At 45.8% G+C, this 71,408-nt stretch overlaps 1 protein-coding gene, 1 long non-coding RNA gene and 1 pseudogene across 3 annotated transcripts; 2 read left to right on the top strand and 1 right to left on the bottom strand.

The window, feature by feature from the left end:
- Positions 1-23,856: 23,856 nt before the first annotated feature.
- On the bottom strand, positions 23,857-28,104 carry LOC144456171 (uncharacterized). Its single transcript, XR_013485082.1, has 4 exons — positions 27,842-28,104; positions 26,835-26,978; positions 24,552-24,642; positions 23,857-24,147 (listed from the first exon to the last, which is right to left on the bottom strand). It is a non-coding gene; the product is annotated as an uncharacterized LOC144456171 (long non-coding RNA).
- A 2,061-nt stretch (positions 28,105-30,165) lies between these two features.
- Positions 30,166-46,829, top strand: SCD (stearoyl-CoA desaturase). 2 transcript variants are annotated; one of them, XM_020994614.2, is made up of 7 exons: positions 30,167-30,865; positions 31,156-31,300; positions 31,955-32,249; positions 36,457-36,587; positions 38,085-38,290; positions 39,363-39,595; positions 43,410-46,829. In XM_020994614.2, the coding sequence occupies exons 3-7, from the start codon at positions 31,973-31,975 to the stop codon at positions 43,607-43,609; spliced, it is 1,047 nt and encodes a 348-aa protein (XP_020850273.1). In that variant the 5' UTR covers positions 30,167-30,865; positions 31,156-31,300; positions 31,955-31,972; the 3' UTR covers positions 43,610-46,829. The 2 variants fall into 2 exon arrangements, with proteins under 2 accessions (XP_020850272.1, XP_020850273.1); XM_020994613.2 differs by lacking the exon at positions 31,156-31,300 and having other exon boundaries at positions 30,166-30,865.
- A 9,005-nt stretch (positions 46,830-55,834) lies between these two features.
- LOC110213910 (vesicle-associated membrane protein 4 pseudogene) lies at positions 55,835-56,297 on the top strand (annotated as a pseudogene).
- Positions 56,298-71,408: the final 15,111 nt, after the last annotated feature.

Raw genomic sequence — 71,408 nt, 5'->3', positions numbered from 1 at the left:
ATCATGCAGTATCTGTTTTTCCTCATAGCCAGACTCAAGAATAGTCAGGTGGGAAACATTCCTTTCCAAAGGAACACAATGGAGAAATTAAACCAGGAGGATCCCATCCTAGATTGAGACTAAGATTGTCCCCTCTGCCTTTTCCCAAATTAGTCACGTTTACCTCCACCTGTTACCAGTACAGAATCACATTCACTGGCATTTCTCTCAGATACTGATTTTAATGCAGACAACTATATCCAAATTCAAACTCAAAACTAGTTATAGTCCCAAGAGCCTTTTACCTCAAACAGCAAGTCTCACTAATCACAGCTTAAAGCCAGATACAGTTAATTTTGCTCTCATAGGATTGCAATAAGCAATAAAAATTTACCAGGACTCACATACATAAGAAATCTCACTTTACATCTCTTCTTCTCAAATTTAAACGTGTCCTGTACAAAAGCCAATCATTAGAAATCATTTCTATCTATTATCCTTGATGACCTTGCCCCAGGGATCTTGGCAAGTTTACAAAATAAGGGGGAATTGCCATTTACCCCAGAGAGGGCTGATATTGGTGCCACGATCCCTTTCTTTTCCACATACAATAATTAATTAACCATCTTAGGTTTTAGCATTAAAACAATACCCCCAAATAACTTAGTTAACAATCTCACAAATTTCATAAATGATAACAAAACAATTTTAACTAAAAATTCAAAATGCCCCAACAGCCAAATTCATTCCTTTTTCTCTTTTCTCTAATTTCACAATTAATTTAACATTCCAGATTATAAAAGAAATTGCCCTTTCAGCAACATAACTAATACAATTGACCCAAAAAAAAATCTTTCTTTCTTTCTAGACCCCTTCACCAGGTCCAGCAGTCTCCTGGGGCCACTCCCACCCCTACAGACTGGCTTCTCTCTCTCTTTTTTTTTTTCCTATGCTCACCATCATTGTCTTTTACTGGTCTGATAGCCCCAGACTACATCCAAATTCCTGATTAGAACCAGGGTACTTCAAAGCCTAGACTTCCGCATGACCACTAGTCCATGTCTTAAGAGCCTGACTCATACTACGCATCCCCCAACAAACCCAGTTGTTAGCCTTAAGAAAGAACCTAACAAATTTTGCTTATATAAAAATTGCTTGTCTGACAAAACAGATGATACAGTTGCCTACCAAATTATACAATAAAGGAATGCAACCATACCATAGTTTAGAACCAAAACCAATTAATAATATCTCTGGGCTACCACCATTCCCTCACTAAACAGTAAACTAAAATACATAAAACTTTCTTGGGGCCACGTAGTTCTTAACACCAGATAACAATATGTGCTCTATACCCTTGGCCCTTTATAAAGAGATATTATCCACAAATTCATGTTCCCCATTCATATCCACATTTTCTTATGAGAGTTTTACAAACAGTTTGGAATCACTTATTGTAACCAAGTCAGTTTAAAATGTACTGGGCCAGTGTTCTAACTACTTCTTTTTGCTTTCCCTTCAGGTAAACACCTCCGGAGCTTAATAATTAATTGAACACTACACAGCTTTCTTTTTACATTTCTGAAGGTAGATAATTGAATGTCTCCCTCCCCTTCTCTTGCCAAACGGCTTTTATAACTTTACTATGTATTCTGAACGATTCACTTTTTTTCACTATTTTCCCACTATTTTCTTTTAGTTTCTTTCAATTTACTTTAATAACATTCAAATTATGAAAAGCCACTTGACATAACAATACAAAAGTTTACCAATCTGTAGATCCTTACATGTTCCAAATTTACAGTGTAATAAATTCTAAACATTGTATTTCATTTTCTTGGCAGCTACCAAACCCAAACAAGCACTCGGCTCGGCTCCCAGCTGCCCATAAATTACCTTTTGTTTGTGCTGTGGTACACAAAAACTTTTTCTCTTTTAGATAAGGCAGGGAATGGTTAAAAACTTATTTAGCCTGCCTCCCTTTGATCTGTTTTTTTTTTCTTTTCTCTCCTTCTCTCACTCTTCTACATTCAACAATTTGGCCAAAATTAGAATGCGGGAAAGAGGAAGAAAATATTTTCCAACAACTATTCAAGAGTTCCAGATCTTTTTACTTTCAAAACCTCTATTCACACTATAAAGTATTTTCTCTCTTTTTCTCCTCCACCCCTCTAAGGTTGCTGCTACCAGGGAGGAAGGGGGGGGGGAGAAACAAAGCGGCTGCCTGACTGCAAAGGATCAGATTACACACACAGACGCTCAATCATACCACACATGCAAAGACACAAACACAGAAATTAGACATATAACAAATTGCTGTAAAATTCTCAAATCATCGGATCATATTTAATCATTTTCTTTTATCTTCCCCTTTATATTTTGGTGGTTCATTCCAATTCTGGGACTATTTCCTATATCCATGGTGCCAGATTTAAACTGCTCATTACCCATTTTAATTTTCTCAGGACCTCACCTTAGGCCCTCTCAGGTAATTCATTTAGGTAATTTATTCAGGGCCTAGCCCTAGGCCCTCAGGGAAAGGTCGAGCCTTACTCCCTTCCCTCAGTCACCTGAGTGCTCACCTGTTAGCTCTCTCCGTCCTATCCCAAAGACCCACAAGTTCTGGCACGTCCTCAGGTTCACAGTCACCTCTCAGCGTCTCTCCAGGGATCTCTCCAGGGATCTATCCCACAGACAAGTTCTGCAGGACCTCAGGTTATATGCATATAACTTACATGACTGCTTTCTCCACCGGCCGGAGTTTTTACACTTGCACCACGCTACCACTATCAGAGCTCTTTCTTTTATTTTCTTTTATTTTAAGTTTCTGTTACTCGGAATTCCTCTCCTCGGGACTTCTGCCACTCAGGAGGGAGACCAGTCCCCAAGTCCGAGAACCACCAAGAAAAATGGCTGACTGGTGGGCGCCTGCTCTCGGCCCTTAGAGAAGTTCGACTCCTAAGAGGCTTATTTCCCGGCCAATGCACCAAACTGTGTGGGATGCCACTCAAATTTAAAAAAAACACACAGAGGTATCCAAGGAGAAACAGAAATTTATTATTATTATATCAAACCTCGAGATTTGGGTGTCCCTCCACCAGAATACTCTGATGAAAGGAGACACAGACAGAAGCAAAGGACCTGATTAAATACCCCAATGGGCAAAATCCCCCCTCCCACCAACTGGCCACTATTTGGCTCACAGTCTCAATGTACCATAGAAACTGAAAACAAAACAATGAAGACAATATACATGTCTATATTTCTTAGTTTGCTGAAGTAATACTAAAGAAGCAAGTAAAGATGTGCAGTCAGGCTAGACACTGTACTGTATAGCCAGGTCACCATAACCGAAATATAGCAACAGGTGCATCAACAAAATACAGGGGGGGCTTCTTCAGGACTTTCAGGCTTGGTAAACTTTAACTACTGAACAATGGCATGGGGTAGGGGTACTTGGGGTTGAATTCCTGTAAATCAGGTGATTTCTAGTAAATCGAAATTTAGGACTGTCAGGCTGCTATGCCTGCCTTGAGTCTAATACAATTTCTATTTATTCTTCTAAGTATTCACGGGACCCTCATCCCATTCAGCCTTATCCCAAACCTTAATTACACTGAGGAGTCTTCACTGGGACATCCCATTCAAACTGAACAACATTAACAGTTTATTGAAGTCTCAGTTTATTGAAGATCTGAGCTTTAAGCTAATCTCTCTTTCACAGTTAAGGTATGTATGGGGCTGGGGAAGAAAAGCTCCCTCCAACTGCCCTGCAATCTCACTGGCTGACTCCATCAGTTTTTAGTCTGGGGGAAGGGCTGTTCCAGGGGTGGGGAACCTGTGGCCTCCAGGCCACATGCAACCCTCTAGGTCCTCACTAAAGGTTCCCCACCCTGTATTCTCTTTTCTGAATCCTAGAAGCTTGTAGGGTCTCAGAGAAAGAAGAGACAGAGGGGCATCAGGAGGAATTCAGAAGTCACCTCATCCTGCCTGCTCCCTTTGAAGTACTGAACTCCATGTGCTGAACTCCATTTTGTTTTCTGACCTTCACCTCGTATGCCCTTCTTCACGGAAGTAGGAGTTCCTGCCTTAGAAGAAAGATACCTGCCCCAATCTTATTCCATCATCCTTATATGGTCCCAAAGGCGGAATTAATCAATCGCTTGTTTGGCTTCTGTAACTTCCCGCTTACACAACCCCTGACCGTTTCCTCTGTGGCCTCTGCCTTTATAAACTCAAGCTCTGCCCCTGATCGGGGCTGCTTGATTTGGGTATGTACCCCTTGCAGCTCCATAGCAGGGCTCTTACATAGATGCTAGAATATTGACCATTGGTTTGGAGTTTGCACCTAACCCTGCTACCTAGGAGATCTTGGGCAAGTTCAGTGTATGACACCACTACCTCTAGGCTTTCATTTCCTTTTCTGAGGGTATTAGGCTAGATAATCTCTGTTGTGCCTTCCAGCTCAGAATCTGTGATCTGATGAGCTTAAGATAAAGCCTGAGGTTTTGAATCTGTACCAGGGGAGAGGGGGGCGGAGGGGAGGGGGTGCAGTGTTTGAGATAGGATAGTGAAGTGGGAAGAACATTGAACCAAGAGTCAGAAAGCCCCAGGCCATCACTTATTCCTAATGTAATGGTAGGCAAGTCATTTCTTTCCCCAGAAGGCTCCATTTTCTTAAATGCAAAGTGAACTATATTTCTATTTCAGAGTTGTAGTGAGGAAAGCACTTTGAAATGCATAGTTTGCTATAGAAATTAGTTCCATCCTCAGAAGCCTTCAGCAACCCATTCCTATGTGGACCTCTATCCTCCCCTTTCTTAAATGAAGAAAGTCATCATTAAGGGCAGTGCTGCCCACCTCCATCTCGAAGTCTTCAAGGTCCATAAGCCGGATATCCTGGTGATGGCTATCTAGCCATCTTGAGGAAAGAAGATACTTGGGGAGTATCCTCCAGATTTGCTACAAAACTGACCCACTCTTACCCCTCCTATCCCCCTCCCAGGAGAGTTATGGAGGATTTCCTGCTTCCATGATTTCCTAGGGCACCGAACCAGGCAGGTTCAAGCTAAGTCAGATGAAACAGTCAGAAAATCACATTTGGTTGGATGGAACTTCATCTTGGGAATCTGGAGGAAATCACCACAAAATGCCTAACCATCCCATGAATACTGGTGGGGGCTGATTTCTTCACCCAAATGGCCCACTTTGTCCCTTTATAACCTTTCTCTGATGCCTTCTACACTTCATAGCTCTGACGGGTTTATGTTTTTTCTTTGTATGATTCCTTTTAGATATCCTTTCTTATCAAGGTTCCCAATTTGCTTCCCATGTCCAGATGGCCCTGTATCCATTGGTCTGTAACCTGTTCAATGACAAATGAGTAGACAGGGTCAAGCAGACACTCATGAGCTACTTCAGAGGAGTACCAACAGGATAATTAATTCTTATTCATGGCTCTTTATATAATTTGCATTGGATATCACTGCACTCTCTGACCCTGTATGGTCTCTTTTCTCCTTCTCCTTCTCCCATAACTTTTACTCTTAGAAATTTGGCCACTGCCTGAATAGCCAACTACAAAACATTCACAGAGGAAAAGGCAGAGCTGGCCTGTATAGTGGCTGACCACCATCACTGAGATGGAACCACAGTTTATGGGACAACGTCTAGCTTTATTAGAAGAGTCAGGATTCCTTCTTCCTATCCACCTCTCTCTTTTATCCAATAAGACTGGACTTGGCCTTTGGCTGCCATCACCAATACCTTCAAAGCTTGGTTTCACCTTGGCAAACTGCCCATTCTGTCCAACTTTTATCTATCCTAACCAGGAAAGCTAGTGCAAATGACCATCAGTTCTTACCCTAGGATCAATGATCATGCTTTGGATGGGCTATTATGTGGACCCTTAGCCTATTCCAGATTCCCAAGATGAAGTTCCATCATTCCAAATAAGTGATCCTTAGGAAATAATGGGAGCATAGAAGGGAGAGAGGGAGGAAGGGAAAGAAGGAAGGAAAGAAAGAAAGAAAAAGAAAGAAAGAAAAGAGGAAAGAAGAAAGAAAAGAGGAAGGGAGAGAGAAAAGGAGTAAGAGAATGAAAGAAGAGAAGGAGGGAGGGAGGGAGGAGGAAGGAAGGAAGGAAGGAAGGAAGAAAGGAAGGAAGGGAGGGAGGGAGGAAGGAATGGGGTGAGGGGAAGGGAGGTGAAAGGAGGAAGGGGGAGGAGGGAGGAACAGAGGGAAGAAGGAGATAAGTATTTATTAAGTGACTTGCCTTAGAGTCACATAGCTAGTAAGTGCCTGAGGTCAAATATGAACTCCAAATATGAACTCTTCCTGACTCCAGGCCCAGCAGTCTATCCACTGAGCCACCTAGCTGCCAAGTTAGGAAAAACTTCCTAACAATTAGTGTTCAAAAGTAAAATGGAATGGGCTGCCTTAGAGGTAGTTGGGCCCTACTTGATCAAGCAATCAGCAAGTATTAAGTGCCTACTATGTGCTGTGCACTGTGCCAGCAGTCAATGATACAAAAAAAACCCTGAAATTGTTCTTGCTGCCAAGGACCTTACATTCTAATGATCAAATGATATAAAGCAGTTTGAAAACTTTAAAGTATTCTATATGTTAGGTATAATTATTACAACATGCATTTATTTAAGTATATGCAAAGTCAGCGGCAGTTTGGTGAGAGGGCACCAGTGATTGGCATCACGTAGAAGGTACCCGTTAAGCAGAGTGTTAAAGGGAACAGGTGCTACTAAGAGGCAGAGTAGAGGAGGCGGCACATTCCAGACATGGGGTGGAGGGAATAGCCAACACAAATGTATAAGGGTCTATTGTGTGTCCTGGAGTGTAGAATGTAAGCCATTGTGAAGGTGGGTTGGGAGTTTACAATTCAATTCACTTAGCATTTATTGAGCACCTGCTATATACCAGGCATTACTTGAGGCACTGAAAATACAAATATAAAATAGCTGCTGCCCTCTCCTGTGCTGTGCTGAGTTGTCCTGATGTACATGTTCAATGCTGCGGGTATTCTCAGGGCATCTTGGTAAAAAGAGATCCACCCTAAAGACAGGAACCATGGAGGGTTTTAATGATGGGCAGAGGAGAGTTGCTTTGTTTTGCAGTGACATGGAAGATTTGCCTGAGAACTGTGCAAAGATCTCCCTGTCTCACTGAGTTGGAAAGAGCTCAAGGAAGGCACTATTTTTTGCACAGTGGCTGACTGTCATGGATTAGGAGTCTGAGGGCCTGGATTCCAATCCTAGCTCTTTACTTACAACCTATATGATCTTGAGAGAGTCACTTCTTTCTGAGCCTCGGTTTCCTAATTTGTAAAAATGGGTGGTTGGCCTTGATCTTCTTGAAGATCCCTTCCAGTTCTAAAAGCTGTGATCCTCTAGTTTACCACCAATACAGTAAGGAAGGCGTGGGCACCAGGTGGGGCCCTTTCTCCATTCTGACCAGTAGTTGGTTTGGTGCTGGGAGTAGAGGAGCTGTCATGGCACTACCCACAAAATGACCACCAGATGGCAGCAGAACTCATTTTAATGTCGTTAGAAATTCAGGTTTGCAGAGACCAGAGGAATGGGGAGGCAGGGACCCTGAGAGGTCCCCTCTTCTAACCAAATCCCCTTAACAAGTTATTTTTCTCCCCAGTCACCTCGTCTCTACTGTCCTCTCAGTCCAGCTCTGGGTCAAAAAGAGGAAAATTGTCTGGCACCTAATTTAAAGACTTACCAGGTTGCTTGGAGGGGGGTCTCTCAATCCCCAGCTGACTCACTTCGCTTCCTAAAGCACAGATCAGACCATATCACCTCCCTATGCAAGAAACTCCCTATTTTTTCCAGGATCAATATAAAATCATCTGGCTCTTAAGGCTAGCTAAATGGTAGAGTGAAGAGTGCAGAGCCTGGAGTCAGGAAGACCTGAATTCAAATTTGTCCTCAGACACTTACTAGCTGTGTGACCCTGGGAAAGTAACCTCACTTCTGTTTGTCTCAGTTTTTCGACTTTAAAATGGAGGTTGAGGATCAAATGAAATAATATCTGTAAAATGCTTAGCACATAGTAGGTGCTATGTCCATACTTATTACTTTCCTCTTCCCCTTCATAACTCCTCCTACCTTTCCAGTCTTCTTACAACTCACTCTCCTCTGGTCACTGGAAGATCCAGTGTCACTGGCTTCCTCCATATTTCTCCTTCAAGTCACTCCAAATCTGGCTAGTGTGCGTTTTCATTGGTCATCCCTCCTTACCTCTACTACCTAGTTTCCTTCAAGTCCAAGCTGAAATCCTGCCTTCTGCAAGAGCCTTTCTCTCCCTTCCTCAATGCTGGTGCCTTCCCTGGTTGATTATCTCCAATGAATCCTGTATATCTCTTGTTTATGCGTAGTTATTTGCATGTTATCTCCCCCATTAGATAGCAATCTCCTTAAGGACTTTTTTTTCTTAAGACTATTTGGACCTTCCTACCTCATCCCACTGTGCCTGGCACATAGTAGGTGAATGAGAAATGTTTGTTGACTTGACAACTCCAGGTCCATTCCTCCATCTAAGAGGACCCATCCATGCCATGTGGAAGGTAGGAAAGGAAGTGGTTCAGACCAGTTTCCCTGTGGGGCCTGAACCACCCATACCCGGCAACCTGGTGAAAGGTCTTGTCTCCTGTTCTACAAACTCATTGCTCTTCCACTCAGTGCCTGCTACATATACATTCCCTGACTAAATCTCTGCTAAGCAGAAGGAAAGGTTAATACTCAGTAGAGCCAAAGGATAGTGCCAGCTTCCCTGGCTGCAAGCCCTTCTCTCTCTTGGTAACTACCTAGTTATGTAGTGACCCTCCCTACTTTGGGGCCTAGAAATTGTGCCAGATATGGAACGAGTCTCTAATGAGACCAGATTATGTCCTAGCACATCCAGATCCCAAAAACTTACCCCTAGTGAGCTATATCCTAGCCCAGCCAAAACCTTACACTTCTTTCCCTTAACCCCCTGGGACTTGTAATCTAGCTAGCAAGACTCCAACCCTTTCTCTTCCTTGGCCTGCAAAAGGACAGAGCCACACCCTGTCTCCTTCCCACAGATGTTACAGTAGAAATCATGGTTTCACATCATTGATTCTCCCCTTCTGGATTCCCCTGTGGTCTTGCAAAGCCTAGGAAGAGGCCAAAGGCAATGGGACCACCCTGCCTAACTGGTGACTTTACTGCAGACAGAAGAGGGAAAGAATGGGCAGGGTTGGGGAAAGAGAGAAAGAAGATGGTGCTGGCTCTTAGGAGTCAAGAAAGAGGAAACAGGGCCTGGTAGTGAAGGAGCATAGCCTCTGAGAGATGGAGAAAAGAAGGGTTCACTGGGATTGGACACAGATCCCCAGGAATGTGGGGAAACTGATTCATGTCTGGCCAGAATGGGACAAAACTCATCAGCAATTGGAGGAAAGGGGTCAGGGTCTGATTGGGATGGGAAACAGATTCCTAGGAACTGGTAATGTGGTTACTGGTCTCACAGGGTTGGCATACAGAGACCTAGGGTAAGACAGTCATAGAATTTCCAAGCTGGGCACTTAGAGGTCATCTAGTCAATCATTAAGAGTTAGTCATGATCCTCTCCTAGAACAAAGACAAACAATAACAACAATACCCATTTGTGATATTACTGACATGGTGCTAAGCATCAGGAGTACACAGAAAGGCAAAAATAGCCCCTGCCCTCAAGGAGCTCACATTCTAACAGAAAAGCCAAAATTGAAATAATTAGATAAATATAAGATATATAAATAAATGGAAAGTACCCTTAGAAGGGGTTCCCATCTTCAGTTCTAGCAGCTGGGAAAGGAGAACCACCCTGCTCTCCTGGAGGGTATCTCCCTCAGGAGATATAGCAACTCACACCTGATCAAAAATACCTTTAGCAGACCTCTCTGACGTGAGGATCCAGTGTTTTCTTCAAAACCTCCAGGGATATGGGGGGATGAAAGAAAATGAGCACTGTGCTAGCCAGGATGGAACACCCCTCCTCAGGGTTTGGGGCAGGAGTCAGAATCTAACTGAGATGAGACATAGATTCCCAAGCACAGTCTCTAGGAAGTGGACAGGGATCATATTCATTGACGAGACATGGCATCTTAGGGAAAAAAAGGAACAAGTTAGGGTTTGTCTTGGATGGGACACAGTCCATTCCTCACAGATTTGCAAAGAAGAGGTCAGGGTCTGACTTAGGTGGGCTACAGCTCTCCAGATTAAAAAAGAAAGTGAGAGAGAAGGATTTGGGATCCCATTGGAATAGGACACAGCTCCCCAAGGTTTAAGGAGATTCCCCAAATGCCCGAACATGTTTTAAATGCCTACAGTTGTTGCAGTGGTTGTAAGGGATTAGGAGTACAAAAACAAAAAAACATACGGTCTCTGAATAAGCTCTCAAGGAACTCGCATTCTAATAAAGGTGTCAGGCAAACAGTTATAGGAGATTACAGATACAGAAACAGAAGACACACACACACACATACACACCCCATCCACAGAAAAACAAGAAGTTAAGTGTTTATAAAGCCCCAGATATATATAGCATGCTTGGGAGAGAAGATATACACAAGAAATGTGTAAAAGCTCCCTAGTGAATGAAGAAGGCAGGTTTGTTTTGGAATTGGCCACAAGTCTTCATGGGTTGAGAGGAAAGGACCAGGACCTGCCTGGCATAAGACCTAGTTCTCTAGAGCTAGGGTGAAGAAATTAGATTCAGGTCAGGGGGCAGCTAGGTGGCACAGTGGATAAAGCTCCAGCCTTGGAGTCAGGAGGACCTGAGTTCAAATCCAGCCTCAGACACTTAACACTTACTAGCTGTGTGACCCTGGGCAAGTCACTTAATCCCATTGCCTAACCAAAAAAAAAGAAAGAAAGAAAGAAAAAAGAAAAAAGGAGTTAGATTCAGAATGAGATGGGAAAAAACTTCCCAGTTTTTGGTGGGAGGAGTCTTGGATTTGGAGTCAGAGCCCTTGGATTTGCGTCCACTGACTGTCAGGGATGTAATGGGGGAAAGATTGGATTTTGAGTTAGAGGATTTGAGTTTGAATCCCAGCTGTTACTTAATAGCTCTGTGACTTTGGGCAAGTCATCTGCTTTTTCTGGGCCCCAGCTTTCTCATCCATAAAATTAGGAAGTTAAGTCATAATCCAGAGAACTCATGATGAAACAGTCTACCCACCTTCTGATAGAGCTGATGGAGTCAAAGTGCAGATTGAGACATATTTTGAGGGGATAGAGCCAGTTTGGGAATTTATTGTGCTGGGCTATTCATGTTTGTAACAAGGGTTTTATTTTTCTTGCTTTCTCAATGAGGGGATGGGGCTAGAGTAGGAAGGAGAAAAGGTGGAACTTTTACTTGAAATTTAATGTAAAAAGATCCTAAATAAATAAAATTAAGAGGTCGTCCCTGTCCAATTCTAAATGTTATAATTTTATTAGGGGTAGGATTACTTCTAGACTTTGAGTAGAATAGATCACAGCTGCCCAAGGATTAGGGAAGAGTGAAAGAGTAAGAGTGTGTGTGTGTGTGTGTGTGTGTGTGTATGTGTGTGTGTGTGTGTACATATATATGTATGTATATGTATATGTGTGTATATGTATATAGATATAGATATATAAACACCCCTTTCATGTATATGTATGTTATAGGAATATGAAATCTCTGTGATACTAGGTACATAACCTATATGAGGATATGGTGGGCCAAGTCTGACCACAATACCAACCTGGGCTCTAGCTCAGGGCCATGAAAACTACGGGTCCTAGAAGACTGGGAGGACGAGTAAAGGTGGTTGTTCAGATTTGGGCTGTGTAGAAATTCACCCTTGGTCCACTTATTTTCCTTGCCTTGGTCTCAGCCGGAAGACAGGCTTGGGACAATGCCAATATGACCCAACCTCTGTAGTTTCAGTCAATAAGAGGTGAAGAAATGGATTTCTGTGGCTGATTATGTAGCAAGGAGATTGGGCCATAGACTCCAGCTGCTATGACATTCCAAACCCTGAATGTCCTGGGAAAGGAGGGCAAAGTAATTCTGGACTCCACGATCCAGGAGACTCAAGGATGTAGACTGCTGAAGAAATAGCCTGGAAACCAGCCCAGAATGACTTGATGCAACACTAAGGAGAGACAGGGCCAGAGCCAAAGAAAGAATGCCATTTCCTCCTAGTCTCCTGGGCAGCTTTGACGTTGCATGATGTCCAGGTTGAAGAGAGAAGAAAGACTACTAGATTAACCACCCCTGAGTCATGGGGAATTAGCTGCTTTATCCTCAGGTAGGCCAGGGCACATGGTCAGAGTTTCAGGGGGTGACTCATAGGGCCTAAAAGGTCAGATCTGTTCTGGAAAAGGGAGCTGCATTCCCCACCAAGGGAGAGAAACATCCTAATATATAAGATGGCATGGCTCAGTGGGAAAAGCATGGGCTCGCCAGTCAGAAGATTTGGATTCAAATCCCTTTTCTTCCCTTTATTGTCTGTGGGACCTTAGGCAAGTTGTTTTAACCTTTCTGTCTATCATAAAATGAAAGAGCTGCAAAAGATGGCCTCCAAGGTCCCTTCTAGATCCAGATGTGGGGTCCTGTAATTCCTGGTCTTCTCTCTGCCATCCTCAGTCTCCTCTCTGCCCCCTCCCTCCCACATTACCTCCCAAATGTGATTGCACTCATTCCTTTCTCTTTTCCCTTTTTCTTTTGAACCCCAACCTCTCCCACCATCCTTTCCTCACCTAGCCAAGTCATACTTCTCTCTCAAAACTGCCTCTTTCACTTCTTCCTCCTAAATGCCTTCCTGGAGCACACAACACTGTTACAATCCACGTTACAGCCCCTCGCGCTCAATCAAAAGAGAGAGTCAATAACAAAAGCGAAATTTCATTTGTCACAGACTCTATTTGCCCAGAATATAGAATAGATAATTTATTTGAGTAGATTATCTCAGTGGGTCTGAACACGCAGAACAATATATTTACGTATCTCTGTGTGTGTGTGTGTGTGAGTGTGTGTTGTTTCTACCAGCAAAATATAAACTGCTTCAAGACAGGAAATGTTTTCTGTATTTGTGTTTGTTTGTTTGTTTTTGTGTGGATCACACAATGAGTTTTTGAATTAAAACCAGAGCTTCAGGAGGGAAACTCACCACATTTCAGTTCAAGGTTCTGAGATAATGAATTTAGAATCAGAGGATTGGAAGGGACCTGGAAGGCTATCTAATCTAGCCTGGAGTTGACAAAGAATGCCTTCTGCATTGTCCTGACAAATAGTCCTACAGCCTCCATTGGATGACCTCCAGAGATGGAAAACCTACTGGAGGGATTGCATTCCATTTCCAAATTCTTCTGTTGGGAAATTTTCCCTTGCAAGAAACTGAAATCTTCCTCTCTGCAGTTTCTACCCATTGTTCTCAAATTCTTCCCCCTTGGACCAAGGAAAACAATTCCAATTTCTCTTCCCTATGACAGCCTCTCAAAGACAGCTTTCATGTCTACCTGAGTCTTATCTTCTCCAGAATTGTTATTCCTATTTTTTTTAACTCATCCTTTAATGGAATGGTCTCCAGTATACTGATTAATCATCTTCTTCTAGGGGCAGCTAAGTGGCACAGTGAATAGAGCTCTAGCCTTGGAGTCAGGAGGACCTGAGTTCAAATACAGCCTCAGACACTTAACATGTACTAGCTGTGTGACCCCTGGGCAAGTCACTTAACCCTGATTGCCTCCAAAAAAAATCATCTTCTTCCCCTTCTGCTGAGCAGCCTCTTGTAGACAACCTTCTGTTTGTCAGTGCCCTTCTTAAGATGTAAACTCTCGCTTTTCACATTCTGGACGTTATAGTCTTCTGGTGAAGCCTAAAATTAAATTAGTTTTTGTCATAATGTCATAATTTTGACTCATATTGGGCCTGCAGTCTACCTAAACACTTAGACCTTTTTTGCAGAAATTCTAATTAAGCTATGCTCCTTTCCTCTTGTGAAGCTGATTCCTTAAACCCAGAAGTAGAACTTTACATATCTCCATGAGGAGATTTCCTCATATGCACCTTTGTCAGTCTCCCCCCGCCCCCCACCAGCTACTTTCATGAACAATTTTGCTCCTTATGGCTTCCCCCAGACCTCATGAGACTTCTAGAGGAGAACAGGGCCCAGTAGGTCTCAGCAAACACTCATTGAGTGGTCAGTGAATTGAAAACTCATGTAGGTGTTTTGGAGTCATGGGTAAGAAGCTTCCAGAGAGCAGAGTTTGGGACTCAGGGCTCCTAGGCAGAAAATCTCCTATAGGAGAAACAAATAATACATTATTTTCATATAGAACTAAATACATTATATTCATACAGTACTAAATACATTAAATCTATGCTCAGAAACATAATATCTATTATTTAACACATTTTATGTATATAGTACATTCATTTAATTACCTCTAGCATATAATAATATACAATATACTCAAATAATACTAAAAACATAATACTCAAAAGATACTAGATACATTATATATTAATGTAATTAAGACATAATATGTATGTTATAAGGATATTTATATGTATATGGTACATTCATTTATTTACCACAAGCATATAAGAATGTATATTAAACTCAAATTATATTTAAAACATTAAATTCAACAATGCTAAAAAACCTTAAAGTAAATGTGTATCTAAGATTACATACAAATCATCTTTTACGTAAGACATATAGCTCATATTTTACATAATACATAAATCAGGCTTGGGCTCCCCCTGTCCTAGACCAGCCCAGTGCTAGCTGCCCTTTGGAGCTCCCAGCACGGGTTACTGTAATGATCTGAGCCTGTAAAGGAGGGTAAAGGTAACCTGGGAAAAAGAGGATACCGCAGGGTAACAGCATTCAGGATGACCTCACCCTTTGCCTGGGGGAAGCCTAGAACAGAGCAAAGAATAGCAACAGCTCTCCAGTCAGAGGTCTTGGTTTCACATCCTGCCTCTGATATCAGCTGTTCTATCTCATGCAAGTCACTTGATAACCTGGGCCTCAGTTTCCTCATGTGGAAAATGAGGGGGTGTAACTAGAGGACTGTCATGGCCCATTCCAGCTCTAGATGAAGGATCCTATGACAGGTGTCCAACCCGTGGAAGAAGTGGATCAGGAAGAAGAGGTAGCACAAGGATTGGGAACCCATTCCAGGACTGGAATCAAGGGAGTCCTGGATTTTGTGCCTGGAGCCTAGGATAGGGAGGTGTCAGTTTTTAATAATTGTGGATGGGGGAGCCTCCAGGGCCCTTCTTACCATTAAGAAGCAAGTCAAGGGAGGGGAAATTATGTAGTCCCTATGTGCCTACCCCAATGACCACACGTTTGAGAACTCCTATCCACGTTAGGGGATGATGGAAGCATGCAAACTTTCATCACCTTGAATGTTGGCTCCCAGGAGACCGTTCTATGTCTATCTATGTCCATGGCCTTCCCAGGGAGGAAATCAGAAATCATCCTGCTGAAGACACATAGTAATTAATAGTGTAATATATTCTTGTCAATTGACAATTGACTGACTAAGAGAGCAGCTGCCTGCCTGCCTGGGTAACTGCCTCCTGTCATAGATGTATACTTAGTAACTACCCTGTCCCAGAAGAGTACTGTGTTTCTTCTGTGCTCCCCGCCTCCCCCCATGGCTCAGCTCCCACTAACTCAACACCAGTCAACACACACTTTTAGAACTAGAAAACAGATAACAGCAGATTTGGAACCCAACAAAAATTCATACAATATTAAAAAAGCACAGGCTTTCTCATCTTAAGGCAACTACAGAAAGATTAATACTTCCTTATCAAAGAGGAAGAAGAGAATTGATAGTTCTCAGGGCAGCTGATGAATGGGTTCTATATTTCAGAAGTATTTCTGGAACAAACAGACCACTAAGCCCTAGGAAAGGCTGACAAGGGATAGGTACAGGCTGTTGTTTATGTCAAATGTGGCTGAAAGTGGCTAGCTGTCAGATGGAGCCCATGAAATAGCTGAGCTCCAAGCATGGAATCAAAAGGCCCTCTAAAGGCAACACCCACATGAACTCTTCCAATATGTTGACAAAAGAGTATTGAGCAAATGACTTAATCACGTGGATTTGTTTAATCATGGGGATTTAACAGAGGAGTTCATGATGGCAATTTCAGATCAGGTCAAAACTACCAGAAGTTACAGATGGGTTATCCTTAAAAAGGCTAAACTTATTGAGAATGCAGATGACTCAAGGAAATAGTAGAAACTGTGCAATGCATCACTGTCAGTCACAAAAGTTTAGCACCCAGCAAACACTAGAAAAACATATTGGGGTGGCTAGAATTACACATCTGAAGATCACTGTCTTTAATAAACACACAAAAAATCTCCATATTACAAACACAAACCTCAAAATTTCCTTGAGAATGCAATTAGTAAGATGTCCTGAAACCAGAGTATTATTGCAGATAAAGTTGTCTCCCACAACCACCCAGATATCACATTGATCTATAAAAATGGAAGAATAATGTTTTAAATAGATATTGTCAAACCAAATGATCATCTCTCAGCAATGGAGAATGAAAAACTTTTCAAATCTAGAGACTTAGTGAAAGAAATCCAAACTGCTAGGGAACAGGATGGAGTACCTCTCATCCCATAATCCTATCTGGAATGGCAGTGGTCCTCAAGATAAATCTACAGATGAGTTTACTTCCCAATTCTTGTATTCAAATACAAAGAGCAGTTATTTTCACCATCTCGGGCAGCTAGGTGGCGCAGTGGACAAAGCACTGGGCCCTGAAGTCAGGAGGACCTGAGTTCAAATCTGACCTCAGACCAAACACTTGACACTTACTAGCTGTGTGACCCTGGGTAAGTCACTTAACCCTAATTGCCTAAAAAAAAAGAAAGAAAAGTTGTTTTCACCATCTCCACAATAGTCCATAAAACATGTTAAAAAATAAAAATAATAGCAGGATAGCAAATTGTTCTAGGACTGTTTCTATCTCAATGCCATTAAAACAGATGAGATAAATGAGATAATAAGAGTTGACATTAACATAGTGTTTTAAGGTTTACAAATTGCTATATACAAAAGTTTTTCATTTGATACTCACATGGTGAGGTAGGTACTATTTGTTACAGTTCAATTCAGTACAGAAGAAAAGCCTCCCCAAATGAAATAGTCCCTACCCTCAATGGGCTTACATTCTACTAGAGGTTAACTGATGGGGTTGGGATCTGGACCCCAGAAAGGAAAAACCCTGGACTTTCCCACATGACTGGCCTTTCATTATGGCTACACCCAATCTCCCAATTCTCTTGTTACCCTTAACCTAGATGAGCCCTCCATGGTCTTACCTCCCTGTGCCCCCCCCCCAGGCCATTTACCACGCTTAATCCTAGCTAGGCTCCATTATCCCTTGGCCACGTGGTCTAGGTCTCAGTGATGGGACCTTCACCCTTTGCCTCAAAGGGAATCTGGTTCCCATTTGTCTGTAGGCCCCAGCCCCTTATTTCCCTTTGAAAGCCCTAGCTACACCTGTTTGATCTCATTCAGATACCTCCCAGTTCCTTCATTATCTATTCCCATTGTTTATTCAATCTCTTAGACATTCCAATCAGAATTCTCACCCAGACCATTTTCCTAGACCCTTTTCCCAGACCCTTCCCTGCTCACCCAAAGTATATAAGATCTACCCAGGCCCCCATTCAGGGCTGAGAATTTCAAGCCCAAAAGGCTGAGAACCTCTCCTGCCCGCTCATCCCCACAGGCATTACCTGGCCTATGTGATTTATCACTAATAAACTTTTCCTCTGGCTGGAAGATTTGAGTTGAATTCTTTCAGACAGGCCCGGTACCATGATCTTGGGGTTCCAGCAGCACCCCAAAGTCCTAGACCTCTTCACCAGGAGTTCAGTTCACCCCAGCTTACTGGCTACTCCCATCCAGATCCTCCTTAGACCCCTCTTCCAGTTACCCCAAACTACTTGGCCCCTTTTAGATCCTTGCCACAGTCTTTCTGTGTATTAGGTCCATCTGGTCTCCATTAGGTGCTCAGCTTCTTACAATTTAGCCACTAGCTCACCAATGTTCAGACTCCTTAAGAGTCTGCCCAATATGATGGATGTTCTAATAAACCTTGTCTTTGGCTGAAAGAAGGCTTGGGTCGAATTCTTTCAAGCAGGACCCACATCTTGTGATTTTTGGGGTCCCAGTGAGGCAGTTTAGGGGTCCTGAGGGTCCTGGGACCCCAAAATCACAGCACACGGGTCCTGTCTGAAAGAATTTGACCCAAGCCTTCTTTCAGCCAAAGACAAGGTTTATTACAACATCTGTCATATTGAGCAAACTTTTAATGAGTCTGAACATGAGTAAACAGTGGCTAGATTATAAGAATCTGAGCAGTGGCTAGATTCTAGGAATCTGAGCATCTTAATGGAAAGACTGTGGGAGGGATCTAGGAGTAGCCAAGTAGTTTGGGGTAATTCCTGGGACCTGGACAATGGAGCCTAGCTAGGATTAAGTGTGGGAAATGGCTGGGGGGTCATAAGGAGGTAAAACAATGTAGGGGAGATTGGGTGTAGCCACAACGAAAGGCCAGTTGACAAGGGATTATAGCCTCAGGCGAAAGCCAGAGATTTGGCGGAGTGGGAAAGTCCAGGCTTTTTCCTTTCTGGGGTCTAGATCCCAACCTCATCACCAGTACCCCTAAGCCCCTAAACCTCAACATAACCACATAGATACATAAATGTAAAATGTATAAGTGAATACAAAGTAGTTGGGAAGGGAGGGGGTTAATGAGAAAGCACTAATAACTGGGGAAAGTAGGAAAAGCTCTATAGGAAGTGATCTGAGCCTTAAAGGGAGGTACAATCAATCAATAAACATTTATTATTAAGCACCTACTAAGTGCTAGGCACTGTGATACATTCCAGGTCATGAAGAGGAAGAGAATTCAAGAGAATTCTGGGTAAAGACAGGAAGCCCGGGAAGGTAGAATGTCTTGTATAGGGAAGGACAACAAGTAAGCTAGTATTCTGGACCAGGCCCAGCTCAGGTTGATCCAAGGATTCAGGTTTGGGATCTGAATCTCTAAAACACTCATGCACCATAAAATTCAATTTTTAAAATTAACTTACAAGAGTACTTGTTTCTAATTCAAATAGTTGTTGCACCCCTCCTCAGCAGGTCTCTACATTCCCCAGCACAAATAAGTGGGAATTCACCAAAGCTCTTACCAGCTCCCCAAAGTCTGGGCTTTTTATGCCTCAGGCAGCAAGAAAGGAATGTTAATGATCCAAACCCTAGTCTGAGATTCCAGTGCTCCTCAGGATTGGCTCTTTGCCTCCTTAAAAGGAAACCACCCCAGCCTACTTTAAAAAGTTTGGCTACAACATAGAGTGTGTGAGGGTGAAGGTTATTGTTCTTATTTTATAGAAGAAGAAACTGAGGTTCAAAGACAAATTAAGGAATTTGCCCATGGCCTCACAACTTAGACATTAAAAGCAGTTCACACCTGTAAACTGTAACTGCCCTGAATCTTAGAAACACTTGTAGTGACTGGTCTCTCCGGCCCAGAAGACCAACAAGCAGCCTCCTCCCTGGCCACAAGGGCACTGATGTCCTCTGCCCCGGGGTCCCTCAGGAGAGAATCTCAAGCTACTGCCTTTATAGGGTGGGAAACAAAAGGGGCTGGGTGGAAGCCTTCATTGGGAACGGGTCCAGCTGCCTCAGGTTTAGATTTGGGAATACAAGGACCTAGGAGACTTATGCCTGTTTCTTCTGTGAGAAACTGGATGTGTTTGTGGGTGGGGAGAGGGTGCCCACCTCAGAACCCCTCTTGTCTCTGTCTCCTCCCACTGGTCCTTCAGTCAGTCTGTCTGTCCATCTGTGACTGAGGCTCAGAGAGGATTCCAAGGCCCACAGAGAAACCTGATCCCTTCCCTCTGCAATGAAGCCTGGTTAGCTTGGGAGTTTCAAAGGTCTTCATACGTAGAATTAAGCCACCAGCCCCATGGGACAGCCCCATAGTGAAGACTTGAGCTGGCTGTCTGTGTAGGGGTGTGTGTGAGTGTGTGTGTGTGTGTGTGTGTGTGTGTGTGTGTGTGTGAGCGTGCGTGCACTCTCACACATGCACAAGCAGAGGGCACTGGTCTTGAGCCCTGACACCACAAGAAATAAGGATGGGTAAGCACATGAACTCACCAGGAAGTAGAAACACAGGACAACATGTCCTGGCAGGCTCTCTATTTGTACAGGGTGATACATTAGTGTCAGGCTCTATAGGACCCCGGAGAGGATATGGGGGGAACATCTGCACACTGCTTTGGAGATCTTACCTGGAGACATCCCAGAAACCTGAGGGTTACAGCAAGGGAAGATGAAACGGGTCTCATTTCAGAGGAAGGGAGAAAAGAGGAGGAGAAGAATGAGCTAGTGATAGGGCTAGGGCTAGAGAGGAAACTCCAGGCCCAGGCCTTTTCTGACAAAGATTAAGAGCCTGCTAGCTATGCATCTCTAAGAGCTTCCAATAGCCTTGAAAGGTAAGTACTATTATCCCACCTTCTCGGATGGAAAGCTGAAGTTCTGAGAAGTTAGGTGGCTTGCCCAGGCTCAAAGCTGGCATTCTCACCCCAAGAATCTCCAGACTCCAAGGCCAGTGCCCTTCTTAGCAACACTGTCCTGGCCTCACAAAGTCCTGCCTTTCTGATTTTTCTGAATGCCTCCCAATGTCTTCCTTTTCGAAATTGGGAGCCTCACCCACTGCCGCACCACCCTCTTCCCCCAATAGCCTCTGTGAGACAAGAAGAGAAAAGGAGGTGGGCAGATGCTATGCAGAGTCAGACTCGGTGTAGGAGCAGCCTGAGATGCTCTGGCTCAGAAAGTAAAGGTCAAGGGATGGCTGACATGCCAGCTGCTGTATCTTGAGCAGAAGTAGATACAGGCAAGAGAATTTACTACTGGCCCCAGGAGCCCTGGCTAAGCAGAGCCAGACTCTGGGGGAGGTGCTGGTCATTCTGTCTTGTATGCTGTTGGCCAGGCCTGAGCTGGAGCTCAGGTGCCAGATGTGGCAACCCAGGGCATTCACTGCCAAGCATGAGTCATTACCACGAGAAGCCAGGAGAACAGAAACAAACCCCCTCAGTCTAGCCTCTGGACATCCCAGGCTAGGGAGAAGAGAGAACTCCTCCATTCAGGTTGCAGATGCCTAGAGGAGTCTATTGCCCCTTCTCAGGTCCTGGAAGGTGGAAACCCCACCACTACTACCACTGCCCCTTCTCAGTTCCTGGAAAGTATAAATCCCACCACTGCTACCACTGCCCCTTTCTCAGGTCCATGCAAGCTGGGAACCCCACCATTACCACTACCATTGCCCCATCTTGAGGGGTGTAGGTAGAGAGATGGGGCTCTTTCCTCATACTTACAGGATATTCTGTTCCTTTCTGCTTCTCCATGGTTGTCAGCCTAGGGGCTGGAGCATCCCGTTGCCTAGACTTGAATTTTGGCCAAGGCAGGCATCTGACAACCTCACCCATCAGAGCCTAAAAGGCCTAACTCCCAGCTGGCACTCAGAGGACCATCTCCTGGCCTCTAGCTTCCTGCCCCCATCCCCACCCCGACCCAAGTGTCTCTCTGAGGTAGAACATGAAGCATAAGAACATAAGGGAAGTGGAGCAAAACTTCCAAATTACTTCTAGAAGGCTTATTTCTGCCCAGAAAAGAGATAAGAAGCCTGCTGTTTCCATAAGGATTTCCAGCTGAATTCACTGAGGGATGAGGTCAGGACGCTGTGGTTCCTCACAACACCTCCATCTGAAGGGCACCTAGATTGACCCTCTGGAGGCACTGGCCATCACCCCAGAGCAGAGTCTCCATCTGGCCTGTGCCCATGCACTCTGGTCTGCCAAGGCCTGACTGCAGAATAATTGACCTCATGGGGGAATCCAGAGAATGGAGACATGAACAAAGCTGGGCATGAATTCTAGAAGCAACAGCCGTGAGCTGAGCAATTGGAGGGAATAAAAGGAGGGGTGAAGGAATGAGCCTTGCTGCACCCATGGGGAAGGGAGAAACCAGACTCGCATGTGGAAAACTTAAGGTCATTTCATCACGCTGCCAAAGAGTAGAGTTAACTCGTCAGTCACCATCAGTTCAGAGCAAGGGATCCCGTTCTAGAATTAGCAAGGCCTTGCGGACAGAGGGCATGGATTTGGAGTCAAAAAGACCTAGATACATGTCCTGACTGTGAGCAAGTCACTTAATCAATCTTCCTCGGATCTAGGTGCCTCGTTTATAAAAGGTGGGCACTGGACCTGAGGGTATCCAAAATCTTTTTCAGGTCGAGGTCCCAAATTGGAAGAGACCCCACACACCATCTAGTCCAACCCATACATAGGTAGGCACCCCCTCCATGACATCCTGGACAGGTGGTCATTCACCCTCCGCCTGAACACCTCCAGTGATGGGGAATTCACCTTAAGGTAGCCAACTGTACTTCTGAACAACTCAGAATAATTAGGGAGGTTTTCTTTACTTTCAGCCAAAATCTGCCTCTCTGCAACGTCAACCCATTGTGCCTGTATCTGCCCTCTGAAGTCAAGTGGAACAAATGTGCTCCCTCTTCCACATGACAGACCTTCAAAGACAGCTAATGTGTCTGCCTTAAGTCTTTGCTTCTCCAGCTTAGACATCTCCAATTCTTTCAACCAATCCTTTCCTGGTATAATTTCACATCCCTTTACATCCTTATCACTCTGCTCTAGATACCCTCCAGTTTGTGAATGTTTTTCCTCCAAAATGGTACCCCAAAGGAGGCAGCATGGCACCAGGAAACCAACTTTGGGGGAACCTGGGTTTGATTCCTGAATCTCCTGCTTTCTACCTGGATAGCTTTGGGCAATTTATTTAATTTCTCCAAGCCCTTTCAGTTGCCCCTGCCATTCAGCTTGAGGTTTGGTTTATTGAGGGGGTGGGGGTGGTTGGGAGGTTTTTCCCTGAGCATGATCCATCCTGACACTATTCTTAAAAGGCCTTATAGGACGACTGTTTTTATAGTATTTATACTCAAGCTGTCTGCCCCTGAATCCACCTTCTACGGAAGTTACTTACATCACGATTTGATTGGTGAGTTATTTTCACATTCACATCATTTTCTTCAGACAGCTCCCTCTTTCCTTCCTCACCAGAACTGTTTCTACCATACAAATTTCATTAAGAGTTTCCCAGCTCCCTTCAGCCAAATTTGCTCTTTAGAATTTGAGGCCATCAAACCCTACCTATTCTTTTCTTTTTCTTTTTTCCCTTAAGTTTTGGTGGATATTTTCTGTGTCTTACATCACCATAGTATAACCTTTGTGTCCTTCTGCCTTCCCCTTTCTGAGGGCCATTCCATATAACAAACAGTATTTATTTTAGAGAAGAAAAAAAAAAGTCAGCACAACTGATTGAAAAAGTCTGAGAACAAGTGTAATGTGTATAACACCTCCAAGAAGGGGTAGGTTGGGGATGTCCTCTCGTGTCTCTTCATGTGAGTCCCATTTGGTTTTTGTCATTTCTTTATATTCAGTCTTTATTTTCTGCCTATTTTTTTTTCTAACAGTTAAGAACAACTCCTGGGCCCAAGAGCCTGGAGCATTTCACCCTACTACTGTGGGGACCCAGGACCCATCTGTGCTAGACTCATCTAGGTGGTCAGCCCCAGTTCAATCCTGGGAGAGCCTGGCCTCTCAAGCAAGGGATTAGGCTCCCCCTTTTTTATCATGCACATTAAAATATTATCGAAGCACCCCAGGGATACTTCACTTAAAACTTGGGTCTTGGCTCAGGTCTAGGGTCTCCTCAAAGAGAGGAGCAGAAAGGTACCTAATGTACAACATGAATCAGGTATGGGACAGGTATTTATTTCATTTATACATGAAAGACTATGTGCAAAAGTCTCACAAGCACAAATTTTCAGAAAAGCTTAAAACAAAATTCAATAAATTCACTTCTAACAATTGTCATACTCTTTGGGGAGATTGAGAATTAAACCTCATCAGAACATAAAGCATTCTGTGGGACTTCTGAGTAGGCATTTGACCTTTCCCCTTGGCTCTTCACTGTCCCTCTCTCATGATAGATATCTTCTGGCAAACTGGGCCAGTGCTTGGCCTCCTTGGTTGGTGGTCATCCTTCAAAAAGAACGCTGTAGTAGTTACTAGGGACTCCTCCTCTGGCCTCCAGGCAGCTCCACCCAAAGGACCTAGTCCCACCTTATCTCTCTAATTCACAATACCCTCCACACCTAGATACTTCCTCTTTAGGATTGATACCTGTTTATCTAAGATCAGGAATATAAACATGAGGCAGCTATAGAACAGACCAGTTGATTCCCACACAGAAATGAGACTATTCTGCAGTAAAGAATCATAAAATTACTATAATCTGTGGAGAAGTTAACATTGAAGCCTAGTTGGAACATCTGCACAAAGTTTCTTTGTGAGGGCTGCTCATTACCCATTTTACATTTACTTTCATTGAACACAGGCTGGATCAGTGCCACGTGGGCCCCTTCTTTCCAGGTGGTAACTCTTACCATTTGGTAGGAGCCACTCCCCAAGTGCCAGGGCTCAGGTGCCCAGGAAGGAGAAGAAGGAAGGCAGCTACCTTTTGAGATCTCACAGGTTCTGTACCAAAGGAAAGAAGACACAAATGAGCCATGGCTTCATTCTGGACACAGAGGCCTAGGAGAACATGAACTCACTGCTTTTGGCCAGGTGGTGGGGAACTATATCCCTCTCCTAGCCCCTCCAGACCTCTGAGTCATCATTAACACTTCCAAGACAAGGGGTGGGGTTTGGGGTTCAGGAGCAGAGTCCTGAGGGCAGAGATCACCTCTTTAGTATATTCCTTGGAGTTCTGGCTCAGAAGCCAATTTAAAATTTATTTTTGTTATAACACTGTACAAATCCTTTATTAATGATGGCCAACAGGAAGAAGTCAGAGGATATCTGCATGGGCTCTGAAGTGGAGGGAGTAAAAAAAAAAGTGAGAGAGACAAAGGACCTTTCTCTCAAGCATGTCTGGAAACAGGCCCACCACAGGTTTCCATGCACTTGCCACACAGATAGATAGATAGATAGATAGATAGATAGATAGATAGATAGATAGATAGATAGATAGATAGATAGATAGATAGACAGACAGACAGACAGACAGACAGACAGACAGACAGATAGATAGATAGATAGATAGATAGATAGATAGATAGATAGATAGATGGATGGATAGCCTATATTCCTGGCCAGGAGCCTATCATTCCTTTATCTTAAACCAAGGTCCAAGAATATAAATTCTATCTCCAAGAAAACAAAACAAAACAAAAAATCAGACATTTGTTAAAACCTATGGGCTACTAAAGGAAATATAAGGTTTAGGGAGGGGGAAAAAACAGTCTCCACCTTTAAGTAGCTTAGAATCTAGTGAGAGGACAAGACACCAAAAAAGATAACTATACTAGAAGGAAAAAGAGAAGGCCAAGGACAGATTCATGGAAATATCCATATAGAGGAGTCAAGAATAGAATGGGATATCATTAAAGGAGAAGGAAACGGTTAGAGAGATAGGAGTAGAATCCAGAGTGTGGTATTTCTGAAGACAAAGGAGAAGTCAGTAGCCTGTAGGAGGGAATGGCCAACAGTGTTGAATGCTGCTAAGTGGGTCAGAGAGGATGAAGGCTGGGAAAAGGCCACTGGATTTGGTGACCGAGAAGGAAGTTTCAGTAGCATGGTAGAAATGACAATTTTTTTGCAAGAGGCTGCAGAAAAAAATTGATGATGAAGAAATGAAAACATTAGGCATAGCCAACCTTTTTTTATGGCCTTTAGACATGAAAGGGAATAGAGAGATGGCCCAATAGCTAGATGGCCTAAAAAGGTCAAGACAAGCAAGGACTGGCCAAACATGAGCATGTTTGTGGAAAGATGGGAAGAAGTCTGTGAGGATGTAAGAGGGAATGAGATCAAGGTAAAAGGAAGGATTGATTTTGAAAAGAAGGGTTATCCTTTTTGAGGACTAGAGAAGGGAAGTGTTCCAATGGGATGACCTCCATCCTCTCAGGAAAGTAGGAGGCCAGGGCATCTGCTGTGAGCACTGGAGATCATATTGGAGAATGAGCTTTTTTTTTTAAAGTGAAGTAGAAGGCCTGATAAGCAGCATCAGGGGCCCAGCTAAAGTCTTGAACCATTCATGATATGGGGTTGAATTAGCCTGATTCCATTACTTTCTCAAGCAATGCTCCAAATCCCAGAGCTGTGTCAGAGGAATCAGGTGGTAGGAGTTAGAAAGGGATAAAGATTCTCAGATTAGAAATGAAGGGATGTCATGGGGAGAGGGGGTGTGAGGGATTTTCATGTAGGAGCTGAACAAACATGAAAATGGCAAATCATGGGATCAAGGCTGGATGAAAAGGCAAATGAAATTAAAGTAAAAGAGGGGTGAACAGGGAAGAGATGTATAAAATGACCAAAGACTATGGTAAGAGCAAGGAGTCTATTTAGTGTGAGCAAGGGAGCATCTAATTTAATGGGATTGGTCACGTTTGAAGGGTGGGATCTCATAGCTCACGCCATACCAAGAAACTGATGAAGTCTATGGGGTGATCATGTCAGTATGAAGCTAAGTAAGGTCATTAGAATTAAGCAGGTTGAAGAATTGCATCATTAGGCTTTCAGAGAGGTTGTCAACATAAATATAGTACTTGAGGACAAGCCAGGAGTATAGAGTACATCTAAAAGAGTAGGCTCACGGATTTACAGCTGAAAGAAACCTCATGGGTCCTTGAATCGAACCCCACAGTCCCAGAGAGGTTGACACTTACCCTGAATCACACACCTAGTGGGGGACTGAGCCAGGACCCAGGTCCTCTGACTGTGCTCCATGCTGTTTTCCCTAGAAAAAGGACTTAGGGCTAGACTGCAGATGGAGGGTCTTGAATACCAGGCTGAGGACTTAGTGCTATATCCTGTGGATAAAATGGTGAGCTATTAGGCTTCAGTAACTATCCCAAAGTCACTCTGATCTTAAATAGCAGAACCCAAGTCTTCTAACACCAAATTCAGTGCTTTTCTCACCAGACACCATGCCTCTCACTTCCACCCCCTCACTAGACTCTGGGAGTTTCCCCTTACAAAGTACAGCATCCATAGATTTCAAACTGGAAGAGATTGACATCAGCTAATCCATTTTCTTCATCTCAGGGAAATGAAGAGATTTGCCCACAATCACCCAAATAATAAGTGGCAAAGTGGAGATTCAAACCCAGAAGCCCTCTGATTCCAGATCAAAAGGCTAGACCACACCTCCCCTGCTGTTGCCAATCCTTGGTGTAAAGGAGTGCTGAAAGCTCTTCAGTCCCACCTTTAGGCCCAACCTGGGACTCATCTTCCTGAGTTCAACTCCAGTCTCAGACACTTACTAGTTGTGTGACCCTGGGCAAGCCACTTAACCCTGTTTGCCTCAGTTTCCTCACCTGTAAAATGAGCTGGAGAAGGAAAAGGCAAACCACTCCAGTATCTTTGCCAAGAAAAATCCAAATAGGGTCATGAAAAGTCAGAGTCGAACATGACTGAAGAACAGCAACACTTCCCTTTTCTACCCCCTTCCCCGATCCCAGTGAGACTAAAACTTCCTGGTCTGCCCTCCCCGTCCAGGTAAGTCCAAGAACAGCAACCTTTCACTAACCTCAGAGAGGCCTTCCCTGGATACCTTCTGTTTTTAGGGGGCCCCCCCGCTCATTTCAAGATCTCCTTGAGGAACAGAAGGAATATGTTTAGACCTTGAGAAAATAACCTTATCCTAACTAAAGCTAACCTCCATGTCACTTACCCCAGAGATAAGTGCCTGATAGGAGATCTCTCAAGTCTCTCTGGAAGGGAGAAGGAACAAAGGGGACAGTTAGAGGAGGGGGAGGTGATGCAAGGGAATAGTCACCATGTACAGATGACTAATATTTCTTCAAGTCACTGAGGACAACAACGATGACATTCTTCCAAGGACCTTAAACTTGTGGGGAACACCAAAGGGGAAAACAGAATCCTTGTAATTGGCCCTGAGGGATAGTCTGACATTGAGAACAGCCCTAACCAAGGGAGGAACTCTGAGTCTGGTGTTTGGAAATATTGTTGACTAACAAGCTCGTGGACTATCCCATCCCCCATCTCCTTGATTCGGGGCCTCTCTGTCTAGTTCAGTGGTTGGGCCCCAACCTACCCTGGATCCAAAGGCCATCTCATCTCAGCCTGGGTGTGGGACACAGCATGGGGAACATGCTGTAGAGGAAGAAATGGGAAGAGTGTGGGTAGGAAGTTCAGTGGGAGTCCCTGGCAAAGAGGAGAGGTGTAGAGGAGGGCTTAGTGGAGGATCTTAGTATTTTAGGATTTACTGGAAAGGACCTCAGAGATCATTTTATTCTAACCCTGTCTTTTGGCAGATGAGGAAACTGAGGCTCAAAGAGAAACTAGCCCCAAGTTACAAAGGTAGAGCTGAAACTCAAGCCCAGGTTTTCTTCCTCTAAATTCCACCATGCTCTTTTCATTCCACCAAATTGCTGAGGGAAGGGGCACAACCTGAATAAGAAGATGGATCCTGGAGAGGTTCCTTGTGGGGAGGGGGTGGAGTTGGCCCCCTAATGCATACACACCACCGGCTGGCTGCTCTGCATTAAGAGAGCAAAGACTGTCATTTCCCTGGGTCATTGTCTTGGTATAGCATGGACACTGGGCAGCTTAATAGCACACCTCTGCTCAGGGCAGGACAGGGCAGGGCAGGGCAGGGCAGGACAGGACAGGACGTGGAGAAGGGCAGAGGGGTTGGTTTTCACATGGCAGCCCTTCTACTGGGAGGGCTCAGCTCTGAGCATTCTCCCGTTTTACACTAGGGAGATTTGCTAAATGAACCCTGAACACAAAGAAAAGAGCACAAGGTCACACTCCAGCACCCCAAAGAATCTCCGAGACATTGCTACCAGAAGAACGTGGGCACCTTTTGATTTCATGCATGTGCCTGGAAGTATGTGTAAATGTGACTGCATATGTGGGGCTAAGTTGCTCTGTGTGCATACTGGTTTGTGTTTGTATTCTTGGGGTGATTGTCCACACTGGCATGTGTGACTATACTGTGCTCTCCAGAGTAACTATATATGCAGCATGTATACACTGGTTTAGGAATGTTTGTGTTTCTGTCCATGTGCATACTTGGCCTGTGTAATTAACCATGATCTCAGGTTGACATTGGTCTGTGGGTAGACACTAGTGTCCGAGAGACTGGTAAATCTTCTTCATAAAACCCTATGTACTGGTGTGAGTGTCAAAGAGTTCAATGCACATACACTAGCGTATGAGTTGTAATAGAGCCTGTGAGTCTAGTGGTATGTGAATGTAAAGGGTTGGGTGTATACACTAGAGTACGAAAGTGATTGTGTGCTTTCGCCGGTCGGTCGGTTGTGTGTGACCAGACACGCTGAGCTGGTGCTTGGGATGGTATGCGCATGTCTGAATTCACCAGCTGGTCTCTGTAGTGCGGGGCACCGGGTCTAGCTGTGGACTGTGAACCTGGGCTGCAGTAAGGAGGAGGGGGACTTTGGAGGGGACAATGCTGTTGTCTGGGGGAGGAGGGAATACAGGGGGAAGAGCATGGAGGAAGAAGACAGGGATTCGGAGGAGGGGCCTTGAGGTGGGGATCACCGCCCTAGGATCCCCATTGCTCTTGGTTTTGGACCCCATACCCTGTTGCCTTTCACGTTTCTGCCTGGGCGCACAGAAGTGGGGAGGGATGCTGAGCGAGTGGCGGATGCCACTCTGGGGCTTCAGGCTAAACTTTGAGGAGCGCCCCCCAGGCCCGGGATCGCAATTGGTCGGAGCCTCATACCTCTTCCCCACGTCTTCCCATCCCCCACTTCTCCCCTCCCCCTCTGAGACCCCAGGCCTGCCACTCCCTCGGAGAGGGCCCCCAGCGCCCCGCCAGGTCCCCAGGATGCGCAGCGGGGAACAGTTGTCCATTGCCTGGTCTGAGAGCCAGAGGCTGGGAAGCGGGGAGTGGGGGGAGGAGGAAAGGCAGGAAGGAGGGAGGGACTTGGGGTGGGGGGTGGACGGCGGGTGAGCGAGGGGTCGGGGCCCAGCCGCTCGCTCGCGGCAGAGGGAACAGCAGATTGCACCGAGCCAATGGCGAAGGCAGAATAAGGTGGCACCAAATTCCCCTTGGCCAATGGCGCGCTGGGGCGCACAGAGACATCATTAGCATTTCCCCGGCGGCGGCGGCGGCGGGCGGCGGCAGCGGCGACGGCGGTTGCGGCGGCTGCATCCCCGGCTCTATCCCCGGTCCGGGCCCCGGCCCTCTCCACGCCCCGGTGCTCTGTCTCCTCCCCTCGCCCGCCCTCTTGCACCCTCCACGCCGGGCAGCTGCTGCCAACGGACCCTGCTACGCACTTTGGCCCGAGTTGGCAGCGGATAAAAGGGGTCTGAGGAAATCCAGGACAGGGACCCCGGGCGGCAGCTAGGGCCTTTAAATCCTCACGACCGGAGAGGCTAGAGCAGAACGCGTCTGGTTTTTGGACGCGGAGAGAGCTAGCTAGAAAGGCGAGAGCCGCCCAGAGCTGCGAGCGATAAAACAAACGATCGAACAATCGGTCGAACGAGCAGGGCACACGGCCCGAATCCGAGCGCAAAGCGGCGGCGGCGGCGGAGCAGCCTTGCGGGACGGGGCGGGAAGGTGCCGGGGTGGAGGGGTGGCCTGCGTTCGCGAGAAGCCGAATCCTGAGCCCAAGGGCCCACTCTCCCTCGGCAGCTCCAGCCCAAGGAGAGCGAGTCCTGCTCCCGAGGAACCCAGATGCCAGCCCACTTGCTACAGGAGGAGGTGAGGCCCCTTGGAAGAAGCCGTGACGCCTCTGGCGTCCCTGGAGCTCAGAGCTGGCAGCCAGAGAGGGAAGGAGGAGGGAGGGTCAGGGGTGTGCGTGGGGGAGAGCAGTGTGGAGGCAAGGACGGAACCCAGCATTTAGAGAAGGAAAGGACGTCGGGAGACCATCTTGTCCACCCCACTCCCCATTTTACAAAGAGGAGAAATGACTTGTCCAAGGTCACACAAGTAGCAAGTGGCTGAACCGCATTCTTTGTATTAACGCTTATCAAATGCTTGTTCCTTAATAGATCAAATTGTACTCCTGCCACTATACCGGACCCTCCCTCCCACCACCACCACCAAGACCACGCGTTATCTCTCTGTACAACGGTGCTGGCCTCTTCCTTAGCTGAGGGTTTGGGCCTCAGCCACCGAGGAACTCCCGGTTTTAGGGTACTTTCGGGATAGAAGACGAGATTGTTTGATGCCATCTCTGAAGCTTCCCTCCTCTTCTCCTCCCCTCCCCAATCCCCTTGGGCCCTCAGATCCCCTCCTTTTTACACTGAATTTATTTCTATGGGCTTTTTTCCCCAGGGCCCTTCGAGCTTTCTTGGTTCAGGGGACAGGATCTAAGCCAATTTAATTTTACAAATGTTTTATATGTAATATTTTTTACATATGCATATACATGTATATCTGTGTGTGTGTATATATATATATATATATATATACACACACACACACATATTCTGCATTGTTGAAAGAACTGTGCTAGGCCTTAGGGAAACTGAGGCAAAGAAGAATTAGTCCCTGCCCTCTGGGAACTTATCTTCTACTAGGAGCCCATCCTGTTGGGTCTCTATACTATGGCAAAGGTAATCAAGCCGATAGGATCAGAAATCTAGACCCAGAAGGGCCCTTAAGCTACTTAGTCCAACCCCCTCGTTACACTGATGAGGAAACTGAGGCCCAGAAAGGGAAAATAACTTTGTTGTGGTCAGGAGTCACGGCCCAGGTCCCCTGATTTTAAATTCAGCGCTCTTTATTACAGCACCGTCCCGCCCCTCCAGTATGGCTCATTGTAGCATTTTTTTTCTTGACCCCCAGATCTCCCCCTCCTACACCATGACGACCACAACCACCATCACAGCCCCTTCCTCGAGGGCCCTGCAGAATGGAGCAGCCAAGGCAGCGTCAAAAGCATCTATTAAGGAGGACGAAGAGGGGATCAACCATGAGGTGCGGGATGATATGTTCGACCCCACTTACCGAGAGAAGGAAGGCCCTAAACCCAAATTCATCTACGTCTGGAGGAATATCATCCTGATGAGCATGCTTCATTTGGGAGCCCTGTACGGGATCTTCCTGGTGCCTTCCTCCCATATCTACACCCTGATGTTCAGTAAGTGGACCGACCTTCCTGTCCTGGCCCCCAGCCCTTCCTAGTGCAAAGGTAGAGGGAGCCTCCTGTCGGTCCAAGGGGCAGGTCCCCTTTGTTGGGTGCAGAAGGAGTAGGCCTGCCTCAGTCCCTGCTGTGGAGAAAAGGGAGCCCTGAGATGGTGGCCTGGCTTGGAGGTGGATGGAGCCACATGGTAGGGAGGTGCGGAACAGGTTGGCCCCTGGCCCCCAACCAAGGGAGCAGCAGGAGTTGGGGAGGCACTAGCTGCTGTTGAAGGGACGGGGTCAGTACCCACCACGTGCCTCAGAAATGAGATCGTGGGCATAAAGTGCATTGAAAACCATGAAACACTCTCTCTATGATTCCAGGTCCTTTGTACCTCCCAACCTTTCTTTTCTGCCAGGAAGGGAGCCCGTCCTTCAGGCTCCCTATAGCCAGACTGATTCCTCTTAGTAGGGAGAGGCTCAAGGAAGATTCCCGTATCCATGTTACACGGCTGTGGTAGCTGGGTGTGCCTGGGCATATAATTAGTGCCACAGACATGGTCTGAAAAAGCAGCAGAGCTCATGAACCTTCCCTTTTGCCTGTTTCACCCACATCTCTCCCTGTTGTGTCCGTCATCCACTGCCACCCCTGGCCCCCTGGGATTTGGCTGGCCTGGAGGAAGCAGGACAGGCCTGGACCAGGACGGAGAGCCAAGAGGAGCAGGGAGCAGACCCCAGGCCTTGTGCCAGCTGAGTAACAAAGAGCTGCTTTAGGAAAAGCATCTCAGCTCCTTGCCATCTCTGATGGGGCTTTTCAAGGCCCTCCATCTGTGTGTGCTGGTCCCAGGGCCTCACACATGTGCCTCTCACAGAAGTGGCCCCATCCCTCCCATTCTGAGGCTACAAGCTGGCATGGGAAGGGCAAAAGCAAATACAGGCTTTAGGGGCCTTCCATCCAGATCTGAAGGGAGTTGAGCTACTATTATCGTAGGTCTTGAAGAAAGAGGGGGACCTGTGGTATAAAGTGAGAGTTTGAGCCAAGGAGACCTATAAAGCCCACTTGTGAAAGCAAGATCAGGAGGGGTAGTGGATAAAGCATTGGCCTAGGAGTCAGCAGGGTTCATATTCGAATTCTGCCTACTAGCAGATAACCTTCATCTCTCTGAACCTCGCCATCCTCATCTGTAAAATGGAGCTAATAATGCCTCTAGCGTACACCTCACAGTGCTGCCGTAAAACTCCAGAGAGTTAATGCTTCGCCAACTTTAGGGCACTGAAAGACATCTGTTGTTCTTAGCAGGTCAGGTTTTCATTTCATGTGTCTGTCAGGGTCGAGCAGAGGAACTGGGTAACTGGTCCCTTGGGTGTCACCTCAGGCTTCCTGGGATCTTCGAACTTTGGCCAGGGGGGAATCCCACCTTCAGCTGCAGACATGGAAATGCTGCCCTGAGCTCACTCTCTCTTCAGGGCCTTTTTGTCCAGTTGAAGAATGGGGACAGTAATGTAATCCTGTCTGTTCTGTAGACTTAAGGGAGGCTGTGTTTCTTCAGCTCCCAGGAATGGGGTGTGAAACCCAGGAGAGGTAGGCAGACAGACCAGGCTCAGGTAGGCAATTGCCTTGGGGCCCAGGAAGAGTTCATACGTGGAAGAGCCCAGCAGCTACACTCCATCCCTTCTGGGTCTGTACAGGCAAGGCAGGACAAAGGTCAGGAGGAATCTCCCAGGAGAGAAATAGACTCATAAACAGCTCTACCTGGAAAGAGGGGAAGATGAGGTAGGCTCCTAGGAGTCTTCTTTCCAGCCAGGAGCTTAGGGGAGATCTGTTACTGGGAGTGGTTTTAGCATGTCTGGAGGACCCAGGGGGAGGGGTGTCTGTGAAATGAGCATGACCTGGTATGGAAGGGACTCCCTAGCCTTACTGGGGCTGTTCGAGGCACTGCTCTGCCTTATCCCAGGAGGAAAAGCTAGTGCCCCAGTATGGGGTGGAAGAGAGGGATTCAAAGGGCTTTGGGCTCCTCCCATTTGTGCTGATGATAGGACTGGGATCTGGGATCCTGAACACCTTTGCCCTGATGGGCTTGGCAGCTGGGAAAGTCAAGATGAGAGGTAGCCTTTGTAGCAAAGCTTTGAGACCCCTTTCCTGCCCCATTTGTACCTCATTCTCTCTATCAGAGAAAGAAAGAACCTGGCTAAGGCTTCTTTAGGTTGGGCTGTGCCTGGCAGTGCCCAATGCTGACTCAGCGATGGGATTCTAATAGCCTTCCTTTTAGGTTTTAGTCTTCCTTTGACAGACTCTGTGGGTGTTGTAAGAGAAAGGAGCCAGAGTGTGGGAGTCGGGACTCCTGGGTTCTATTCCTAGCTTCACCCACTGACTCACTGTGTGATTCTGGGCAAGTCTGTCACTATGATCTGTGCCTTGGTTTCCCTGGCTGCACGGCTGTGAGAGTGTGCTGAGGTCAAGTGTGAAGTAGGCTGAGGCTTGTTGTATGGAGAGTGCAAGGCATGAGGACCATATCCAGGATGGGGAGTCTGGAGCTTCCTAGCCCTACAGGATCCCAAGGGCTACTGCTTATCTTTCTGGTAACTTGGATTTTTCCCCCTGTGGAGAATCTTTCCTCTTGGTGTCTAGAGGCCACTTGGTCCTTCTTGGGTGATAAGGACTAGGGATTGAAGTGGCCTACAGGATTCCGTTAAGACTCCATGTGTCTGGGGACAGCTAGGTGGTGAAGTGGATAGAGCTCCAGACTTGAAGTCAGGAGGACCTGAGTTAAAATCTGGCCTCAGACATGTGACACTTACTGTATTGACCCCGGGCAAGTCATTTAACCCTGATTGCCTTGCCAAAAAGCAAAACAAAAAAAGAAAACTTCATGTGTCTTTAAGGAGAGCCTCAAAGTTCTTGGAGGAAAAAACAGGTGGACTGGTTTCTTAAAGTTACAGCTTGCATTTATATAGCCAAAAAATAAGTAAAAGCTTTTCATCTGTTCTTTCATTGGAGTCTCACACAGGCTCTTGGAGGAAAGGGCTGTTATTATCCCCATTTTACAGATGAAGATAATAGGCTCATTGATCTTCATCTGGGAGGGACTTTAGAAGCCATCTAATCCAGCCCTTTCATTTTACAGAGGAGGGGACAGAAGAACCACCACCACTAAGTGACTTGTTTAAGGTCACCCAGTGGCAGCAGTGGGATTTGAATGTAGGTCCTCTGACTCCACAGAAAAGGAGCTTTCTGCTGTTACACTCAAAAAAGGTCTCATGACTTGTCTAGGGTCACATAGTAAATGCCTGAGGTGGGATTTGAACCCAGGGTTTCCTGGTTGGTTCACTAGTCTAGCACTCTATCCATAACACCACATTGCCTCTCAACTGTCAAGAGCATTGCTTTCCTGAGCATTGATCTCTGTGGCATCATAAGTTGATAAGACTTAGTGGCCAGTGATGGCTTATTACCCGACAGGTTTTTCCCCCTTAGGATTAAACATTATGAGCAGCTGCTAATTGCTGTTCCTACCTCAGCTTCCTGGAGATCTCTGTCCTCTGGGAAGCTGGGGTCACCCAGCAAGCCCATTCTTAGGCAGAAAATGTGCCTGGTAACTCTGTGGGGCTTCTGTTCTCACTCAGTCCTGGAGGCTTCGCATGTGTGAAGCTGACATTTCTAAACTGTTCCCAAGCACTGCCTGGAAATAAATAGCTTTGCCTTTAAAGACAGTGTGCTGGCTGATGGAGAAAGTTTGTTGTGGGGTTCAAAGACTTGGAGGAGAAGCCCTGTCTGTGGTCCCAGGGATAGGGAAGCCAGTCCCAGAGACAGCTGGGTGAAGCCAAACCAGCCCCCAGCTGGAGCCTCTCTCCGAAGCCAGCCATTTGGAGCCGCCAGCCATTGGAGCTGGGTGCGGGGAGGGCTTGCTCTCCTCTGCCTGCTTTGTTAGAGCTCTCAGTGCTCAGAGATACTGATACTATCTCCAGAGCCTCTTTCAAGCCCTTGGGAGGTGTCTGGGAGATTCCTAGGCTCCAGGGAAGTGAAACGTAAGGTACCAATTACAAACAGATCTGGGTCAGAGCAAATAGTAGCTCAGCGATGGCCTACCTTTCTCCTAAGAATGCTTTTAAGAAATGTACACTGGGGGAGACGTACAAGAAGTAAATGTGCATTCAGAGACATGTAGAAAGAAGAAATGTACACTGACTTTCTGCCTTTGGCTTTTCTTCTTCCTTCTGGCAAACAGCATTTGGGTACTACCTGATTAGCGCCCTGGGAATCACTGCTGGAGCCCACCGCCTCTGGAGTCACAGAACCTACAAGGCACGCCTGCCCCTCCGAGTCTTTCTGACGATCGCTAACACCATGGCCTTCCAGGTGAGGAGCTATTAAGCACCTACTGCATACCAGAAGTTGTTAAGTGCTGGGTAGCTATTGTCTCAGGAGGAACAGTCAATCCATCAAAAATAAGCATTTATTAAGCACCTAATATTTGCTGGGCACTGTGAGAAGCACTGGGGGGGGTAGAGGAACAGAAGTGAAACATCCCCTGCCTGTCCTCAAGGAGCTTACATTCTAATGGGGGAAAAAACCAGGGAAAGCACATCTGAGAGGTTTCTAATGAGAAAAAAAAAAGTGAACTTTTTTTGTCCATAATGGCTTTTTGGGTGAGTCCCAGTGGGATTAGAGCTGGAACTTCTTAACCTGAGGCCTGTAAATTTATTTTTAAAATATATAGATAACTGTATTTTGATGTAATTGGTTTCCTTTGTGGTCCTATGTATTTTATTTTGTGCATTTATAAACATTCTGAAAGGGGATTCATAGGCCTCACCACACTGCCCAAGGAGTACATGACAAAAGGGTTAGAGAACCCCTAGATTTTAGGCTCTTTCAGCATCTCTCCCAGCTCTGGGATTATGTCCAATTATATATTTATATAACCTAACTTCAAGGGGCTCCTTCCTGGGGTCACACCCTGCTCCGTCCTTGTTCAATGGATTAGGTCTCTGACAAGTGGGTATGTACTCCAGTCTTGGAGAGCTCACCCATTGGGTGGCCCTTTGCCAGAAGCAGTGAGCTGAGAGTCTCGTAGAGGTCCTCTTAAGCTCCCATTTCCCCTCAAGAGCTATGTAATCAAGGCCTACCCTTCCAGCTGATCTCTTGGACCTGTCTGAAACCATAGCTTGCTCTCAGGTCAGCTGTGTCAAGAGTTTGTCTTTCCTAAGGAAGAAGCTCCAAAGGTGAGGGAGGAATCCTTTAGTACCTGTTAGGCTCCAAGCTATAGATACATAAATAATTTGAGAGAGCCCGCCTCTTCATGGGGGTGGAGGAGAGTGAACATTCAATGGGTAAACATCCAGTCCGTTTCCCCTGCCTGGCATGTGTCCTGGGTATTTACTATGGCACTATACACCTCTGGGCTTCCTCTCCTCTGTCAGTGATGCAGTTCGGCTCTTCATTTCTGGAGGGCATGTGGCAGGCCTCGTAGGATGTCGACACACTGAATAGGGACTAGAACAGAATTCCATAGTGTGTCCTGTGATCCTGGGAGCTCACATCCTCTCATTTGCCCAGGTGCTTAGAGTAGAATGAGGGTTCCTGGGCAGTTTGGTGGGCTGGCTGTCTTGGCAATGGGAGAAGTCTAGTCTAGTGGGTCCTTTGTCCAACATTGCCTTGTTGTACTCCCTGGGGCTCGGAGTGCTAGCAGGGTTTGAAGAGGCCAGTCCTGTTTCTTGGGCTATCCCCAAGCCTGCAAAACGTCCCTTCATTTGTGGTCTAAAGTGGAAACCAGTCAGGGAGGTTGGGCTCGTCCTCATGTGTCTGGCTTTTTTCCTTATCTCATGCATGGCCATCTCTCTTTTGTGTCCATAGAATGACATTTTTGAGTGGGCCCGGGACCACCGTGTCCATCATAAGTTCTCTGAGACAGATGCTGATCCCCATAATGCCCAGCGTGGGTTTTTCTTCTCCCATGTGGGCTGGCTGCTAGTGCGAAAACACCCAGATGTCATCGAGAAGGGCCGTTTGCTTGACCTGTCCGATCTGAAAGCTGAGAAGCTGGTGATGTTTCAAAGGAGGTGAGTGGAAGGGGGCCAGTGGGGCTGGTGGAGAGTGCCTGGGCCTGGAACCAGGAAAACCTGAGTTCAGATCTGACCCTGGACTAGTCACTTACCCTGTCTGCCTCAGTTTCTTCATCTGTAAAATGAGCATAACAATAGCACCTGCCTCCCAGGGTTGTTGGCTGAGGACTGAAAGTGTAAAGTTCCTAGTGCAACGCCTGGAACACAGTAGGTACTTAAGACTGAATGCTGGACTTGTAGTTAGGAAGACTTGAGTGTATTTAGTGCCCAAGTCATATGATTTCTCTTGAGCCTCCATTTCCTCCCCTATAAAATGCCTCCCTCACAAGGTTATTATGAAGAGCCAGTTATGGTCTTTGGAGCACCATAGAAATGGGAGTTAGTTCCATGATTCTTGGCTACCTGGGTACTTCTGGGGAAGGTGGGGAAAGGGACTTCTAGCCTGAAAGGTCTCCAGGAGGAGAAGAGATCTATACCTCCATGGGCTGTGTATGTAAAAAGAGGGTGGGCAGGAAGAAATAAAAACCCACGAACAACCGTGGAAGCAGTGTGGTACCTAGAGAGAAAGCTGGAGCCAGAGAACTTGGATTCAGATCCCTGTCTCAGATATTCCCTGGGTGACCTGGGGTAAATTGTTGTACCTTTCTGGGCCTCAGTAAAATAAAGAAGGAAGATTACACACTAGTGAAGGTCCTTTTTAGCTCTAGTACAGTGACCCATAATTTTGTCATCTCTCCTGGTCCTGTCCCACCTTCCCTCTCATGTGGAGATGAGGCTGGGAGCCTAGGCCTGGCCTAGCTGAGGATTGATGTCACTAACCTCCTGCCTTGAGGGATCCTTGACTTCTTTTTTTTTTTCTTTTTTTCTTTCTTTCTTTCTTTTTTTTTTTTTGGTAGGCAATTGGGGTTAAGTGACTTGTCCAGGGTCACACAGCTAGTAAGTGTCAAGTGTTTGGTCTGAGGCTGGATTTGAACTCAGGTACTCCTGACTTCAGGGCCGGTGCTCTATCCTCTGTGCCACCTAGCTGCCCCCGATCCTTGACTTCTTGTGCTGCATCTTCTCTTGACAGATACTACAAGCCCGGCATCCTCCTCATGTGCTTCGTTCTCCCCACATTTGTCCCCTGGTACTTCTGGGGTGAGAATTTTGCTCACAGCCTGTATGTTGCCACTCTCCTGCGTTATGCCGTCGTGCTCAATGCCACCTGGCTGGTGAACAGCGCTGCTCATATGTATGGCAGCCGGCCCTATGATAAAAACATCAACCCCCGGGAGAACATGCTGGTGGCCCTTGGAGCTGTAGGTATGTTCCCAGGATGTAGGGAGGTCAAAACTACGGGGCGGACAGTTTGACTGCCTGGTTGGTTGTATGTACTGATGGGGGGGAGCCTGCTTACCGCTTGGCATCTCAGGTTTTCTCCCTGACAAGTAGGGCCTATCCTTTTCCAATGGATCTCCCTCATCTTGGGCCTTTAGGGGTAAGGGTTCCTTTATGAAAAGGGAGGGGTGTGGTTGTTGGCCCCTTCCAGCTCAAATTCTTTTATTCTGCCGGTGAAAGAATCTTTCACCTGAAATCCCAAGACTCTTAACCTTGGCATGGCGGAATGAGAAAACCACTGGTTTGGGAGTCAGTCACCTGGGTTTGAAGCCCAGTTCTAGGTGACCATGGATAAGCCATGGCTCATAAAAAATGGTTCAATTCAGCAAGTTATCAATTAAGCACCCGCTCTGTGTCAGATACTGTGCTAGGCTCAGGGAGCACAAAGATAAATACAAAACAGTCCCTGCCCTCAAGGAGCTTTGTGTTCTACTAGTTTTCTTGTCTTCAGAATGGCAGGGTTGGGCTCATAGTGGGGGTCTCTAGAATGGATGTCTCGATATGTACAGCTGTGCAGAATGAAGTCTGTTCCTTTCCTTGTTCCCCTTGCAGTCTTCTTTGTCTTGGTTTAGCTCTAGCCTAGCTTGGGTGAGGAATTTTCCAAAGGGCACAGCTTCCATGGGGAGATCTCTCTAGGGATCTATCTATCCAGACTGACCAGAAAGTTTCTCTTGTGTATGTTATGTATATAATCATTGTTATTATTGTAAATGTATTAACCCTTTACCAAAATGGTGACCAGATCTTGGTCCCTCAATTCCACAGCATCCCCAAGGTCAGATTTGGTAATGGGGCAGGAGCCGTGCCACTCATTGGTACAAGGACACAAATCAGTTGGTTGTGGCTCTACTCCTGCCATCAAGTGCTCAGTCTCCCTCTTTCTCCCATCCCATTCTTCCTTATTCTTTGCCTAGGTTGCCCCTCCCACCCAGTCATCCACCTAAGGGTGTGGCTCAGCCCTATAGTCAAGGTTTACTGGAAGGATTGCCTCTCCCAGTTCTAATGCGTACAGCCTTCTTACTCTTGGGACCTAACCAAATCACCTAATCTGTGTGCCTCACTTCTGAGTGGCTGTTAGCATCTGTCAAATGAGTGGGGTGAACTTTAGTGGCCCTTCTCCACTGAAGAACTCCAATGTAGCTCACCTAGCTACAGGTACTTTGCCCTCCCTGTCTCCTCCAAGGGAACAGAAAAGGTGGCTGGCTTCGGGAGTCAGAGATCTATGTGGGAATCCCAGCTCTGCCATATATGGCTGGAGGGATATGTAGTCACTTCATCTCTCTAGCTGTTACCAAATGAAGGCATTGGACTAGATGGCCTCTAATGGTCCTTCTGTGACCCCAGTCCCCCTTTCCAATGTCCCCGTTCTCTCTAATGGTTTTTGTCTCTGGTTTGCACTCTTGGCCCTGTTTCATCATCCTGGGATTCCTCACCTTGGCATCACCTTTCACTGTCTTCTAGGCATGCCTGTGGACTCTACCCCTGCTGCCCCATCTCTGCTAGTTAACATGTTGATTTTTAGCCATCGTCCATCTTCCTTGGCTCTGTTATTGTGTTCTTGTATATGAATGTGGCTTAAAACAATAAACAGGAAAGTCCAGGAGTGTCAGGGCAAACGGCTTTTGGGCTTTGGACCCACTTCATGTTCACCATCCTCAAAGTGCTTTTCATCTTATGGCTTGTCCTCTGCCCCGGTCTGCCACCGAGGAGATGCCCCTCTGTATGTGTCCTCCTTTCTGCCCTTTCTGCCACCCAGATTGAAGCCCTTTCCACACCTCCAGCCCTCTCGAGGTCCCCTTTGCATCTCCACACATTGGCACTGATTCCTTTGAGCAGTCTCAACCTTCGGCTCCGGGGTTATCCCCTCCCTCCCACAGGTTTCACGTTGTAGATAAGCAGGTGTCAGAGAATATATAGCTCCTGATCCCTGGCCCTGTCATTTAGCCAGGACTTCCTGCCCTCAGATGTTATTAATGGTGTCATTGCTGTTTCTGGAGCACTTTTATCAGTTTGGGGCTGAACAAGCACTTTTATTAGAGCAGCAATGGGGCCTTCGATGTAGGTCAGTACTATCACCCTTGCTTACCAATAGGAAAAGGAAGCCATGGCCCAGGGCAATGAGAAGGACTTAGAAATCTTTGTTCCTGGGCTGAGAAAAATCCCTGCCTACTAACAGGGAACTGCATACAAATTAGGATTTCTTGGAAGAGGCAGTGTGGGCTAGTGGATAATAAGATAATAATAATAAGAGAATAAGTCTGGGTTCAGATCCCACTTCTGACACTTAGTGATTCAACCTGTTCAGGCCCAACTTCATTCTCTTTGGTAGGAGGAAGCTAATACCTCTAAAGCCCCTTCTCTTGGGCAGCTGGGTGGTACGTAGTGCTGGGCCTGGAACTGAGAAGACTCATCTTCCTGATTTCAAATCCAGCCTCAGACACTTTGTAGCTGTGTGACCTTGGGCAAGACACTTAACCGTGTTTGCCTCAATTTCCTCATCTGTTAAACAGTCTGGAGAAGGAAATGGCAAACCACTCTACTGTCTTTGCCAAGAAAACCCCAAATGGGGTCACAGAGAGTCAGACGCAGTTGAAAGTGACTCCACAAAAAGTTCCTTCAGGCCCTGAACCTATGACCCTAATAGCTGTGTGACCCCATGGTCACTCTAACCTTTCTGGACCTCAGTTTCCTTATCTGTAAAATGGGGATAATAATGCCTCTAGTTATACATCTTAGCTTCTTAGATTTTTAAAGATCAAAGACAATAGCATATGTAAATATACTGTGTTTACTGTGTAAATGTCATGTTATTATTCAGCCAAGAGGAAACTGCCCTTACTGCCCCAAGAGTCCCATTGGTTAGTGGGGCTTTTTAGCTCTCTGGCAGGGACCCAGGAGAGCTTTCAGAGGCTGGCTCCCCAGAGAACCTGGAGCTTGGAGAAGGCCGGGTGGCCATGCCGGCATGTGCTGTGCCAACAGTAGCTGCAAGCGGGGATTCCAGAGCTCTCTTTCCTCTTTGCTCTTGCAGTGGCCAGAGCTATCCCTGCTCTTCTCTTCCCTCCTCTTTCCCCTCTCCCCCAAATAGCAGACCTGAGAGGCTGGGTCCACAGTCTCTTCCCTCCACCCACAGCCATAGCCCTAGTGCAAGCCATCATAGACTCACTTGGACTATTGTAGTCATCCCTTGTTTGAACTCCTGCTTTTCAAGTCTCTCCTATCTGAATCCATCCTTCATCCAGCTGCCAAAGTGAGTCCAACCTACCTTTGGCGTCTTAGTGCACCTGGCTCTTCTTTCTGCACACTTACATTCCAGGCATCCTGTCCTACTGCAGTTCCGTAGAAATGACACTCCAGCTGCATGTCATTGCTCAGGCTGTGCTCTATTCCAGCAATACCCTACCTTCTGCTCTCTTCTAGTTTCCGTCAGAGCTCGGCTCAAATGTCCATTTCCTGCTTAAGGGCCTTCTGTTACTAGTTCCTCCATACACTTACGGTCTGTGTAGGCTCTTCTCCAATAGAATGTAAGCTTTTTGAGGGCAGGGACCATCTTGGTGTCCCCAGCATATGCCTGGCACCTAGTAGGCAAAAAACCAATGCTCGGTGGTTGATTGGGTGGTAAATAAGGCAGGGTCCACCACACATTAGAGAGTGGTCTCCCCTTGTCCGCTGAACCGTGACTCCCTAGGGGCTAGGGCTGCCTTCCATGACCCGCTCACCCCTTCTTCTTTTGCTGTAACAGGTGAAGGCTTCCACAACTACCATCACACCTTCCCATACGATTATTCTGCCAGTGAGTACCGCTGGCACATCAACTTTACCACCTTCTTCATCGACTGCATGTGTCTCCTGGGCTTGGCCTACGACCGAAAGAAAGTCTCCAAGGCCACCATCCTTGCCAGATGCTCCAGAACTGGTGAAGGGAGCTCGAAGAGCGGCTGAGGCCTCCTGCCCCGCCCCCCACCAAGCCAGCTGGGCAGAGGTCTAATGTTCTCTTTATTAACTACTGAATAATGCTACCAGATGCTAAAGATGATGATTTTTTTTTAACCCATTCCAATACAGTATTCCTTTACAATGCAAATGTATTGAAAGCCAACAACTCTGCCTTTGTGAATGCTGAGATGATCTTGCTTTTCCTCATCCTCCTCTTTCCTTCTGATCACCTTTCCTTTCTCTTCTTTCCCCTCCCACCTTCACTGCCTCCTAAGCAAGCAGCTGGTGGGCCCTGGGCTGGCTCTTTCTCTGTAGTGTCACTGTTGGTGGCCTCTTCTTTCCCCTCAGTGATTCTCTTCCTTCTGGCCCTCCCTAAGCCGGGGGCGGGGGGGGGGGGTGTCAAGACTACTTTTCCAGCTCTTTCAGGCCAAGCCTCATTCCCTACCAGCTGGAGTGAAGGAGGGTCATTCTTCTTAGCTGCTGTTTCCTCCTGGAAACCCAGGCAGGGGGAAGGGAAGTAGCATGCCTACTATGATTGGGGAGGGGGGTATGAGAAAAAAGGACAAGTTCTCTGCCAGCCATCCTGCTAGCCCGCTCCTCAACCAAGTGGGCTTGCTGTCTGGCCCTGCAGCCTGGGAAATTTGGGCTGCAGGGATGCTAAACCATAAAGAGATGCTTCTGTAAAGCTTAGGGCAAGGAGACATCAAGCACACCCCGACAACTGAGGGGCAAGAAGTCTAGTTCCTCGTGAAATTGGCCTGACCTGGGGAGAGATTGAGGGAAAAGTTAAGGAAACAATAACGCATTGGAAAAGTAAAACCAACCAACCTCAACGTCCCTGTCCCCCCATTCTCCATCCAGGAATTTTGGGAGAAGAGGAGGAAGAATGAGGGTGATGGTTCCCCTGCCCCTCACTGCTGAGCAAGAGCCCAAGAGGCTGGGGGCACGGCTTAGAAACACGTCAAGTCTGAAGGGTCCAAGATCCATCCTCTCCCTATAGAAAATGGATTAGATACCAATTGTAGGTGGATCCATGGGGGGTCCCTTCTGCAGCCTACACTACCCTGTCAATCTTTTCCCACTGTTCTCTCCTACCTTCCAAAACCTAAAACTTGTCTGGGGAGGCACAGTCGGGATTTGGGGGCTAACCCTTGGCTTCACCTAGTCTTCCTAACCTCTTCCCCCTCCTGTCTCTGGGCAGGCAGCAGCAGCCTTGGCTGGAATTGCTCAGGGCCAGGGAGCTCCACTGGTTTTTCCTTCTGTAATATGGCTGCCCGCTTCCCTCACTGCCCCACTATCCTGTTGACTCAAGGCACAGCTGGCAAACCTGCTGGGGAACATCCCTAGGTCAGATGGAAACTCAGCTAAGCCCCAACTAAACGTCAGTGTCATCCCAGTGAGCCAGCCACTGGGGAGGGAGGAAACTTTTTTTTTTATTCTTTTTCCTCTCATCCTCAGCATGCTGGGTGTTCCATGTTACCTGTGCAAGCCAAGCCCAGGGCTGCTGAGTGGCAGAGGGCTTCTGGCTGGTTTAGGGGGCTACTGAGTGGGCTCTCTTGATTGGAAGGGAAATCACTGGAAGATCTTACTTACTCTTCCTTCTTGCCTGCCAGAGCTGCTGTAATGGTCACACTCGACCAGTTTTTGGCCCAGCTGGCTTAAGGGAATGGTGGGAATGTTCCCACCACCTAGCCAGGGAGATGGGTGGAGGAAAACCCACCACTGGGCTTTGAGGGATCTCAAAGCACCTTCTCCTGCTCTCCCTTGGCTTTGCTGCTGTCTTACTGAGAGTGCCAGCCCCATGGTTGGGGTAGGGGTGGGAGAGGGCAGCATGCTTTCTGTCTGGGTTTTAAGAATAAACAGGCCTGGGTGGAAGGTTCAGACTGGTTTGGAAACCCAGCCTTCTGAGCTGTTCATCCCAATAGGAAAGAAATAGCTAGAAATATCCATGTGTAGTTTAGATCCGCTGGCCTGTGTGGGCCTACCCTTAAGAGAGGTCTGTTGGGAATGTTAATCCCACAGGACATCACAAAATAAACACAATGAAAACAGCTTGTCTCTTCTAACAGTGTTCAATGGAGACCCATCCTCTGACCCTGCACGAGGCCAGATGGAGTCCTGGCATCTGTCTTGACTGTCAGGGGAAGGGATACTATGAGAAGATGACAAAGCTCAAAGTAAAGAAACCTATTTAAAAACAAACAATTCAAAACGGACTCAGGACCGCCGGAGCCTGAATTTCCATTACTCCTTGCTCTGTGGGCAGGCTAACAAATTCCTCTGGGTGCCTTCTGTGGGCTCTCATCAGTACTGAGGGTGAGTCTGCCTCCGCTCCCCTCCTTACTGCTTTCTCTACAGCCTCTCTGAGCAGAGAGAGCAGCTGGTGGGAGAGCCGAGACCCAGACCCAGCAGGAGAACTGACAATTTGTAGGACTGCATTTCTGTGCTTCAGTTTGGAGGGAAAAAAAAATGTTTGTTGTTTTTGTTTTTTTCTCTGGGGGCTTTCTTGTTAAGTGGCCCGCAGGGGGGCGGGTGCAAGTAATTTGAATGTATTCGATTTAGGTGTTGTTTGCTTTTTGTTTTGTTTTGTTTTAGATTAAAGGATGGTTGCAGCATTTAAAATAGAAACTTTCCCCTTGGTTTTGCTTGTATCCTGAAGTTCAGCTCACACAAGCCAGAGTAAGAAATTGAAGGAAATAAGATGGACGAGTTAACTGTAGTGGTTTAGGGAGAGAGGCTCCCCTCCGAGCTCTGCCGCCGACTTCCTGTGTAACTCTGGGCAAGTCACTTAACTATTCTGTGCCTCAGTTTCCCTGTCTGTTAAAAATAGGGATAATAATACTGACCTACCTCACAGGGCAGTTGTGAGGCGGGACTAATGTTTGTAAAGCACCTTGGAATCCTTCGGCTGAGGAAGCTTCCTACAAGATGCCATGGACCTCTAGGAGCCTGGCTCAGGGTAGAGATGGAGTGGCTGAGCTGAGCATGTTGGGAAGGGGGTGGATGGTGGAGGGAGGTGAAGCTGGAGAGCTCAGCAACTCTGTTGCTATGGAAACATGAGCAGGATACCTTTTCCTGGGTTGGGAATTTTTTTCCTTTATTTTGGATCGTAGTATCTGTGACCTGCGAAGAATAATTTTGGAATAATTTCTATTAATATTGACTCTGAAGTCATTTACTGATCTGAGATTGTGTTTGTTCATAATAAAAGTGAAGTGAATCTGAATATGTTGTGTGGACGAATTTTGGTGCTTACTTTCCTCACTTCCTTCCTGCTAGGGTTCTGTCACCCTAATTGGATCCTGTCCCTTTAAGAGTGGGGAACCCACAGGAGCAGTTGGAGTTGACCCAGCCCCTTTGCCCTGCTCCCTCCTGGGGCTGGTGACTGGAGGAAAGGTTACTCTAGGTTAAAGGAGGGCTGGGCTCAGGTCCTGCAGGCCAACACGTAACTTGAGCTAGCAAGAAGTTTCCTTTTCCCCTCCCCCTCACCAGCCTGCTGTTTCTGGGAAGTTGCCTGCTCCTCCTGACTCCCAGGGCTGTAGGTAGCAAGCCCAGCAGAGGAGAGTGGCCATCCATCTGCTTGGCCCCTTGCCCTCCCAGACACTGCACCCCAGGACGAAGGTGGCATAGAGAACTGGGCAAGGAAAACTTTGCCAGTCCTTGAACCAGAGACTGGGGTGGGTGACACAAAATGCAAACGGGGGAATCTTGGCTTTCACTGGGGCTCTGAAAATCTGGAGAAGAAGTCTGGGGGCTAGTACAGGACCCTCCCTGCCCTCATCAACACACAGAGAGCCCTTCACATACATGGCACCCTGACACAATACCTAGCCATATATAAATATGCATATAGAAGCACACACACGTGGGCTCACCAATACAATCAGACACAGGCATGTAGTACAACTAGCTCAAATTCTTCAAAGCCTGAGTTTGCACTCAGTGCAGCTGGACAGTAGGTGTGCCTGGCTTTGCATACCTGTGGGTGCTTGTCTGCACCTAAGTGCATGACCGTGTTAACACAGATACATGTCTGTGAACATGCATGCCTGTGTGTGAAGATACCTGCATGCACATTTGTTAGTATGCACATGTAAGTAGGGGCTTGTGTGTCCAGCCATGTGAGTGGGTGCTGGTATACACATACCTCTATGTGTCTGAGAATGTGTGCCTCGTGGGCACACTCCTTGATAATGGATCGGGGAAGGAGAAGTTGTAGGGGAAATGGAGGTTGTGAAGCAGCCAAGATAATACAGGAAGCCCTCCTGAGGCCACAAAGAAGGATAAAAAGGACCCTGAGTTCTCCTAGTTGAGGCCAAAGAAAGACCAGCAGGTCCCAGGCAAGATAGGCTAGTCAGAGTCTGCTTTGAAGGCTCAGGACAGGCTAGAGCTCACCATAGCTATAGATCAGCCACTGGGAACTGGATTCTTCGGCCTTGGCCTCCCATATTCAATTTCACCTGGTCATTGGGGCATTCAGTTAGGGCAATTGTAGAAGTCCCTGGGTGGAGGAGGCAGATGCTCCAACCTTCCACAGCCCCTCAGGGAAAGAGCCTGAATCTCACTTTGAAGAGAGGACAGTACTGCATCTTGCAGAGTAATGGACTGGCCACAGTCACACAAGGAGCTGGAACTCAGGACACTGATCTCTTTCCAGGACTGATGTTTATTAATCAGCAGGTGCCTGACCTAGGCACATCTTAGTGTTGCTGCCTGCTCCAGGGCGATGGGGAATCTGGAGGACCCCAAAGGCTCTGCTAAGGGCTGTGTCCTTGATTTCCCCTTAAAACTCTGAAAGCCAGACCCTTTCCCTATCCACCCCAGCCCCCCAGCCAACCTAGGCCAAGTTTCAGGGCCCTGGACCCATGAAAGTCCTGACAAGGCACAATCCCAATCACTAGGGCCACTTTCACTAACTACCCCTCCTCTCACAACCAATAAAATAGGGGTTTTTGGCTAGGCAATGGAATTAAGTGACTTACCCAGGGCCACACAGCTAGTGTTATGTGTCCGAGGCCGGATTTGAACCTGACTCTAAGGCCGGTGCTCTATCCACTGTGCCACCTAGCTGTCCCCAAAAAAAGGTTTTTGAAAGCACTTTATAAACAGGACAGCTCTGATAATGGGTAGTTCATACAAAATTTTCCTCACAACAGGTTGCCTCTGAAGGAAGTAGTGCGTTATCTCACTTCACAGATAGGAAAACTGAAGCTTGGCTGGGGAAATCACAGTCCTGTAGCTAGTAAATGGCAGAACCAGCATTCAAATCGAGGTGTTTTCATTCCAAGTCCAGCGTTAGTCCCAATACATAACACTACCTTCTGTACAGCTTATGTATGTGTATATTGCACATATATACAATGTATAGCATTGTACACAGGCACGTGTCCTCTTTCCACCACGTTATGCCCAAATCCTCCCTAGCCGAAGGACCCTCTCCACTCTTTTTCCTTCTAGGATCAAATGGGTTAATATTTGTACATTAAAAAAAAAAAAGCACAGTGCCAAGCACAGTAGTAGGCAATATATAAATGGCTATTTCCTTTCCCTTCCTTAGGACCTCCTGGAAGCCCTGGTGACCTTGCTTCCCAACAGCTGAAGCGTTACAATGTAGAACAGGGATTACATTTAGTCTCCTCCCTCTCAGAAGGCTAAATTCTGAGAACAATGAAGGAAAACATTTTTGTGCAGAAGGTAAGGAAGCACTTTCTAACAATTGTAGCTGACAAATAATAGAAAAGTCGATCTAACCAGGTAATGAGTTCCATGTCACTAGAGGTCTCCAAACAGAGCTAGATTTCAGGCATTTTTTTTTAGAAGGGATTCATCCATTGGGCAGGGTGTTGGATTAGATAAAAGTAACATGTTTACTTAGTCTTCTAAAGGTTACACAATCTTTTTCTTACCTTATCATTTAAACTGGACCTGTAATTCCAAGTCAGTGTAGAGAGCTGGGGTGAGGGGAGGGGGGGAAGGGGAATCTTGCCCCACCATTGCACTTCAGAACCTGCTTTGCAAAATTACAAGCAGAGGGGCGCAGCTAGGTGGTGCAGTGGATAGAGCACCGGCCCTGAAGTCAGGAGTACCTGAGTTCAAATCCGGCCTCAGACCAAACACTTGACACACTTACCAGCTCTGTGACCCTGGGCAAGTCACTTAACCCCAATTGCCTAAAAATTAAAAAAAAAATACAAGCAGGGGTTCTTAACCCGAGGTCCACAGACTGCAATAGACTTCAAGGGGTCTGTGAATTATGGGAAAAAATTACTCCAGACATAGAAGCTATCACTAGCAATTTATCATCTCTTCTTTACAGATGGAAGAAAACCCAACAGGCTCAAAGGGGTTAAATAAAGTGGCCATGCTCAAAGAGCTAGTATCAGAGATAAGATTCAAATCAACTTGGAGTCTAGGGTGCTTGTGACCACTGCCCCTCTAGGGTCCTTCAGAGGATGTAGATCTGTGCTTCTGCTCTAATCTCTCCTCCCTTCTCATGCCATCTGAGGCTGTGTCTGGGCCTCCTCTGAATAGTACTGCCTTCCCCATCAGATTGGGCGCCCTTTATAAACGCCTCCATTTATAAATGCTGCCTACCCCACCTAGTCCCACAGAGAGGGCCTGGACAAAGGGGACTCTCAGCTCCTGTTGTTGACTGCTCAGTGGCTGAGGGCATCCTCTCATACCCTATCATTGCTTTGAACTGGGTGAAATGTCACTGAGTGGGGGCCGAGTCCTGTGACTGCTAGTTAACTTTCTACACTCCCAGAAAGTGCTGACTCTTGGAACTACAGGCCATAAGCCTCAGGCACCCATGGCAGGCTCAGGCAGGATAGAGACCTGGCTATGGGGGAGCTAGCTAGCTAGCTGGAGGTAGAATGCTTTTTCATCCAAGCTGCTTAGCTGTCCCTATCCAGTGCCCAGTGCATGGTGTCTGCCCGGCCTTGCTACAGCCTCCCCGCCTGCCTCAAGGCAGTTCACAAAGGATCAGTATGCAAACCGCTCTGCTCACTCACCGTGGTTCTCAGCAGCAAACCTGAGGGCGGCCAAAAAGGCCCCTTCCCAGTTTCTTCTGACCAGAGTGCTGGGGGCAGCTAGAGCTAATTAGAGGTTTCAAGACTTCGTGGCTGCCCACAGAACTGTAACCAGCAGGGGAGAGAGGAGGGAGAATCAAGAAAAGAGGGTCACCACCAAATTGTAGGGTCAAAGCTTTAGGGCTGGAAGGGGGGCTTTAGGGGTCAAGTGGTCCACCCCTCAGTTTACAGATGAGGAAAATGAGGTATATTCTGATGTTGAAGTATATTCTTACTTCTCTCTTCCAAAAGGCCGGGATAGCATAGCTAGAATTTCAAAGCTGAGAAGGATTTTAATGATCTTGGGTCACAGTTCCCTCATTTTTCAAATGAGGAAACTGAGGCCCATTGGGTGGACAGGGTGTGCCGGGGACTCGTCCAAGGGCACACGGAGTCAAATTTCCTCTTAGCCTGGTGTTCATTCAACCGACTCAAGCCCTACCAAGAGTCCTAACCCCATACGTAGGGAGAGGTGTGCAGTCGCCCCCTTATCCCTCCTCAAGTTAAGACAACACGCATTTATTGAGCGCCTACTCAGTGCCAAGCACGCAGCCGAGGCTTCTGGACAAAAACTCCGGAGGGGTGGCTGCCAGCACGCTAGCACCACTTGGCCCTGCTTCCCCAGTCGGCTGCTCCAGAGGCCAAGGCAGGGGGCCTCACACGTGGTCCTCCCCCTCCCCCGCCCCTGCCGGGACCCCTGGCTCCACCGCGCAGCATCACCCCGACGCACGCAGCTCCGCTACACAAAGCCGGGCTGAGTGTGGGCAGCGAGCCCGCGGCAGTTGGGCGGGGCTGGGCGGGGTCGGGCGGGACCCGCTGGGGACATGAATGGAGAGGGGCGGGACCTCCTCCCCCCCACCGCACCCTCTCACCCCACCCCACCCCGTCCCCAGGCCCGGGTTACTGTCGGTCATGTTTACGTTTACAACAGCCTACAGCGCCTGACCGAGGCAGCGCCAATCAGCAGCCGGCGACCTTGTCTGATGCCGGCTGCTCCAATCAGGGGGGCGATGCCTGGGTCCAGGCCTCCCCGACGAACCGCTCCCAGCCCCCTTCCTGAGTGCAGCCCTTCTCTGGGGACTGCCCCACCCCCACCGCCCAGCCTCGCCTTACCTGCTCCGAGCCAACCTGGTCGCTGGGAGGAAAGAGCGACAGCTGCCATTCATTCCCCCAGTGCTCGGAAGTCCCCGCGCCGGGAGGGCGGGAGCGCCACCGCCTTTCTTCTTTCTCAAAACCGATATGCATGCTTTTTTCCCTGGCACTGTCTTTTTTTTTTAATTGCCCTCTTTGTATCCCCAGCGTTTAGCCTGGCGCAGAGAAGGAGCTCAATAAAGTGGGTGGGAAGAGAACTAGCCCTTGTTAAACACCTACTATGTGCCCAGCATCCGTGCTAAACGCCCCGGGGTACAAAGAACAGCCCCAAACAAAACGAATACCAGTCCCTGCCCTCTGGGGGCTCGCAGTCTAAATAGGGTCATAGGTTCAGAGATGGAAGGGACTGTCGAAGTCCCTCTTTTGGGTCACTTCGGCCAAGAGAGTTTAAGTGACTTACTTGGCCGAGGCCACATAGATAGTAAGTGGTAGAGCTGGGATCCCAGATCCTGGTGTCTTTGCATTGTGCCACATTGAGTGTTGATTAATTGACTGATCGATTGATCCAGTGACCTTTGCATTAGAAGAGTCAACACGAAATAGTGTGGCTCCAGTGTGTGGGACGTTGAGTCGGGAAGACCAGCACTCGAATCGCACCTCAGACAAGCATCCTGTGATCCTCAGCAAGTCACTCTCAGTGCCTGGATTTCCTCATCTGTAAAATGGAGATGATGATAGCTGCTATTTCACAAGATAATTATTCAAGGGGGATAATAGCCTTTATCTCACAAGGTGTGTGTGTGGGGGGTATATCAAATGCACTGATAATAATAGCTGATACCTATCTAGCACTTTAGGTTTGCAAAGTACTTTGCATATATGCAGGGCGTCCAAAAAAGTCTTAACTAGAACCTGGGCTAAGACTTTTGAAACGCCCTTTATTATTATGTGAGGGCAAGGGCCCTCAGGGAGGTATGCTGGTTTGGAGTCAGAAATAACAAGCACTAACTTTTATGCATTACTACTGTTTTTAAAGTACCTTACACACAGAATTTCTCTAGATCCACACAATAACCCTTTGAGGTAGGTGTTATTCCCATTTTACAAATGAGAAAACTGAGGCTTAGAGAAACTCAGTGTACTGCCCAGGGTTACCAAACTAGCTCTGAGGCAGGATTTCAGTCAATAAACATTTACTCAGTGCCTCCCATGTGCCAAGCCCTGTATTAAACGCCAAGGTAACCAGGCAAAAGACAGTCTTTACCGAATTCCCAGGAGCTTACAATTTGGTCTTCCTGATTCTAATGCTCTTTGGAGGCACTGTTTATCCTCCAGTTAACCTCTCACGTCCTGAGGGCCAGAGCAGGACATAGGGACAGTGGGGCCAGTAGGGCCAAGAGTGAATTCTACTCAATGAGTATTTTTACTCTCATCACTCAAAGTCCCCACCAAGACCTCCAAGATAGGGCAGGGAGTAGTGGGAAAAATTGAGAAGCCACACAAAGATTCTCTGAGTCCAAGAAGCCTGGTGGTCCCCAAACTGAAAACTGTAAGATGGTAAAGCCGGAACAAGGACCTAACCCTGGTCTAGAGAAGAAAACAAGAAAGAGGAATCTTGGGAATTCTAGAGTTGATTTTCTGGAGATTACTACCTAAAGCTCAGGCTGAATTGCACTTCTTCCCCATGCCCTATGCCCTCCCTTAATTGCAAAGAGTGTTTTAGGGAAGTCTGCCCTCCTGGTGGAGGACTACTTCAAGGCCGGCACATTCTGGGCCCCAGGAACTCATGAAGACTATCTATCTCTTCCCCAACACACCCCATTCTGTAAAGCTGGAGTCTTGAGTAGGTGAGCAACATGTTTACTGAGCATCTGCTTTGACAGTCCCACTGGACTCTGCCCTGCTCAGACCACTCAGACCATATCTGAAGTGTTTCAGATTCCAGACACCAGTTTAGGAAGGATATTGACTAGCCTGGAGATTATACCCAGGAGGATGACCAGGCTAGTGAGAGGACTGGAAATCACATCACATTAGATACAAAGAAAGGGAAAATCATGGTCTCAACCTACCTTCAAGGAGGGAAGGAAGGAAGCAGCAGGCAAAAATCAGTGTTCAGACAAACTATGGACAGGATAAATTGGACATAATCCATAGAGGGAAGGTACTGACAGCTGGGAGATAAAGAAAGGTCTATTGCCAAAGGTAGGGCTTGAGCTGAGTGTCGAAAGAAGACAGGGAAACCAGGAGAGGAGGGAGGGAACATGATGGACAGCAGATGCAAAGACACAGAGGTGGGAGATGAAGGGTCAGCAAAGTAAGTTAGTGAAGCTGAATAAAAGTACCTTAAGGGAAGTGAAATCCAATATACCAATTTCCACTCCTACCCGGGGCCTGTCACCCAACTTATATGGAATTGGCAGATTAGGATCCCAAGAGAAAGAATACTACTCTTCTCCTCAGGGCTCTAGGGGAAACCCTGCAGCTTTGTGGCTTCTAATACTAACTTTGCACAAGAGGCCTCATTCAAATCCACTTCACAAATGAGTTAAGACATCACTCTGTGATGTCATTGGTCTTCTTTGAAAATGAACAAACAAGACCTCATCTGCTGAGTAGGGAACCACTTTTACCTCCCAGTACACACACACACACACACACACACACACACACACACACACACACACACACACACCCCAAAGAGCCCAAAAAAACGGGCTCCATACTAAAGATCAAAGGAATCATTTTGCCCATTATAGCCTTGGCATAACTAACAGGCCCAAATCCCCCCTAAAGCTAGTGCCTTCCTTTCTGATAGTATCCAACTTAATCTGTATGTGTTTCTTGTTGTTCACAGCATTTGCATATTCTCTCCCCAGTTAGATGGTGAGCTCTGAAATCAGACTCTGCCATTTGCCTTTCTTTGTCTACCCAGCCCTTAGCACGGTGCCTGGCCCATAAAAGATGAGCCAGTTGATTTTTGTAATAGTCTCAGAGGCACATGTAGGAAACATATGGAGCCCAGGCATACCTCTTGACTCCTAGCCTTGGGAGTCCCTTTTTCTCTTCATGGAGTCCCCATCAAGTTTATTTCTGCTGAACTCCTCTGGAGATGGATGGACTGCTATCTTGCTCAGCTGGACTGGCTAGGAAAACTGGGAGCATTTAGTCTGGAGAAGAGTAGATTTAGGCCACTATATTGGCTGTCTTCAAGTATCTGAAGGTTTGTCCTGTGGAAGAGGCGTTATACCTTTTCTGCTAGGCCTCAGAGGGTGGAATAGGAAACAATGGGTGAATGCGTAGAATCTTCAAACAGGCTTATGGCAATACAAGAAAACCCCCAACAATTAGTAGTCTCTGAAGAGTTGTGTGGATTGTTTCAGATTCACTGAGTTTCAGATAGTACCTGGATGACCACTTCTTGGGATGGTGTAGATAGATTCATGTTCAGCCGTGGGCTACACTGAATGGTTCTAGGCTCCCTCCCAGCCCTGAGGCTGTTATTCCATGCTTAGCACCGGGCTAAAACCCCAAAACTTCAGTGAGCTTATAGTATGTCTGGGGAGATAATACTTGCAGACATGAAATCAGGGATATCAAACATCAAAAATCAAAACTGATTTTTGGGATTCAGTCAAAGGGCTGCACTTTGAGGACCTAGAGGGCCACATGTGGCCTTGAGGCCCCAGGCTCCCCACCCGATTTAGTGCTTACCATTTGCCAGAAACTGCCCCAACTGCCTAAGATTCTAAGACATGAACAAAACTGCCCCTGCTCTCAAAGAGCATATGGTCTGCTGGAGGAAACAGCATGTATATATGTAAATATGATGCCACCTTAGAGCTGGGCAGCTGAGGAGCCTATGGCTGAAGCTGAGTCCACACCCTCAGCCATTTCTCCCTCCTTCCTTCCTTCTTTCCTCCCTTCCCTGGCCCAGCTCAGCCCAGTCCGGCTCATCCTGGCTTGACCTAGCTCCAAGGGCAACCAGAAGCCTGCCAGAGGATGCCCAGGTGGTATATATCTGCCTGTTAAAGTTGGGAAGAGGAAAACAACTTTTTGAGTAATAATGATGCCTCCTAAATTCAAGCATCACCTACGTAATGACAATGTTACTGGTTCCATGAAAAATAAACTGAGAAATTTTTTGGAAGAAGATTCAGATGAAAAAGAAGATTTTCTCCTAAGGGGTCCATCTGGACCAAAATCTGGACCTCAGAATGACAAAATTAGGCATGTACACAATCAGGGGAATGAAATAATTGATGTCATACAAGAGAATATTACAAAAGTGATTGAAAGAGGAGAAAGTCTGGATGAGGTACAAGACAAATCAGAAAGTTTATCAGATAACACAACAGCTTTTAGCAACAAATCTAAACAGGTTGGAAGAATGACACAGTGGCGTGGATGCAAAATGAAGGCCATCATGTCTCTGGTTGCTTTCATCCCTTTGCTGGTGATTATCATTCCTATTGTCTTGAAACAGCAGACATAATTCAGTGACCAGAGATCTCTAATCAAACAATTCTGGAACAACTTTTAAAAAGAAGACAATTGCTGCATAATTTACTGACATATGTATATGACCTTCAAAAGTGTTTTTTCTCAAGAAGTAAAAAGAAACAAGTATCTAGTTCAAATTGGAGCATTGCCAAGTCCCCGATTAGCCTCCTCCCCTTCACCAAAATGTGCTCTCATTAATTCATTTTTAAAACAGAAACATCTAATTTTCCATGTTATAGGAGCCTAATTTGAAACTAGATACTTGCCAATACATTATCTGTATGTAGAGTTAAACATTGATGATGATATTTATAATTTAACACAATTCCCTACTATAGACTGGGGTGGGGGGATTTATTGCATCAAATTCAGGGATAGGGTGGGAGATAAGAGAGGAAACATTATGTAAAAAGGGATGGAAACCATTAATAATTTCAAAATGTATCATTTTTCACATGTAAAAAAATTAGGTTTTAGACATGGTTTCCATAAATTATGGAGAAATTAATGTTTTCAATACTGCTACTTTCAACTGTGACTAAAGACATTTCAGTAAACCTATTTTGCCTGTTTAAAAAAATATATGATGCCATCTTGGTGATGTTATCATGACCCAGACTTCCTCCCCTGCCTTGTACTTCCCACCATCTATTCTGAAAGTGGTTTTCCAGCTCCATGACTGTCCCTTTCAAATCTCCTCTGGTCAAGGTCTCCTGTGGTATTCATAGACCCCCACGTAAAGATATCCCTTTCCACATTTCATTATAGGCAGCTAGGTGGCACAGTGGATAGAAGAGTCATGACCCACAGTTTAAGAAATGCTGAAAGGGTCAAGAGAGGAAAAAGTTTAAGAAACCTGGGAACAGAGCACTGGACCTGGACTCAGGAAGACCTGAATTCAAATCCTCCCTCAGTAATTTACTAGCTGTGTGACCCTGGGCAAGTCATCTGTCTGCCTCAGTTTCCTCAACTGTGAAATAAGGATGATAATAATAGTAGCTACCTCACACAGTTGTGAAGTTCAAATGAGATGACATTTGTAAAAGTACGTAGCACAGTGCCTGGCACATAGAAAGCACTTAATATATGTTTTTTCCCTTACCTTATATCATCTGGTAGGTTGGACAGACTGAGTCCCTACTGTCAGAATGGCTGAGCTCAACTATTGCCCACTGTGACATTTTTTTTTAGGCAATTGTGGTTAAGTGACTTGCCCAGGTTCACACATCTAGTAAGTGTCAGGTGTTTGGTCTGAGGCCGGATTTGAACTCAGGTCCTCCTGACTTTAGGGCCAGTGCTCTATCCACTGTGCCACCTAGCTGCCCCTTGCGACATTTCATTATAACTCAATCCACTAGCCCACTCTCAGGGGTTTTCCTACCCTTATCCCAGTTTCTACCATCAGCACCTACCTGGAGGTATTTGGGACCACTATACAAGCTGGGTACACCATGGGTTCACCAGATTGATTGGTGTATTATTCCCCAGGATTAGAGGGTCAGGGGGAATCCTTGCACAAATGTGATCATGTCTGACTACCTTCCTATTACACTAAAAGACCTTGGAAATCAGCAGAAAAAGACTTTCTGCCATCATTCAGGTGGTAATCTCTGCGATGTGTTTTGGGGTTACTCTCCTCAGACCATTTGTGTTCCACTAGTCTTTGTTATGAGGGGCTCATTCCAAGCTAAGCTGTACCCTAAGAGCCCAAATCTGCTATGGCTAATGCTCGATGGGCAAGAAAAATCCACCGTCTCAGAGAGATGATAGGACTGCCCTACCAGAAGTGGCAGAGAAACAGGCCCAAAGAGAGAAGGTGGGGCATGGCATAGCACACAAGTTATACATCTTGGGATTGAGAGAGACCTTCTGACAATCCCTTTCCAGCACTGCAATCTTATCAAGTGCTGGCATGCGTGCGTGCGTATGTTGGGGCCCAGGCTGGAAGAGGAGGGAAGGCTGTTTAGGAGGATGATCCAGCAGTGACCTCCTGGCCTTAATCTCCAGTTCCACAACTGGTCTCCCCACTTCAGCCTTAACCCCTGGACTTCAGTTGCTCTGTAGAAACTTTGCCCTGCTACCCCCCCCCAGAGGAGTTTCCCCTCCTACAGTCTCCTACCTAGCTTTAACCACTGGCCTGAGTATCTGGGCAAGATGATTCATAGCATCTGAGTTCAAATACTCAGCTGTGCAAATATAGGTCAGCAGAGAGGTGACTGGCTAGGCCAATCTTTGTGTGAAATCAACTCAGGGATTTTAGCGGACTTTAAACTCAGTATTAGTCAATAGTGTGACACAGTAGAGACAAACAAGCTAATACTGTCAGAAGCAGCTGAAGTCAAGAAGACCTGGTTCAAATACCGCCACAGATATTCACTAGCTATATGCGCAAGTCACTGACATCTCTCAGTCTCAGTTTCCTCATCCATAAAACAGGGATAATAATAATACCTACCTCTCAGGGTTGTCATGAGGACCAAATAAGTGTAAAGTGTGTTGCCAACCTAATGACTCTAAAAATGATAGCTATCATTTAATTACTATTTGTGTGTGTTTAGGCAATGGGGTTAAATGACTTGCCCAAGGTCACATAGTAAGTATCAAGTGTCTGAGGCTGGATTTGAACTCAGGTCCTCCTGACTCCAGGGCCAGTGCTCTATCCACTGCACCACCTAGCTACCCCATATTGTTTAATTATCTTAGACTGTGGTAATAAAAATAGAGTGTCTGTAACAAGCGGAAGAGATGGTTCTGGTATACTCTGCCCTGGTCAGACTACCTCTAGAATATTGTGTTCAGTTTGGATGATACCAAGGACGAGAAAGGACGTTGGCAAACTAGGGTATAGCTGGAGGTGACCAGGCTGGGGAAGGGACTAGAAACCACCTCCCCCGAGGATAGGTTGAAGGAACTGATGTTTATCCTGGAGAAGAAGAACTGTATGTGGGCCCAGGAGGGCTGGCTTCAAACATTTGAAGGACTCCACTGTGGAAGAGGGATTGGCTTTGTTCTTTTCGGCCCTAGAGGGCGGAGCTAGGAGCACTGAGTGCAGTTGAATAGAGGCAGTTTACACACACACACACACACACACACACACACACAACACACACACACACACACACACACACATACACCCCTTTAAAACCTGCTAACCATTAAAACTGTCCAAAGTGGGCCGGGTTGCCTTGGGAGGTAGTGAGCTCCTTATCCCTAGAGGTATTTAGGGAGAGGCTAAATGACCATTTTCAGGATATTGGGGGAGGGAGGAGAGTGCTTCTTGGTTAGTTACAAATTGGACTAGATAATGGCCTCAGAGATCCCTTTTCACTTTGATACTATGCTTCTTTGATGTTAAAAAAATGTTTTTCTAAGATAAACCATAACAAGATGATTTATGTCTGTAATCTTTGTAATAACTATAACTGTGTTACAAACAGATTATTCTAAACAGCATCTCATACCCCAAATCCCTTTCTACTCCCCAGTCAAAGTGTTTGCTCCTTGACTGGGGGTGGGGGTGGGGGTGGGGGTAAGGAACACACCTAGATATTCCCTCAGAGCCAGGATTCAAATTCAAATGTTGTGACTCCAATTCTCTCTTCTGCCTCACTTGTGGACTCCATTTCCCAATATGGCCCCTGATTTCAGAATCCTGGGTTGGGTGCTCAGAGGGAAACAATTTATAGAAGCTTGGGTTCCTGCAAGGTGATGGACTATGGATTCTGTCATTTGCAAAAGGAGTCTCCGTTTTGGCATATTTTATGAAGATGTGATGCTTATCCTGATAAGTGAAAATATTCTAGGGTAGATGGCCCAAATATTGAATAATGGTAGTCCATAGTAGTTCCTTGGGAAATAGGACCCCTGGAGGCCTGGCTAACATTCCAACACCCCTCAAGGGGTGAAGTTTATACCCCCAGCACCCTGCCCAGGACCCTCCCACACTAACCTGGAAACATTCCTAGGTGACTTCAAATACTGCACATGTACAGCCTTCAGTCTCGAAATCAGTCTATTGTTGCTAAACCTTATTGTTTCTACTCTCAGAAAAGTTTTTTCATGTGTCCCCTTTCCATAGTCATCCCCCTGGTGCAGGCCCTACCACATGCTGAGACAACAAGAACCTTCCTATTAGTCTCCCTGCCTCAAGTTTTTCCCCTCTCTAATCCACTCACCTGCCAAAATGATCTTCCTAAAGCTTAGGTCTAACACTATCATTTTCTCCTATTCAGTAAAGTCGTTTGGATTTTTTGCCTCTAGAATTCTTATTACCTTATCACCTCTTTTTTACCTCTAGAATCAAATAGAAAATCTTCCTTTTGGCTTTTAAAGCCCTTTACCACCTGGTCCCTTCCAACCTTTCCAGTCTTTGGAATATTTCATTCCCTTCCACATATGATCCAGCAATATTGGCCAGTCTCCTTTGCAGGTGACTGGGTGCCTTTTCACTGGCTTAATCCCTCCTGGCTTCCCTGGCTTCTTTTACTGAAAATTTTACTTTCTGCAGGGAGCTTCCACCCAATCTCACTGCTTGTGCCTTCCCTCTGAGATTACCTCTTGTATGTACATAATTATTTACATATTGTCTCCCCCACTAGACTCTGAGCTTCTTGAGGGCAGAAATGGGGCTTTTGCCTTTCTTTGTATCCCCAGTGCTTAGCACTGTGCCTGGCATACAGTAGATGTTTAATAAATGCTCGTCAATTGATCATTTCAGTTAGTGGTGTAGAAAGTATGATCTACACTGAAATATTTTGGTGAGGGTTTCTGTTTAATCTTTCTAGAAGAGGTGTAATTCAAGGGGGAAAACGGTTTGGAAGGATGGGAGTGGAGTATTTTGGACAAAGGAAATAATATTTAAGTGAGGGCAGGGAGAGGTAAACAATTTAACTTATTTAAATGAGTGATAAAGAATGGAAGACATGGAAAATCATAGGATCATGGATTTCTGATAGAAGATATTTTAGAAATCACTAAATCCAATTTCATTGTTTACAGATTAGGACACAGATGAAAGAAATTAGAATGGACTGATGGAATCAATCATTCAATCAACAAACTTATTTTTAAAGCACTTACTGTATGTCAGGCACTATGCTAGGCCATGGAGGTTGAAATAAAAATCAAGCCCTGGAAGAGTTTACATTCTATTAGAGTAGACAATCTGTACGTCTGTAAGTATACACATTTCTTGGCCATTTTGAAATCATGCTTCTGGCATTCTGGGCATCTTCTTAATCTCCCTCCCACCTGTATTGCACCCCCTGGAACCCTGGATTCTGCCAAGGGGCAGGGCGGTGTTACCTTATGTTGTCCAGAACCAAGCCTCTATATCTCTTCTTGTCCATTTCTCAACCATGCTGCCTTGTTCATACCTTGCCTACTCTCCTTTCTAGTTCCCCTCTCCATACAGTCTTTCTACAACAGACCATAACCTTGTGGGTAGGGACTGTGTTACTTTGTATTTGTATCACTTTGTAGCACAGTATAAGAACATTATAAACACTTTAATGAATGCTTTTTTCTTTCCTCTCTCCCTCCTTCCCTTCCTTTCTTTCTTCCTTCTTTCTTTTCTTCCTTCCTTTTTTCATGTAAGACAAGTTTGTATTCAGAAGTGTTATGTACAAAATAAAATACAAAGTAATTTGGTGAGGGCATCAGCTGTACTGGGAATAGAAATTGGTAACAAGGAGCAAGGAGTATTTTAACTCCCTTGGAATAGCCAGTAAAGGGTTTAAATATACAGTAACGAGAGGCAATGGGATGACGGGAAACAGTATAAGAAGGCAGCTTGGTATGGTGGAAATCGCATTAGTTATGATGTCAAAGGAACTGTGTTCAAATTCTACTTCTGTTTTTAAAAAAATTTTTTTTTTTTTAAATTTTTAGGCAATTGGGATTAAGGGACACTGCCCAGGGTCACACAGCTAGTAAGCTTCAAGTGTTTGGTCTGAGGTCACCTTTGAACTCAGGCCCTCCTGACTTCAGAGCTGGTGCTCTATCTGTTCATCACCTAGCTGCCTAAATCCTACCACTCTTATTTACTACCTACATAACCCTAAACAAATCATTTAACCTTCCTGGGTCTCAGCTTCTCCTTCTTTTAAAATGAGGGGATTAGACAAGACTTAAGAAGATGTAAACAGAGTCCCAGGGTGAGGACTCTTGATTTTTACCTTTGTATTTCTTGTCCTAGAACAGCACCCAGCATATGGTAAATACTTTTTTTAAAAAGTTTGTTGATTGAATGAGTGATTTCATCAGTCTATTCCAACTTCTTTCATAACATTTTTTTATGTAAAAAAAAAAAGGCCATTCAATTCTCACCTTGAAAACATTGTATGTATACCCTGCCTCCTCTCCCAAACCCCTTAGCATCTGCTTAGTTGAAGACATGTGGCAGCTGGTGATAACCGTTGGAGTTCAGGATAGTGATTGGGCTATATAGAGAGATTGGGGCACCATCTTAGTAGGGATAATAATAATAGCCAGCATTTACATGGATGGTACTTTAGGGTTTGCAAAGCATTTTACACATATAATATCTCATTTGATCTTGACAACAATCCTTTGAGGTGGGTGCTATTATTTTCCCATTTTACAGAAAAGTAAACTGAGGCTCATGAGGGTTAAGTGACTTGCCCACATAGTTGGGCTGTATCTGAGGCAAGTTTGAACTCAGTTCTTCTTAAAATCAACGTTCACTTTACTTTGCCGGAAAGCTGTTTAGATGACACGTGAGCTGATAAATCACCTGAAAGTGGTTCTCTCACCTAGAGAAAGAGAACAGGGTCCAGGACAGACAGAGCCTTGAGGGAATGATGGACAATCTCAAGAACTGACAAAAGGCCAAGAAGGGTGAGGACTGAGAAGAAGCCATTGGATTAGAAGTTAAGAGATAAATGGTAACTTTGTGGAAATGGAAGACAGATTACATGGGAAAAGTGAATGGGAGTGAGATAGATATAGTCTATTTTTTCTAGGAGTTTGATTGTGAAATGAAAGAGAGGTACAGGATGATTTTTCGAGGAGTTGGCCAGATCAAGTGAAGGTTTTTAGAAAGATCAGGCTTGCCCTAACAAGTTCATAGATAGTGGGGAAAGAGAAAAGATTGAGTATGAGAGAGGGAAATGCCCAACAGGCAAAATACTCAGAGGAGACAAGAGAAAATGGATCAAGGACACAAGAGAAGGTTTCCTTCTTAGCAAGGAGAAAAGCCACCTCTTCCTTGGAGATTGAAACACTCTGGGAGAGATGAGGACGCGTTGCACAAAGCTTCTGAGGTAGTGGAGGAAAATGGCCTTTATTGTCCCGATTAAGGAAGAGGCAAGGTCTTCTGATGAGAGGCAAGGAAGAAGTGGTGGAGGGGACTCAGAGAGAGAGGTTTGGAACAACCACTCTGAGAGTCTATTAAGTAACAATAAAGGGACGGCTATGGAATTGTGAGGGCCCAGATAAGATTAAGTAACACAAATGTGGGGACCCAGCCAATTGAGGGGGCTTTCTTTAGAAACAAGGTTGGAATTTGACAAGGTATGAGTTCTGAGAGGACCAGGATTTCAGGATATAGGATTAGGTATTCAGTTGAACTGACTAATTATGGAAGGATGAAAAGTGAGGCCAGAGTAGGAATGATGATGGATTGGGAAACCAGAGAGGAATGGAAGGACTGGAAAACAAAGAAGTTTAGACAGAGGGGAGACAGAAAGATAGGAGGTTACAATCAGAAGGAAGCATTTCAGAGTTCAGGATTGTGCCAGAAGAATACTTACAGGTAATGGTGGGATCAAGGAAATAACCATCCCTGTATGGGTGAGAGACTGGGAGAGAAGGCAAAGGTCATAGAAGTTTAGAGGCTGATAAACAGTACTTGTTCACAATTCTCTGAAATAGTTAGGACCAGTTAATATTATCTCTGCATTTAACAGAATAGGAAATACATTTTCAGAGAGGTTAAGTGATTTGTCTCAGACCTCAAAGCTGACAAGTTGCACAGACAAAATTAACCCAGGACTCCTGAGTCCAGAGTTCATGGAATCAGTCAGTCAGTCAGTCAACTAGCATTAATTAAGCTCCTACTATGTACCAGGCACTGTGCTAAACACTGGGAATACAAAGAAAGGCAAAAAAAATCAGTCTTTGCTCTCAATGAGTTAGACCTAGAAGGGTCCTCAGCAGTCACCTGATTAAGCTCTCTTCATTTTGCAGATGAGGAAGCATCTGCCTCCCCTCCCCTTCTCTGCCTGTCAAATATTAATGCTCCTTTTAAGACCAAGCTTTTAAGGCATTCTGCCCTAGTGGACAGAGAGTCGACCTCAGAGTCAGGAAGACCTGAATGCAAGCATTTCCTCAGACACATACTGGCTGTGTGACCCTGGTCAAGTCACTTAAACTTTCAGTGCTATACACAACTCTCTGAGATTATAAATTGAAGAGAAGGTGCCAATCTGAATTGGTAGATAGAGTTTCCTCAACTGGGAATTCCTTACGCCAATGAAATCCTAAATTCAGTCCCTATCCCTAAGCCTAGTTCAGCCAAAGAAACTTCTCCTGGTTCTTAATTTCTATAACATTAAAAATAATAAAAAGAAAAAGAAAAAGAACAGGGGCAGCTAGGTGGTGCAGTGGATAGAGCACTGGCCCTGGAGTCAGGAGGACCTGAGTTCAAATCAGTCCTCAGACACATAACACTTACTAGCTATATGACCTTGGGCAAGTCACTTAACCCCAATTGCCTCACCAAAAAAACACCACCATAGGTTACTAACTTAAGCACATGCACAAACGGTTTCAAAACACAAAGAAAATAAAAGGGAGAATTGTATATAACACTAGGAACTTCTGTTACATAGTTTTTAAAGTGTATATTAAATATAATATAGCAGTAACAAAATTGCCCTGTTTGTGACCCCTTCCAAACTTTTTTTCCTTTCATTTATTTTAAAAAATATTTTATTGACCCTCTTTTCTTTCTTTCTTTTTTTTTCTTTTTCTCTTTTTTTCATCTTTGTTACTATTCACCAACTCTCTCTACCCCCACACTGGCCCCAAACAACCTTGCCTCTCCTAACAAATAAGTATAATCAGATGAAACAAATTAGCACATTGGCTATATCCTTCTGGACCTCTCTGGCAAGGGGCTTTGGAGTGAGGGGTCCTGGGTTCAAATGTCACACCTGACACTTACTACTCATGTCCACAGACAAATCACTTCACCTCTCTGGACCTCCCTGAAATGAGACAGTTGAAGAGAATGGCCTTGGAGGCTCCTTCCAGATCTGAATCTATGTTGCTATGAACCTAGACTTAGGAAGTTGTGATTTGTGACTTCATTGATCAGAATGCTTAAGTCTTTCAAAGTAATTTTCTTTCATGGTATCTTAGTCATCCTGTAATTGTTTGTTGTTGTCTTTCCTGCAGCACTTTTAAATTGTCTCCTACTGTGATAATCACATCTTATCTCCCCGTCCTGGAATATGAGGGTAGAGTCCCAGAAGTGGTTGTTATATTCTCTTCTGAGTGTATGGGGATTTGGCACGTATGCTGACCCCATCAACTGGTTCAGATGAGGCAGTCTGGTGCATAGGAAGATCTCCATTGCACAAGAAAGGCAATGTGATGAAAAGAGCAGGGAACTTGGAGTCAGAAAACCTGGGCTAGAGTCTTGGTTTGATGATCAACTCAACCCTGCTCTTTGAGCAAGTCAGAGGATCACAAATTTAGATAAGGACCTTAAACAAAATCTCTACCAATCCACCCCTCACTTTGTAGGTGAGGAAACTGAGGTCCAGAGAATAAAAAGTGACTTGCTTGTGGTCATCCACGTAGGAAAATAGTAGTCGGGATTTGAACCTGGATCCTGAGTTTAAATCTCAGTTTGCTCCCCTTCTACCTATGTGACTTTGGGCAAACTACTTTGACTTCAGTTTCCTCATTTGTAAAATGATATCAGAAGTCCTTTCAGCTCTAAGTCTGTGATCCCATTGTATTAAGAATAAACAGTAATGGAGCCCCTCACTATATTCCAGATACTAGAGTGCTCCGGATGCATAGACAACAATGAAAACAGCCACTATACCCTCGGCGTCTATTCTTTATCTTTAAATTTTATTTTCAGATCCACTTTCTCTCCTTCCCATCCCTTTTCTTCCCCACCCTGCCCAACTGAGAAAGTAAGAAAAACAAAATATTATTATAAATATGTACATTCTCATATTGGCCACATGGGGGGTGTGTGTGTGTGTGTGTGTGTGTGGGTGTGTGTGTGTGTGTGTGTGTGAAAAAGAGAGAGAGAGAGAGGGAGAGAGAGAGAGAAGAAGAGAGAGAGAGGAAGCAGAGTCAGAGCCAGAGAATCTATGATCTGAGTCCACATTTCTACCAGGAGGTGGGTAGCATCTTTCTTCTCGAGTCCTCTGGAATTGTGTTGACCAGAGTCCTTAAGTCTTGTAAAGTTTTTTGTCTTTCCAATACTGTTGCTATTTTATAAATTGTTCTCCTGGTTTTGCTTCCTTCATTCTGCAACCATTGATACAAAGCTTCCTAGGTTTCTCTGAAACCACCCCCTTCACCATTTCTTACAACACAATAGTATTCCATCACATTCATATGCCATGACTTGTTCAGCCATTCCTAACTGATAGGCTCAGGACATTTGTATTCTGTTGAAGAGAAGCAACATGGGTACAGATACATAAATACGAAACACAAACAAAGTAAATAATAACAATAATAAGATAGGTAACATTTATGGAGCACTGACTACGTGCCAGGCACTGTGCTAAATGTTTTATAATTATTATCTCATTCGATCTTCACTACAGTCCTGGGAAGTAAGTCCTGTTATTATTCCCATTTTACAAATGAGGAAACTGAAGCAAACAGAGGTTAAGTGACTTGCCCAGGGTCACATAGCTAGTGTCTGAGGCTGGATTTGAACTCAGGTCTTCCTGACTCCAAGACCTGCAGATAGGGTGAGGAAGGAATCCACAATGAGCTCCAAATCTAGCACTATCATTATTCCAAGCATATTTTCTCTCAGTTAATCTCTATGAACATCAGTTTCCCAATCCATAAAAAAGGGATAATAATTTTTATCCTACCTACCCCAAAGGGCTGTCGAATAGAAAGCATTTGGTAAACTGTAAACCATTGGCTCCCTGAGGGGAAAGCCAACTTCTCCATCTTTACTTTTCAGTGCTCAGCCTTGCACAAGGCAGCTTCTTAAGAAATGTTGGATGAAGGAATGGATGGAAGAATAAAGGGTGAGTGGGTAGGTGGCACCACCTAGCTCCCATTCTCCCAGAAACCTGGGTCTTCTAAGTCCTTCAGGCTATTGCTAAACTGAGTTACTTATGCATTCTTGACTTTTGCCAAGACTTCAGAAAGGCTTCTTGTCGTCTTATCCAAGTTCAAAGCCATCTACCCTGTTTCCTAGGTGCAATCAACACATTATGTAACATTACAAAAGCTGGCCCTTCAACAGGGCTTACACTTGCCCCTTTCACAAATCCCCACTCCTCCTTTCAAACAGCTAGCTCCACATCAACTTGTCACCACTGGGTCCCTTCAGTAGGATGAGAAACACCCTTCCCCTTCTCCCCACCCCAACCCACAGGATGTCACTGAAGAAAAGGAGACAAGACTTAGAGTGTTTGCTGTAACAGAGCCTGCCCCCTCACTTCAGATGTGGCCTTTTTTTGTTGTCTAGTGTAAAATAAGGTTCTTATACTCTGATAAGCAAACAACAGGGATGGTGCTGGAGACATTGCCTGGGGCCTGAGAGCTACTGTTGGGGGTCAAGAGGAGCTTGGCATGAATTCAACCTGAATTTTCCCTCGGCCTCAGAATGTAGAGGGCCCCCCAGTACTGTGTGGTAACCACCCACTGAGCATCTAGTAGCTTCACTACAGGTTTATAAAAGATGGTCTTTCCTCCAGATTTTCTCATCCAATCTCTCTCTCTCTCTCTCTTTCTTTCTCAATCTGTCTCACTCTCACACACACACACACACACACACACACACACATACCATACTGCTTCATTATAGCTAGAAAAGGAGATTTCCAGCAATTCAGCCTAGGAACAGACCCACGTCCTAAATGTAGTGCTTGTACCCCCATTGCCTAGCACAGTGCTGGGCACATAGTAGGCACTTGATAAATGTTTGTTGATTTGACTGGAATGTCATCAGCATTCGTGTAAGAGGCAGATAGCCCTTAGTCAGTGGGCAGGCAGGTAGATGGCAGGTAGGCAGGACACAAGCATTTATTAAGTGTCTACTATGTGCCAGGCAAGGTATTAAGTGCTTTACAAATATAATACCATTTGCTCCTCACAGCAATCCTGTGAGGTAGGTGCTAGTATCATCCCCATTTTATTTTGCTTTTTTGTGGTGGGGCAGTTGGGGTTAAATGACTTGCTCAGGGTCACACAGCTAGTAAGTGTCAAGTGTCTGAGGTCAGATTTGAATTCAGGTCCTCCTGACTCCAAGGCCATAGCTCTAATCACTGCACCACCTAGCTGCCCTCCCCCCTTTTTTTTATCATCACCATTTTACAGATGAGGGAAATGAGTTAGACAGAGGTTAAGTGACTTGGCCAGGGTCACACAGCTAATAAATATCTAAAGTTGAATTTGAATTCATGTCTTCCTGATTCCATCTAGCTGCCTCAGAGGCCAGCCTCCCAATGCTTTAGCAGTATCATCTACTTTTAACTCAGCTCTGCATCTGGGCACAGCTGCATTCTCCACTGGGGTCATACACTCTTTTTTTTCCCTTTCTTTTTTTGTTAGGCAGTTGGGGTTAAGTGACTTGCCCAGAGTCACACAGCTAGTAAATATTATGTATCTGAGGATGAATTTGAACTCAGGTCCTCTTGACTCCAGGGCCATGCTCTGTCCACTGAGCAGGCGCATATACCCTTGAACAATTCCAATTCCAGAATCCCTGGACAGGATAGCCATGGGTAACAGCAATTCTCATCTCTAGAAAAGAGAGAGATGAAAGCGCTCTAGACCTCCTCATTTCCCTGGAAGTCTCCCTACATCTATCTCTACCTCCCAATACTACTGTGATAAGAGTTTTTCAGCCAGATGGGATCCTCCAGATTCAGGGCCTTGTCAGGATTTGCACAGTACGGGGAAACCCTTCATGTACTTGACCGTACAGGCAATTTTCACATTGACAGCTGTTCTCTAGACCACTGGGGGATTGGTGGCTCTCCAAGCTTGGAGAGCCAGTCTCTTACCAACTATCAAGGACTACTGATCTTCTCCTATGACTGTTAGCCCCCGTCTATTCCCTTGCTTCTCTGAAAACATGGTGCCATCTGGAAACACCTTCTAGAAAAATGGTGATGAGATGGGGTTGGTGCACACGGGCTTGTCGGGCTGAACCTCTGAAAAAGCCAGTTAAAAAGTAGCATCTTTATGGATGGCATGGGAACCTGGATGGGAACGTTCAGCTTCAGGCCACTGGGAACCCAAGAGCTCTTGGGTGCTGGTTTCCGCCTCTTCTGTGAAAGGCACAAGCTCCTCCATTACTCAGAAGTGGGTACTTGGGGCATCTGTCTTCTCCACCCCCCATTCTGCCACAACCACATTCATTTACCTCTTGGCTATGTGACCACTGACAGGTTACTTCACCTCCCTCATCAGTTTCCACATCCTGAAAATGCAAATAATAAAATTTAAACTACTATAAGCTATTCTTATTATGCTAATCATTTCCCAGAAGCCTTGCCAGCTCCTCAAAAGGAGGCTAGAAAACAGGTGCCTTCTCTTCAAGCCAGACTAAAATAATTCCTCCCACACCCTTGAAAAAGTGCTCCTGGGGCTTAGGAGACCTGCCCTCTTCCCTCTCCAATCTTCCTACTATGAGGCTTCTACTTCTTCCAGTACATCATAACATAAAACTTAAAGGTTCTAGGATCCCACCTTTGGGGCCATTTAGTCCAAACCTCTCTTATTACAGATGAGGAAACTGAGATACGGGCAAATTAAATGACACGCAAGTTTACCCAGCACTTTCCTGAAAATACTTTATTTGCTCCTCAGCAGTACACCGATGAAGAAAGAACTACAGGTGTCCCTCATTTTATAGATGAGGAAACTGAAGCTCAAAGTGGTTATATTTTGTTCATGGTCAGACAACTAATAGACATTTTTAAAAAATGAAATTCAAATCCTGGTCTCATCCAATTTCAGGCCCAGTTTTCTTTTCTATGCTACTTCTTACCCCCCCCTTTTAAAAAAGTCAATCTGAGTTAAGTGATGTGGTTTAGAGGTTTAGGGGTGCTGGGACCCCAAAATCACAACATGCAGGTCCTGTTCGAAAGAATTCGACCCAAGCCTTCTTTCAGCCAAAGACAAACCCCAGAGACCAAGGAGGTGCATGGGGAGTGGGATTGTGCTTCTCACATGTTGGAGGAATAAGTTTTGAAAACTGTGCCAGACGTATACAAAGGAAAACATTACCGACTCTTGCTGCATATTTGGAGCAGATAAGTACCAGTAAGACTTTGGAATTTGTCTGTATTGACTTTCTATCCTTGGAAGGAGATAGTTAAAATATGAGTCTTATCTTGGTGGTGACTGACCATTTCATTAGGTACACATAAGCATACTTACCCAGAAACTAAAAAGTATCTACCGTTGCTACGGTGTTACAGAACAAGTGTTTTTCAACATATGTATTCCTTGCCAGAATCTACTCTGACCAAGGTAGAGACTTTGAGAGCAAGCTACTCAAGGAAATGTTGGCCTTGGCCGATATCAGAAAGCTAAGATAATTCCTTATCATCCTCAAGGAGACCCACAGCCTGAACATTTTAATCCTATGCTGTTGAACACAATGCAAACATTGAGATCAGAACAAAAGACTCAGTGGAGTCAACAAGGATCACTTTGAGTATAGCATATAATTCCACCAGGAATAATGCTACATGCTTTATGCGATACTTTGCACATGTTCGGGTGAGAACGATGCCTACCTATTGACTTGTGTTTTGGTACCTCAGATGGAGGTGATGTCACTACTTACTTTCAGTCTATCCCTTAATTGAAGGAGAAACCAAGAGGTGTTGACCGACCAGCCACACCTTTAGCTACAAGATCTGTCAGTGACAAGAGATTGAGGACTG

Source organism: Phascolarctos cinereus, unplaced genomic scaffold (genome assembly GCF_003287225.1).
Source record: "Phascolarctos cinereus isolate Bilbo 61053 unplaced genomic scaffold, phaCin_HiC Scaffold_3;HRSCAF=262, whole genome shotgun sequence".
In the NCBI taxonomy this organism is placed as follows: domain Eukaryota; kingdom Metazoa; phylum Chordata; class Mammalia; order Diprotodontia; family Phascolarctidae; genus Phascolarctos; species Phascolarctos cinereus.
This window is presented reverse-complemented; position numbering and strand designations above follow the sequence as displayed.

Bases quoted from the DNA above. Each gene is read 5' to 3' on its own strand.
- SCD (XM_020994613.2), top strand. From the start codon at position 30,839: ATGCCAGCCCACTTGCTACAGGAGGAG. The intron at 30,866-31,954 runs GTGAGGCCCCTT...CTTGACCCCCAG, and splicing joins CCCACTTGCTACAGGAGGAG to ATCTCCCCCTCCTACACCAT. The intron at 36,588-38,084 runs GTGAGGAGCTAT...TTGTGTCCATAG, and splicing joins CTAACACCATGGCCTTCCAG to AATGACATTTTTGAGTGGGC.